Source organism: Acomys minous (assembly GCF_964271855.1).
Source record: "Acomys minous genome assembly, chromosome: 9".
Lineage (NCBI taxonomy): Eukaryota > Metazoa > Chordata > Mammalia > Rodentia > Muridae > Acomys > Acomys minous.
In genome coordinates, this window is record NC_140490.1 from 56,659,259 (window position 1) to 56,720,206 (window position 60,948).

At 47.3% G+C, this 60,948-nt stretch overlaps 1 long non-coding RNA gene across 4 annotated transcripts; it reads left to right on the plus strand.

The window, feature by feature from the left end:
- Window positions 1-11,082: 11,082 nt before the first annotated feature.
- LOC311606026 lies at window positions 11,083-57,248 on the plus strand. 4 transcript variants are annotated; one of them, XR_014782166.1, is made up of 7 exons: window positions 11,083-11,785; window positions 16,230-17,967; window positions 19,680-19,731; window positions 54,157-54,290; window positions 54,443-54,578; window positions 56,441-56,584; window positions 56,949-57,248. It is a non-coding gene; the product is annotated as an uncharacterized lncRNA (long non-coding RNA). The 4 variants fall into 4 exon arrangements; XR_014782168.1 differs by lacking the exons at window positions 11,083-11,785; window positions 16,230-17,967; window positions 19,680-19,731; window positions 56,441-56,584 and adding exons at window positions 35,746-35,820; window positions 37,344-37,490; XR_014782169.1 differs by lacking the exons at window positions 11,083-11,785; window positions 16,230-17,967; window positions 19,680-19,731; window positions 56,441-56,584 and adding exons at window positions 36,862-37,227; window positions 37,344-37,490.
- Window positions 57,249-60,948: the final 3,700 nt, after the last annotated feature.

A 60,948-nucleotide genomic window follows, 5' to 3' on the forward strand; every position in this document is an offset into this window, starting at 1 on the left:
TTTCCGTACTCATATGCATATATACACACAGAGACATACACAAAAATAAGTTAAAATAAGTCTTTAAAAATGAAAAGAAGGAAGGGAGGGAAGGAAGGAGGGAGGGCCTGGGAAGAAAAGTGTGACTTTTGAAGGTGCTAATATAATTGTCTACATCATATGAACATGTATGCTTGGATGTCACATAGAATTGACAGGACATAGATAGACGCCATGCCAACTCTACAGGGCTCGCACTCCACCCAGATGTTCCCAGTCCAATGCTCAGAAGGCCATTTATTCATTAGCACATGCCCACAAAATGTTTTCCCTGTCAAGAAAAGTAAAATCCATTATTTTTTTTAATAAAAGATGATTTTTAAACTATCAGTGGAAAAAGTAGGCATGATAACCTCAGAAGATGCAGCATGAATCACAAGCTGTGTGGTGTTTGCAAAGATCTGAGGAAAGCTTAGTAACTTCATCGAGCTGGGGCATGGTCTGTGATTTGCATACATGCAAATCATCTCGTTTCATTTTGTTCATAGTCAATAGGACAGTGCAAGAGCTACAGTGTTTGGAAAGGTAGTCTGTGCTTTCCTTGCTTGGAACAAAGACCTCATCTGTGGAGTTCCTGACATTTTGTGGTCAGACAAGAGTTCAATGTGCCTTGGCATATGTATGTCACAACTATTACATAGGATGCACATAGAAATGTACTCATTGTATTAAATTGATAGTTTGGCCTACATCTGATTCCATTCTTAAAGGATAAAGTTTGGCCCAAGGTGGTCTCCATATATGGTGAACTGAAACCTAGGTTGATGGGAAATAAGTTGTAACCTAACCTAAGAGTATTGGGACCTAGCCAATCAGAGGCAACAAACTGCCAAACCCAGCCATGGGGGTCAAAGCTGACTACAGCTAAACAGGTTGCTTCTCTAGCTATAAATATAGTCTGTGCACACTGTCTGTTAGGAGCATTCTGAACCAGCTCCCTTCTAGAGAGCTGCCTGTATATTGAACTTTCTTCTTCCTCATTCCCCCCCCCCAATAAACTGTTAAAATAAACTTAGCTCAGATTTTCCTTTATCAGTTCTGACTCTGAAAACTGAATTTAGTTGGTCCTCTTGACTTTTTATCTGCTAAGTAGTCTGGTCAGGTAAGCAAATTAGTGCTAAAACTTCTCTTCTGGGCATCCTGAGACCTTCTCCCCCAACATGTTCTAAACAGAGACTGTTTAAGGTCAATGTGAGACCTTGACACCGTTTGTGGTTCCAGTGGCTTGCTGCCTCTGTGTCTGCAAGAAGGAAGGAGGTAACATTTGTATCCTCTGTTTCTCAGTTAATGCACAACTGTTAGCTAGAGAGTTTGCTCACAGATACTCTCAGGACACTAAGGCAAAGGGCAGTAGAAGGAGGGGGGGTGGGGGGGGGAAGGGAGAGAGAGAGAGGGAGAGAGAGAGAAAGAGAGAGAGAGAAATCCGGGGAATGCAGGGGTGAGGCCTTCTTGCTCCCATCAGCTGGTCTGGAATAGTCTTTCTGCAAGGAAGAAATGTGGCAGTGATTCGTGACTGTTTGGGCTCTGTACGATGGGGCTGGTAAAAAGCTTTCCTGCGTGCGTGCGTGTTTCCTCCAGGGTGTTTGGGCTTTTGTTTTCTGCCGTGCTTTGTGCAGAAGCGGGAAATCTGCCTCCCCAAAAGTGGACTTCCTCCTCTTCTATAAACTGACCCATGGTGGTTGCCATAGCAACCGTAAAGAGAGACTGATGAGCTGCCTAGTAAACAATTCCAAAGCTCGGGGCTTGGGCAAAGCAAGCCCTCAGAAAAGAGAGCGAGCCAGAGGAGGGCGACGAATATGATGGGCAGGAGACAAGGCTCCTAGGAAAATCTGCAAAGCACACGCCCAGCTCTTCCCAGCTCTTGTATCCCATCAGCCCTGGGGCGGAGACAGAAGATCTAGGAGGGCAGCGTGCAGGGGCCTGCCTTTGATGCTGGGGAACTGAGCACCAGATGACTGAAAATGAAATTTAAACATTTGCTCAGAGCTCTAGGCTAGAAATATGCCAACCTGACCTGGAAAAACAAATAATCCGAGTGGCTGCCACACCTGCTATGGGCTGAGACGCCCTCCTGCCAGAAAGCTGGGCCTCTCTGCCCTCAGCTACGGCTGCTTTCATAATTTAGGCTGAGCTGAGACAAAGGCTGACGATTTCTGAGATCTGTGCTACTTGAAGTACGACTGCTGCCGGGTTTGGAAGGAAGAACGGGTGGAGAAAGACTATCCTAAAATACGAGCTCCCTAGAGTTCTCTCTAGGAACTTGGCTCCTGGTTGCAGGAAACGTTCCACATACAATCACAGAGGCCCCGAGATCAGCGTTATAGTCGGTGTTGCTTCCTTCTTCTTCCTTCTCCCTTAGTTAACGCCCTCCACCATCGTTTAGCCTTTTTCCTTTAAGTGTTTGTGAATGGATTATAAACTGGGTGATACACGTTACATCAGAGCTTCCCAACTCAAGCTCCTGAAAGGACAGTGAAAGTCAGCTGGAGAGTCTGTGGAACGCTTGCATTTCCTTTGTCCTCAGTTTTGCCGGTACAGAGAGTTTCCTTTCATTAATGAAAACCGATGTTGCCTCATTTACTGTGATAGGAAATCTAGCATAATGAACTACATTCACAATCAGTCCATCCATGGGTGCTCATTTTTTAATTTACTTACCTGTTAGATGACAAAAATCATGTCTGTACTAAACACATGAAGACTTTTGAAGGGTCATTAATTCCAAAGTGATGGTTAGCAGTATAGCAACTATTTATAGCACATTTATACTGTATTAAGTAATATAGAAACCATTTAAAGGATATGGAGGGTGTGACTACGTTATACGTAAATATTACATCCTTTTATATAAAAGATATTATGGCTGTGGAGGGTCCTGGACCCAATCATTATAGATACTGAAGGATGGCTCTATGTTTATGATGCTCATTCTTATTATTTTTAAGTTTTTGAAGTGTTTGCTCATTTATTATTTCAGAAGGTGCCTCAACAACCTCGATATAATATACAGCCATTAAATTTTCTAATTAGTTCCTCAGATGAGGGAACTGGCATAGGTGAGACTAGGTGACTTTATTATAGGGAATCTGATGAGTTGAAAGTTTGGATTTAAAAAAAAATTACTGAGTCTTTCTTATTTCTAAGGCACAGAATCCCCTGTATTACACGTATCTAGATTTCAACGAACACTTCTATAAACTTTCTTACATGAGAGCCACGGTGAATGTTTTCTGAGTGCCTTCTAGGCTCTATTTTTAAAATTTGGTTCCTAATTCTTAGGACAGCTTTATTTGTGGCGTTGCGTTAAAATAGCCATTGCTTTCCTTTTGAACTGCATCAGCAGCTCTCCTCCTCTTCCTCCCCCATGGAAGGAAGAGGGCAGCTGCTTCCTCACAGTTTCAGTCACAGGCAGGCTGTTGCTATGACTCCTCAAGCCCTTGGTTAGCACGCACAAGGTTCATGGCTCTATCGCCAGTATCGCCAAATAAGCAGATGAAAGAAAATAAAAATTAAGTCACAGCCGTGGCCTTTGTAGGCTTTCTGTAACTGGGAGCTTTAGCCTTTCCTTGGAGGTGTTGCGTAGCAGTTTCCTCCAAGAGTTGAAGCTTAGAGGGAAACTCATTAAGACGCAGGCTATTAAAGCAGACGTAAGCCAACAGGAGGTCTAAGGGGGTGGACAGAGCATTCCATCCTATCCTATAGGGAAGCTTCAAGAAGTCCAGGAAACTAGATTGCCCTTCCCTAGGCCCTTCCCCCAGCCCCCTCCCCCGACCCCTAAGTTTATACTAGTTATAAGGACTGCTGAGGGACACTCCAGGACAACCTGAGCCACCTGGATGAAGCGGAGACCTGCTGAGTTGCCCAGAAGAAACCAACCCGATGAGCAGCCTGGAAGTGGCTCAAATGCAGCACCACCCCTCCTGGAAACGTGTTGAGCGGCCAGCAGGCTGTGCACTGGGCCCCATGCTTCTAGCTTTCACGAGCTGCCTGCCATCCATGCTGGGGTGGGCTTTGGTGATGCAGCTGTCTTTGAGTCATTTCTGCTCCTGCAAGTAACCCCTCACCCATAGTCCTGTGAGTAACTCTGACAAGACTCTTTGGTCCACCCAGTTGGATTTAGGTAATATATCCATACTTGGGTCTGTCGTCTAGGGTGAGCATGTTTGTTCACGCCTCTCTGGCAACAATCCACATGATGGGGGTGGACCACGGCTCTGGAGGAGCTTGTATAGGTTGGAAGGAAGTCTGGACCAGTGATGTTGATCCTTTGGGGGTAGGCAGGGAAACTTATGAGAAGAAGTAATACTTATGCCAGCCCCTTTTATAATTGCTTAGAGATGACTATCCTATTGTATCAGTTTGTAACCTTTGAGACCCTTAGGACTGTTTGTAAGTAGCAGACAAGGCGGTAGGCTGGAGTAAGATTGGAGAATCAAGCAAAACCTGCAGCTCCATGGAGAAAAGTCAGCCTCCAACCTAAGGAGCAAGGAGGGACATTTCGATGGCACCCAGGCTTTTCTGGAAAGAATTAGTCTCTCTTGTCACGAGAAGGCATAAGTATAGTGAAGTTTCTAGGGGACCATGTTTTCTATTCCCCATTTCTAGAGTTTGTGATAATGAGTTTGTCCCGCCAAAGGAGCCAGCACTCTCCAAGGATGCAAGGAGTCCCCTAAGCCTTGCGTTTTACAGGGAGTATATGAAAATAAGGTCCTTTGTGGCTTAGGTAATTGACTCCTGAATCTCTGTTGACACTAAAGGTAATTAGAACAAACAGATGAAAGAAATCATAAAATACTATCCCCAGAAAGAAGCCTACAGATCATGAATTGGAACTAAATGTCCAAATTTGAAGGTTAGGGTTTTAAGGCCGGGGTGGTAGTGTAATCTAGCACTCAAGAGGCAGGGGCAGAGGCAGAGGCAGAGGCAGAGGCAGAGGCAGAGGCAGAGGCAGAGGCAAAGATTGAGAGTTCAAAGCCAATCTGGGATCCAGAGTGAGAACCTGATTCAAAACAAACAAATAAATGAGCTGGCTATCTGAGACAATAAGTACCTGACCAACTAATGCCATCAAACATTGGTATGTGACAGCAGTTGTGGCTTCAGCCACTAGGTACTTAAGCTATATGGTAGAAATGAACTGTGAGCCACAGTGTCACCTAACATGTTCTAATACATTTTAAAATGTGAACAGAGAGCCATGAATAGTGGCGGACACTTGTAATCCAGTGCTTGGAAGATGGAGACGGGGGAGTCAAGAGTTCAAGGCTAGCTTTGGTTATATAGCTATTTTGAGAACAGTCCAGGCTACATAAGACCCCACTTAAAAAGACAAACAACCACAACAAAAGTGAAATGAAGGCATTTGAGCAGTCACTAATGAGCAGGAAAGTGCACACTAAAGCCACCATGAGGTACAAATCTCACATTCAGTAGGATGGCTATGGAAACATCCCAGTGCACATGTGAAGAAATGATACTCTTTGCACTTTGCTGGTGGGTAGAGGGTAGCAGCTACTATGGAAGAGAGAGCACTGTGGCCTCCCAGAAGGTTACAGAGAGAATGAACAAATGAGCGATCTGTCAATTCTTCTGGGCACACTTCTCAAGGAAACGAAAGCTGGGACTTGAACAGAGACAATTACACACTCATGCTCACAGCAGCACCTGCACTATGACCAAGAGGTGAAAGAAAACCAAATGTCAATAACAGAGGAATGGATAATGTGGTCTGTACTCACAGAAGAATGTTATTGAGCCTGAAAAAAGGAGGGACACTCTGACACAGGTTATGGCTTGGATGAACCTTGAGGACATTGTGCTAAGAGAAATAAGCTGCTCACAAGAGGGCCAATAGTTTATTATTCCATTTGTGTTAGATACTAGAATACTCAAATTCAGAGACAGACAGCAGAATGGCAGCTGTCAAGGGTGAGGGAGAGTGACATGTTGGGCTGGAAGTATATAGCTCAGTTGGTAGAATGCTTACTTAGCATGCATGAGGTCATGGGTTCAATCCCCAGGACCACATAAATGGGGCATGGTAGTGCATTCTCAAAATGCCAACACTTTGGCAGTAGAGGAATCAGGAGTTCAAGGTAATTCTCAGCTACATAGTGAGTTTGAGGCCAGTCTGGGCTAAGAAAGACCTGTCTTAGTATTTAAAATAAAGGAGAAAGGGTGTGTGCGGCGTGAATGTGGTGTGTGTATGTGTGTGGTGTATATGTGGTCTTTCTCTCTCTCTCTCTGTGTGTGTGTGTGTGTGTGTGTGTGTGGTGTGTATGTGGGTGCGTGGGTGTGTTATGTGTGTATATTTGTGTGTGGTTGATGTGTGTGTGTTTGTGTGTGGTTGATGAGTGTGTGTTGGTGTTTGTGTGTGACTTCTTTATTTGGGTACAGAGATTAGGTTTTGGAAGTTCTGTGGCTTGATGGTGGTGATGGTAACATAGCAACAGAGATGCACTGAAGAGCACAGCTCTGTGTTAGCAAGGATGGTAAGCTTGGAGACTGAAGGGATGGCTCAGTGGTGAAGATCGTGTGCTGCTCTTGCAGAGCTTTTGAGTTCACTTCCCAGTACCTGTGTCAGAAGGCTTACAGCCACCTGTAACTCCTGGGGATCTGATGTCCTCTTCTGGCCTCCTCAGGTACCTGCACTCACATACACATTCTACATGGCCCCATAATTAAAAGTAAAACAAATCTTTGAAAAGCTGGTAAGCTTATGCTATATGTATTTTGCCACAATAAGAAATAATTTGAGCCGGGCGTGGTGGCACATGCCTTTAATCCCAGCACTCGGAAGGCAGAGGCAGGCGGGTTTCTGTGAGTTCAAGGCTAGCCTGATCTACTAGTGAGCCCAGGAGAGCCAAGGCTACACAGAGAGACCCTGTCTCAAAACAAACAAACAAACAAACAAAAAAACAAAAACAAAAAAAGAAAGAAATAATTTGAACAGCATATTTAACCAGTAAAAGTGGAATATTGCTGGTTTAACATATAATCAATGCTAAAAATGTAATAAGGAGCTAGCTTACCTTCTTTATTTCATACTCTCTTCAAAAGCCTGTGCAGTCTTTAGCACATGTGTCAAGTGATTGCCAGCCACATGTGCCTGGTGGCTCCTACACTAGACGTACCGTTTTAGATAATGTTTGATGAAATATGGCCTCAAGGTTTCCTGACAGATGTTTCCTAGCCACAGGTCTCTAAAGACCACCAGCTGAGTGTCTGAGAGATAGGAGACACCAAACCTGGTTTTGTCCCCTGCTCCTCACTACACAGGATATTCTTCTGTGACCAGATGCAGTTTCCCTGCATCCATCAGTGCTCTGTGACCAGCTGGGTATCCACACAACGTGATGCAGTTCTGTCACCATCTACCCGGCGATAGCATCAGATCTCACACGTATAGATCTTAGCTTTGCTACATGGGATGGTGATTACCTACCTACTTGTGTGCAAATCACACCAGAAATGGAGTCAAGGGCATCTCATGAATTCAAGGTTAACCTTGGCTACATAACAAGTTCAAAGCCAGCCTAGACCTACTGAGGTCTTGCCTCAAAAACAATAACAGAAATAAAATAAAATAAAATAAAATAAAATAAAATAAAATAAAATACAAACAAGATCTCAGTGTTGCCCAGACTTTAGATTCAGGAAGAAAGAAGTGCGTTTCCAGGCTACTCTTAGCCTCTGTCTGATTTGGCTGCAAACCCAAGGCTCTCACAATCCTTTTGGGATCCATGCCTTGTTAGAATGCCTCACAGAGGTCAAAGAAACACTTTGCTGTTTCACCCCCTTATTACGAAAGGATACAACTCAGGAAGAGGCAAACTGAAAAGAGGAACAAGGCATAGTATGAAGGAAGGTGTGTGGAGGCTCCATGCCCATTGGGTATAGCACCCTGCCAGCATGCGTAGATGTCCGTGTTCACCAACATGGAAGCCCCTCAGGTCTTACCGTTGAGGGGCTTTTATTTTGTAGAGGTTCTACGTGTAGATATGATCTATTATCAGGCCAGTCTCCAGTCCCCTTCACTTGCTAGAAGATGTAGAGTGATGCTAAATGGTCTCACCTGGTAACCAGCCTCAACAGCCCACCAGAAAATGGTTCCTAGGACAAAAGATGCTTCTACAGCCCAGGGCATCCCAAGGATTGGGTCAAAGGTGACATGTTCGGGCAGAAGAGACTTTTCCACTGTTGTGGAAATTATGAGTTTGGGAATTCCGTGTCAGGAATCAAGGACAAAGACTTATATATCATCTGCTTGTTGATAGTCACAGCATCACCTCCTCACGTGTTCGGTGCTGTGTCTGCTGCAGTGGGAGGGCCCTGCCTATCTGAAGTCCAAGCGCCCTTCCTCCACAGGCCAAGAAGCAGAAGTGCTGAAGCCCCTGCTGGTGACACTAAGATGGCTCCAGGCCACCAATCTTCAGGTATGGAATATTACTAAGGTACAGATAAGAACACACCTTGTGAGGTTCACTGTCCTTTGAGCAGAAAAAGTGATGTCCTTGAGAAGTGGTAAACATGGAAGGCAAATATATATATATGGAGGATGATGAGGACTTCGAGGCAAAGTCTCTGGCAAGCTGGCATCCTTATCACTGTGAAAATTGCTTTTGATCCTTTTATAGCTGATTAATGATAAATGACTCTTATCTATCTCTTCCCTCCATGCCTGCCCCCCGCCCTCACTCCTCCTTCTCCCGCTCCTGATTTCTGCTATCTAGAAAGTCTGTTTCTTGTGTGAGGTTGGCTGTGACTTGGTGGACAGTCTTCCCTGACACTGCATTGAAGAAACTTATCCCTTCGCCGCGCCAGCGGTAGTGGAGAGCTTGCTGAATTTACAAAAGGATCTTGTTTGGAATCTTTAGCATCCTCCCAGACCTCTGATGCTCCCCTGGGTTAGGGGTCAGTGTGTCTGTGCTACAGTTAAATTCACTGCTAAGAATCCCTTCACCTCGAAAACCACTCTCTCACCTGCCTGGGTCCCATCAAATCAGCCCCTGGGAAGAAAACACGAAGTGACGGTTGCCTCCGTTTGGAAAGACTTCCATGTTGGATCTTTTAAAAGAAGGTTTTCTGGATTTCCCACCCTGCCCACCAGCCAGCTGTGTTCTACGCAGGACACTTGTCAGCTCTTGACAGGGACTCAGCCGCGTTCCGTCCTCTCTCCACATCTGCTGCATGTGCACTGTGGACTGTGTGCGTTGGTATATAAACAGGAAAGGGGGTACCGGGAGGAAAGGTCTCCTGTCCGTTTCTATCATAGTTTTACAGACCCAGAGTCAGTTTCCTTTCTGGAAAGGCAAGTGAGCAGCTGTCACCAGCAGTCACAGCCCTGTTATCTCTGAGGACAGGAGGCTTTGTAGACAGATGCCAGGCTTGTTACTCAAGACAGGGAAGAAGGGGGCGTGGCTTCTGCCCGTCTTGCTGCTTTTCATAAGACTCTGTTTCCCTCTGTCCCCGACACAGGGGGCTCCCTGGAATTGTGAAATACACCCTGTTTGTTATGCTTTGAGCTCTCTGGTACCTTGCCCTCACTTTACACTTTGCCTCAGAATGACGGTTGAGAGGATTCTCACGCTGGAGATTCCCAAGACTGGGTAAAATCAGTAACTTCCATATTTGGAGGAGCACTGCGGACCCCATTCCAGGCCCAGCTGGGGAAGCTGGCTTTGCGAGGAGGCATCCGGATACTCTGCCAAGGTTTGACCTCACCCACAGCGTGCTGCAGGCTTCCTCTTCTGCAGGCTGTGGACCTGAGGTGAGAGGTCCAGTCTCTTCTGCCTGTCCTTCATCTGTCCCAGCCTCATATCAGTGCTCCGTGGACACTAGAGGCTTCAGCTGAGCCTGCCAGGCCCAGGATCCAAGGCTAACAAGGACGTTGGCATGGGCACACAGCTTTGTTTCCCTTTGGAACTCACACCCCACAAATAAACATCCAACAAAGCCCAGCTTAATAGAAGTGCTTAGGGTGTGAACTGGAGCCACATGGGATTGTGGGACAGCTTGGGACAAGGGATGTGGGCAGGAAGCCGGCTCCCAGGAAGGGAAGGGCTGGTTTACTGGCGGATTCCATGCCTGCTATCCTTGGGTAGTCTGGAGGCAACCCTCCTAGGCAGCACTCGGGTTCAGAAGGTGTTACCAAGAAAACTGGTGTTCTCTCTTTGGAGTTCTGTGTTAAAAAAAAAATGCATTCAGAATGGAGCTTGAGGACACTTTAGTTAAAATTTGAGAGTTAAAAAAAAAATCAAAAACAAGAGGGGCAAGTTAAAAATCCCAGCAGTTGTCAGAAAGAGAGGAAATGGCGGGGGGGGGGGGGGGGGACCCAGAGTATGGGCAACAACATGCCTAGGAATGCAGAGACACAGATCTGAGTTCCAAGGGCACCAGTTTTCAGGCTCCCAGATCCCACGATGTACGATTGTGCAGGGACGCACCGCTAGGACTAGAAATAGAGAGAGCTTAATAAGAAAAGAAAGGGCTCCGGGCATGGTGGTACACGCCTTTAATCCCATCATTTGGGAGGCAGAGGCAGGCAGATCGCTGTGAGTTCCAGGCCAGCCTGGTCTACAAAGCGAGTCTAGGATAGGCAAGGCTACACAGAGAAACCCTGTCTTGAAAAACAAAACAAGTAATAAAAAATAAAATAAAAAAGAATAAAAATAAAAAAAAGAAAGAAAAGAAAGGCATTTCCAAACATGGGAGTGAGATGGTAGGCTGAGGAAAGAGTCCCCAGAGTGCTGGCTCATGTGGCACGTGACCCTAGGAAACTTACACGGGACCCACTTGTCACACACATGCTCTCCTCATTAGGAGAAGTCCAGGTCAGGAAGGACTTTCAGGCCTGCTCTTCAACTGGTTCCTGAGCTGTGGCAACCTTGATGTTCCAGCTCAGCCCCTGCTATCTTGCTGCAGCAGGGAAACGCATCCGTACGGCAAAGGATGTCCAGACCCACATGCAGCAGTCACGGGGCGGCTGCACTCAGAGTCGGGTAGTGCATCCACACCCAAGCTGCAGCGCCTCTCATGCTCTACAGGGGCTGATGGAGCACCCCCTCCAAGGAAGACATCCTGAAGTATATATGGAAAAGCATATACTTTCTGCATCGTTATGTAATTAAGAAAAATGCGCTTTGGGGCCTGGATAGACGACTCAGTGGTTAAAGGCACTTACTGCTCTTCCAGATGAACTGGGTTTTATTCCCAGAACCCACATGGTGGTTATCAACTGTCTGTAACTCTAGTTCCAGAAAATCTGACTCCTTCTTCTGGCCTTCCTTGGCATCGGGCACATACATAGTATACAGATACGCGGGCGAAACACCCCATACACGTAAAATAAAAATAAATAAATCTAAATTACATATAAAGTGTGGAAATTGCACACAGATCCAGCAAAGGCAGCTTCATGAGCAATGGGCACGGAGAGTCTGGCTCCTAGCCCCCCCCTCCCTTGTGGCTCTACTGGGCCACTCCAGTTTGGGCTAATGGGGCATATCCAGGCACAGGCCTTGTGGCGTCCTTCCTTCTCACTGGCTAATTTCAAGGTGGCAGAGAAGGGAGTCAGGAAGTCACCTCCGCTGGTGCCTGCTGTAAACATCAAGCAGGAATCCCAAGGCCAGTCCCACACACAAGGACAGCCTCAGGGTGGCAGGCTGCAGCAGCAGAGAACTGATAGCTAACCTGGAGGAAAAAAGTCCAGCCGGGCTTTCAGACCTGGGCCTCTCAGGCTGGGGAGGTAAAATGTCTGTCCTGGGGGGAGGGGGAGGTTGGCTTTCTCACAGAGGGCCTGTGGTACCTGAGGGTGGTTCTGTGCAGCCCTGGCCAGGCTGTAGCTTCTTTGTACAGTGTGGTCTCGCAGGCTGGGATTGTAGGGTGGTGCTCCAGCACCCCTGCTAGGCAGTTCCCTGCCAGGCCACTCCTAGGAAAGGGGCTGGAGGTTCAGGCATTCAGAAAAGATGGCTGGTTGCCCAGGAACTGGTAAGACGGGTTTGTAGGCTGGCAGCTGCCAAAAGATGCCAGGAGGCCATGGCTAGGAGAAACGCTGACAGGGTGGGCAGAAGGCAGTGTCTGGAACTGGACCTGGTCCCCAGCTCTTCATCAGGCCATCTCTCTTGGGGGGTGCTGCCTTCAGGATGCAGGCCTGAAACTGGCAATCTCTTTGCTATACCTGGAATCAACTCTAAACTTCTGGGATTCTCTCAAGGCCCAGTTCTGCTATAAATACTTGAGAGTGTCTGGGGAAAAGTTGGGACTGAAAATGTTTTCAAACCAGGAGTGTGGCTTGGAAGGTGTGGGCAGTTGTTGTTTATGAAGGCAGTATCTTCCTGTTGTTGAGGTGCAAGTCACTGCCTCACTGTCCATAAATGCTCTCCTTGGAAGCTGCCACAGTTCTTGGAAACCGATGCCACCCTCTGTCGTGTCATAATGCCTAACAGCCCTGCCTTCGCCAGCGCACTTGAGGACTGATGCTATTTGTTGTTCTAGAATAATTTTTTTGAAGAGAGATGAGGATTCCTTGGCCTGTGCTATTAATGGATTCCGCAGCCGAGGAAATGCTTATTTTAGAATATTTGTCTCACTTGCAAGAGATTAAATAAGATGGGTGTGGTGGCTTGTGTGGGTAATCTCAGCATTCGGGGGAGACTGAGGCCGGAGGATAGAAAGTTTGAGGCTAGCCTAGGCTACTTAACAAGAAGAAAAAGTGGCTGCCGCAGAGCAGCCTTCAGTTCTGGGGAAACAAGTTAATGTTTGTGAGGGAAAATCTACGTCAGATGATCTAGCAAGGATTTCCCAACCAGCCAAGCTTCCTCGATACCTCCATATCACGTTTTTCCAGAACCTCTGGAGGGGAGTGCAGAGGCAGCCTGTTTGGGGGTATCCCTGGCTCCGTGCTTCCTTCCTCCACAGAGCAGCCGACCTGCACCAGGCTGAGCATTGCTCTCGCCTTCCTCGCTGGAGGAAAGTCCCCGTGGCCCACTTTCTGAGCAGTGCTTTTCCACTCTTTCGTAATCTCTCACTGTGACCTTGAGGGGCAGGGAGAGAAGGGTTTGGCAGGGCACACTTTATGTGGAGCCAGAGCCCTGGTATCTATGCCTTGGTGTCATACAAAGTGGCTGTGGCCAACATCCTACATCTTTCTGTGCTGGCACCTGCATCCAGGCGTGAGCAGCCGTGTGTGTGTGTGTGTGTGTGTGTGTGTGTGTGTGTGTGTGTGTGTGTGTGTGTGTGATTAGAGAAAGGCACTGAGAAGACAGAGGAAGAGAGAGCCCAAAGAATCAGGTGACTTTTCAAGGCCTGCCTGATAGATTGATTCTCACCGAAGTCAGTGGTAAACACTGGGCATCCCATGCGTGGAAGATAACGATGCTAAGAGCACAGCGAGAAACAGAAGGAAACATTGCCCTGTGAGAGGAGAGAGGGAACTAGAGAGACAAAGTTGAGAGTGTACCACAGGCCAGCTCACCAGCCTGGGGACTCTGGGCAGGAGGGCCAGGCTTCACTCTCAGGGCTGCTGGCTCTGCTCCTCTCTCTGTGGCCTCCCCCTCTCCCCAGCCTGGTCAGGGTGGCAGAGATTTCGCCAGAGCACTTCATCAGATGAAATGAAGGGGAAATCTGATTTGCCTCTAATTGGACCTACTGCAGGCAATTAGGGTTAAGCTGGCATCAGGGGGCTGCCAGATAGGGGGATTTTCAGGGCTTTTTTTTTTTTTTTAAATAATCACAGTCCTGGGAAATTCTGCCAGAACTCAAGTGGCTATAAATCAGGACATTGACGTACAGTATCAATATTTTAAACTAGAACTTTTTTTTTCCTGAAAATAGCCAATGTGTGAGCTGACACATTATGTATGTATATGTATGCCATATACATTTATATATAATAGATAGATGCCACATGGTACATATCACATGTTGTGTATCTTTTAACCATGCACTAATTATTGTTTATTCATTTGGAGAGTGAGATATACATGTGTTTATATATCCTGCACATATACTATAGCTAGGACTGGAGCGAAAGCTCAGTATAGGGTACTTGATTAGCATGTGAAAGGACCTGAGTTCAAGTCTCAGCACTGAAAAAGAAAAAGAAAAAAAAAGTCCCCGTGTACCTATGTATTTATATACACATACTATACATATGTATACTAGATATATAATATGATATATATGTATATATACATATATATATATTATAGAGTATTTTTTTAAAGATGGGGTCTCTTGCCAGGCAGTGGTGGCACATGCCTTTAATCCCAACACTCAGGAGGCAACCTCAGGCAGATCTCCCAGTTCACGGCCAACTTGATCTACAGAGTGAGTTGTAGGACAGCGAGGGCTACACAGAGAAACCCTGTCTCAAAGCAAGAACAACAACAACAACAACAACAACAACAACAACAACAATAACAACAAGAAGTGGTCTCTCATTAGACCCTGAGCTTACTGATTTAGCTGGGCCAGCCAGCCGTCAGGCTCCAGGGCTAACCCTGTCTTCCCACGACCCCTGGGTCTCAGGTCTGAGTGCTTGCACAGGGGTCACATCACAGACTGAGCCGTCTCCCCAGTCCCAGGACCACACATCCATTCAGCATTTACTTTGTTATCTGGACAGCAGTTTGGATACTTCAGATCGGGTGTGTGGAGAGAGAGAGAGAGAGAGAGAGGGAGGGATGGAGGGAGGGAGGGAGGGAGAGAGAGAGAGAGAGAGAGAGGGAGGGATGGAGGGAGGGAGGGAGGGAGAGAGAGAGAGAGAGAGAGAGAGGGAGAGAGGGAGGGATGGAGGGAGGGAGGGAGGGAGAGAGAGAGAGAGAGAGAGAGAGAGAGGGAGGGAGGGAGGGAGGGAGGGAGAGAGAGAGAGAGAGAGAGAGAGAGAGAGAGAGAGAGAGAGAGAGAGAGAAAGCGCCAGTAAGCCTGGTGTAACACTGACAGCTCGTAGTGTTGTAGTTCTTAGGCCACATAAATAAATCTTCCCCTCCCCCTAGGACAGATCCTGCCACCTGCTTTCGTTACAGCAACTGCCATTTCTGTTTCCATTTCTGGTGCCCAGTGACCTCGAAGAGAGCTGTTGAAGAGAAACACACAGATGCGTGGTCTTTATCAGCTGGCAGGAAGCTGCTTAGACCCAGTGTGGCCCCAGTGTTTCTGGTGACAATCGAAGTCTCCTCAGTGACAGTGTTTCTCTCTGGATGTGTTAAGGAGAACATATTTTCTACTATTAACCGTTTTTGGCACTCAGCCACTGCAGCAGAAGCTCTGTATGGAGACCTGCCATGCTGCAGCCTCAGGGCTGGGCTTATCTTGTGAGCTGGGTCCTTCACTGCTATTACCCATGCATAGGCTGACTAACTGCTGTGACCCTCAAGGTGTGCAGACCCTCCTGAAGGAGGGGGAAACATGACATAGCAGGGTGCCCCAACTCCTTTGGTTCTGAAGTAGACTGGTGGCCTTTGTTCGGTTATGGGGCAACTGATGCTTTCCAACAGGTCCAGCAAACCTGTACAGGCAGGCAGGTGCTGGGTGGCCCCATCTGGACAAGAGCTGGTAGGTCCAGGTAGCCAGATACACGAGTACTTTCAAATGTAAGGGTCAGAGTTTATAACTGCTGAGGATGGTAATGAAAACCAAGTCTCTCTCTGGAGCCCTGCTCTGCCTGGGCCTTGAGGGTCTTTGGTGTGGGCAGAACCCACATGAAGACACAAAGTCTGTCTGTCCTTGTGGCACCTTTAGCATAGTGGGCAGGGGGAGAGGGCGGTCCCAACTTCCTTTCCACCAATCCTCAGGGAGCAGATCCACAAGAGCTCTGCATCAATGGCACTAGAGTTGGGTGAAGGAGAGCGGAACCAAGGGTCCTTTTGTGTCTATCTAGCTGTCTGTCTCTATGGTTGCTTTGTTGTAGTTTGTGATGTTGTGATCTAGCTTTGAAGATGTCTGCTTCTTTTGTGCTGTATTAGCAGAATAGCTCAGAAGCTTAGGAATAAAATAAGCTCCTTTACAGCTCCGGAAGCTAGGGAGTTCAAGGTCAGAGGGCCAGCTTCCAATGAGGGGCTTCTTACTGCTTCATCCTCAGGTGCCAAATGTGAGGACCAGCACAGCAAAGGCAAGAGAGAGAAGCTTTTCCTTCCAGAGTGGGCGCTCAGCTCTGAGGGGGCCATACTTACCAACACCCCTTCTTCCAGGCTCAGGGAACATTTTGGAACAGGAGCCAGAACGAATGTAAGAGTTGGAAGAGACTGAGGAGCGCCATGGAACACCACCTTCTGGAGACAGCATTGTTGTCACACTCATGACGTCACAGAAGCTGAGGTCCCCTGCAAAGAACTACACAAGATCAAGCCAGCCAAAATCCTGCCATGGGAGGGAGACATGCCTTTCAGACCCACCCTTTACAAAAAGGCAGTTGGTGTCTGCTAAAGAAAGATTTTTTTTTTGAGGACGTGGCCACTGGCAGGTTTTCCCTGCTTCCATGGGTTGCTTCACGCCTGTGCACTATCGGACTTATTGGGCTATCAAAAAAAAATGCTGATATTGGGAGAAGGACTTGTAGAAGGAATATTGGGGGAGGAGGTGAAGAAGGGAAATAGGAACTGGTCATATTTCATCGGAAACTCATGAATGAAATTCTCAAGAATAAAGAAAATCATATGTGTGTATGTGTAATAGATGCAACTATAAATTAGGAAAAAAAGAGAATTGTCTTATAACAAGTTCATTCTCCTGATGCCTACCCCTCCCCCATGGTGACAACACTAAACTACATACTTCTTACAGGCCTGTCTTCCAGTGCTGTACTGGGATAGTTTCCAATACATGCACGTGGGGACACATTCAACTGGCAGCAACAGTTTGCGACCTCTCCTGGTCTTTTGTTCCCAGCTTGCACTGCTGCTTTGCAGCACCCCACCAGCTTGTCACCAATGAGACACCTATTGGCAGTGAGAAGTGTCCTGCTGTCTGCTTCCCACCCGTGCCCACTTCTCCCCAAACCTAGTTTATGGCCATTGAGCAATGTCACCCCTCAGTTTTGCTGGATTTTTAACGCAGTCACCCCCTTGTATTCCTGGGGAATTGGTTCCACGACCCCTGGGGATACCAAAATCTATAGGAGCTCAAGTACCATGTTTAAAGACTGTACAGATTCCATCGCTCCTCCTGCATGTAAACAGTCTCTACCTTATGTATAATATTTGTCACAACGTGAATAGTTGTTATATTGTTTAGGGAATAATGACAAAGAAAAGGTCACTACGTGTTCAGTATATGTACAACTTTTAAAAATATTTTCGATATATGGTTGGCTGAATTCACAGATATGAAACCTACACACATAGAGCTCTTTCTCTCTCTCTCTCTGTGTGTGTGTGTGTGTGTGTGTCTGTCTGTCTGTCTAGTAGTTGCCAACCCCGTTAGCAGTAGAAAGCATTGACATGCACGTGTAGAAAGGACCACTTAGGTAACCGGCTTTCATGTAGTGGATTCTCTGTTCAGTCATGTATAAGCTCATACTGTATTTTTTTCCCATGAGACGAATGTGGTTTAAGAGGAACGGAAATGCCTGAGGGAATGGAGGAATGGGAGCTTGCTGCCAGGTGGATGATGGTGGGGCAGGGGAAAGCTCACTGCTGGAGGAATGGGTTCAAACTGGTTCCATTGACAGAGTCTCTTTCTGTCTTACAGATAGAAAATCATGGCGACCTCAGTGTCCCCCCCCCCCCTTTTAGGCTCCATGTTCCCTTTAAATATTTCCCCAACTTTTTATCCTTCATCCCTCCATGCCCTGCACTCTAAGATATTTGAAGGTCTCTGGGCTGTAAACTCGACTCGGCGGCTTGTAATTTGTGAGGTCATTTTCTTTGTCTCTCACTAGGTGCTGGTGCTGGGGAAACGAGATGATGTCAGCAAGGAGTGATGCATGAGGTAAGCGGGGAAAACTGCAGCTATATCTCAGTAGCTAAGTGTCCCACTGGTCAGAATGCACCTTTGTGGTTCAGCATCCCCGAAGCTACAGTTAGGTCCATCCTGCCCGGTCAGAGGCTCAGGGCCCGGAGAACTCTCCTGACGTGGTCTCATGGGTCCGCATCCTCAAGACTCCCAGCTTCATTATAATATCATTGTAGTTTTGGCTCCCATTTCTTGTGAGCTTTAAAATAGGATCATGGCAAGAAATTATCTGTACGGGGAGATCTGATCCACTAGGATTTTGTCGGCTGCAGCAGGGTGGGGTAGGGGTGGGGGTGGGGGTGGGGGGTTGTTACCTTACTTCATGATACAGGGCTTAACTCACATATATTCATTTAAAAAAAATAGTTTTTAAAGTCCAGAACACAAAATGTAGTAAGCTGTTATTCCCTGCTTTGGGGTACCCCTCTCCAATACAGGGTACCTTGCAGTGTCTACCTCACTTTGCTAAAGAAGCTTCTGTGTGAACTGTCTCCTACTCTTGGCTGAATTCTTTCCTTTGAGAAGATGAGATTCAAGGAGAGCTCTTTACTTGGTAACAGGCAATGTTTAGATTTGCTGCTGCTTGACTGTGGAATCCTTAGGACTGCTGAAACAGGACAGTGGGTTTTAGGGACTCCCTCCTCGAACAAGAAAAGACACAGGTCTGTTTCTATCACTTAAAACATAGTCCAAGGATAGTCATCTCCTACCCCAAACCCACTTACCTGTTTTTGGGTGGCCACAGCTGAGACTTTCCCATCCTTGGATTTCCTGCATGGATTTTTGCCTGACTCCATCAGAGTTTTCTGTTACCTGAATCCCAGCTTCACCTCTGGCCTCTGCGCCCCGCCCCCACTATCTCTTGGCTCTGTGCTCTGTAATCTGTACACGGCGTGTGCCCACGGCCATTCAGTGAGTCTCCCAGACCCTATCATGTAGACCTGGCTGCCTGCCTGCTGAGGAGAGGGATTCTAGAGGGTGCCACAGATCAGCTTTTGGTTTTTTAAATTTCAATGTATTTTTAAAAGTTCATTCACTTTATATGCCAAATGCAGCCCCTCCCTTGTCTCCTCCCAGTCCCACCCTCCCTCCCTCTCCCCTCCCCCATGCCCCTCTCCTAGTTCTCAGAGAAGGGGAGCCCTTCTCCTCTGTCAACTGACCCCAGACCACCAAGTCTCATCAATACTGCCTGCATCTTCTTCCTCTATGGCCTGGTAAGGCACCCCGCCAGGGGGAAGTGATCAAAGTGCAGGCAAGTGAGTCCATGACAGCCCTAGCTCCCCTTACTAGGGGACCCCTATGGAGACTGAGTTGCCTATCAGCTACATCTGAGCAGGAGGCCAGCCCTTTGACTCTGTACCCTCAACTCCTAGCGAAGGCTCCTTAAACTTTGCGCAATCCATCCAGAAAACAGAGCTTCATTGTTTCCATCAACACAACGCCTAGAGGTACTGAATGTAACTGTCATGCATTTTTTTCCCTCGTGACCAGAAAGAGCTAATGTCCTGCTCCCTGGGACGGGGCAGCTGGTCTGGAGAGTCAGTTGCTGACTCTTTTCCTTTTGAATCCTGTTAGCTTTCACCGAGTTTTCTGCCCATTTGGCAGGCCTTGGGGGTGTGGTTAGCATCACTGAGGAGTATGTGGGGTGAGGCACACATCACACATCTTATCTTTCTCTTTTTGCATAGCCTCATACCTGGCTGAGCCTTGAAATTTCCAGTTTACCTGGGACAGGTCCAGGTGAGTGACAGAGCTTTGAGCTAGAGCCAGATCAGACTCGCTAAGCCTTTGCCTCCCAGATCCCTCCAGATAAAAGCTGTTTGCATCAGTCAGATGAACAAAATGGTCCTGCTGCTTTGTCTAAAGCAAGGACTTGGTCTATATCTTTGGTATAGGTCTTGGGTCTTAGCCTGCTTAACACCCTCAGTGTGAGGGGCTAAGGTGTTATGTGTCCACTAGGGTGGCAGAGTTCCCTTAGGACCTGAATGCTTTATTGCTGGACCACAGGTAAATGGGCGTTAAGGAACTAGGCCTCAGCCATCAACAAACTCTTCTCACCCCTACGTAGTGCACCGAGGTGAAAGGCAGGCCAGGCCGCACAGATTAACAGCCTTACATAATGTACCAGCTTGTTCACGGAGATTAATTACCAAATGCTCACTCTTACCCAAATTTTGGTGTACTGGTTCAAATTTCTTTTTTTCAAAAAAAGTCTGTTAGTATCTGTCTTTGTGTTTCTGTAGTTGGGACCTGTGGTAGGAGTTCATGCGTTGTGTGGTGGCAACGCATATGTATAGCTGGCTTGTGTGGGTTCCTTCCGAGGATTTTTTAAGGGTGCTAGGGATTGAACCTATCAGTATTTAGCAGCAGAGCATCTTGGTGGGTCCTGGCCAAGGTATGTCTCAAGGATCATACTACGCAACAGATCTCACGTAAGGGATTTATTTGGGGTAGGGGTGAGGGTGTGAAAGGCTGTCTCAGAGTGGGGACATGAGAGAGATAGACAGACAGACAGACAGACAGGTTAGGATATATAGAGAAAGAACAAGAGAGCCATCTGGGATGGAAGGTGAGGGGATTTAAAGGGTTGGTGACTAGTGATGACGTAGCTTCCGGAGCCTGAGGACAGGCTGGGGGTAGTGTACGCCCACTAACAAAACCTGAGTCCCGGCACCTTCTAGGCAAGTGCTCTACCACTAGGTTGCACCCCCAGCAACCTACTAGCTGATCTGCCATGGTAGAAATGTTTACACCAGGGAAATTGGCAAACACTACTGCCATAAGCAAAAGAGGGCCTGAGTGAATGTGTTAAGTGTGTTTTGTTGGCATGAGCACAGTCATATCACTCAGACCCACAGGAGTCGGAAAAGCCTTCCTCTGGTCTTTGTATAATGATGGTGTAGTGTACAGAAAGCATCAAGGGTGTTCTCCCTCTCCCAGATGTTTACAGTTTGAGACTCTCCCCTGCAGAGACCTCCCAGGGAGACTAGCTAACTCCTCCTCATCTTGATGTATATAATAAACACGCCGAGTTAACACGTTGAGTTTCCAGGACTAAACTGTGCTGCATACACCAGGGTGTTCTTCCTCCTTTTCCTTCTAGACCCAGCTTACCAAGGGACCACTACCATTGGCTCAGAACTGAGCAACCTGGGAGGGATCACAGATGGTTATTTTCCTGTTTTTTTTATTTTTTTTAAACTCTTGTATTTTGTCACTGAATGATTCATACCGGAGCAAGAAGAGAAACCTATATTAAAATTTGAAGTAGTTCTTGCTAAAATGAAGAATTTTGTGAGGAAAGCCCTGCCTGGTGGTGTAAGCCTGTAATCCCAGATATCTGAGGGGCTGAGGCAGGAGGATCGCAGGGAGAAGACCTGCCTAAGCTGCAGGGTGAGTGGAAGCCCAGACTGAGCAGCTTAGTGAGACCTTGCCTTAAAGTCACAGGTAAGAAGAGGGTTGGCAATATGGCTCGTGGTAGACATCTTATCTAGCTTGCATGAAGCCCTGGGCACCGCCCTGAATACGAAAAAGAGCTACGTGATGGGAAATCTTCCAGTCTCGGGAAGGAGACATCAATACCCAGGCACTATGAAGATGCTGCTGGTACTTGGCTGGGATACAACCAGTGAAAAACAACAGGGGAGAAGCAAGTCCACCACACTGCACCTGATGCTCAGCTACGGACTGTCTCTCCTGGCTCTCTTCAGACTCAGGCACATGGGAAGGAGGCTTGCTGGGCCCGGAGTTGTTACCATTAGATTCTCCTTCCCATCCTAGGACAAAAGCCACCGCCTTGCTTCATGGTGAAATATCTGTGGAAGAATGGTTAAGTGGCTGGTGTTTAAGCCCTCCGCATCTTTCAGGGTCTGTTGCTTAAAGGCCCTGAGGCGAACACTTGAGAACAAAACAAACCACTGTAGTAAAAGGAGGACATTTGAGATTCTTTTCCCTTTAGTGGCATAAGGCTGTGAGCAGTCATTGTGCAAAAGGAGCTGAAGTGGAACACCCCCCTCCCATCTCTATTCCATTTTCCTATGAAGAAACGAGACATCTTCATATCTTCTCAGCCGCCATTGTCAGTTTGTACTTCTTGTTGTAGCCCCTCTCATGAAGAGAGAGGGACAGGCTTCTTTGGAGACAAGAGGAAGAAGAAGAAGAAGAAGAAGAAGAAGAAGAAGAAGAAGAAGAAGAAGAAGAAGAAGAAGAAGAAGAAGAAGACCCAAGGTGACATCTGAGGTCTAAATGGCTGGGAGGGAGCAGCTTCACAAAAACTTGGAGAAAGGAGAGACATAGAGCTGTATCCTCTCTGTCCCTTGGCATGAAAGAGGGGGCAGGTGATGGGACAAGGCACAGAGAAGATGCCAAGCAGCCACAGAGTAGCCAGGCAGCTCTGGGGCCCTTGTCAGCCTGAGCAGGCATGTAGTTTTGTAATAAACAGGCCTTGAGTCTCTCACTTTGGTGAGGCAACTGGAGACTCCTCAGGCATTCCAATTAGCAGATATTTTCATTTTATAAGCAGTTCCAGCTAGGTGTAGTGCACCTGTGATCCCAGTACTCAGAAGGCTAGGGTAAGAGAGTCCTGAACTTGAGGCCAACCTGGGCTGCATAGTCAGTTACAGGCTTGTCTGTGATGTGCAGAGTGAAACCCTGTCTCACAAAAATACCAACCAACCAACCAACCAACCAACCAAAACTAAACTCTCATCCATAGATAAATGGATAAAGAAACTATATTCATAATGAAATATCAACCATTTAAGAGAGTGGAACCCTCTCATTTAACAATGTGGATGAAATTGAAGGATACTACGTAAAGTGAAAAAAGCCACACATAGGATGACAAACAATCTCATTCATTTGTGGAGCCACAGAAAGTTGATTCAGCTCTATGAGACAGCAGCTTAAGACACTTGCCACCAAACCATATGAACTGAGTGTCTTCTGGGGGACTACATGTCGGAAAGAGATAATTGATTCCCACAAGTCATTCTCTAACTGCCACTTAAGTGCTTAGCAGGTGTGTGAGTGCGCGTGCGCACACACACACACACACACACACACACACACACAGTAACTTGTGTCCCATAAAAAATGATTCACAAAATAGGATAGTTGTGTGACAGCTACAATATTTAGGGAGGGTGGAGGGAAAGGGGACATCAGGTCCCCCCCCCAAAAAATAGCCGGCCAGAGTGAAATGCAAAGCACTCCAACTATGATGTATAATGCACCAGTGTTTTTTAAGGATTTAGAAAAGAGTTGAACATGGTGGTCCATGTCTGCAGTCCCAGCTCTCAGGAGGCGGAGGCAGAAAGGATTACAGTCAGTTAGAGACTGCCTGGTACATACAGTAAGTCCCAGGCCAGTCTGAGCTTGCCTGTCAAAACAACAACCATGGCAATGACAAGAAGAAGAAGAGGGGAGTTCAAAGCTCCCAATCACAGGGCATGATAACTGTTTATGGAAAGGGATGCATACTTGCACTCATTACAAACCACGCTGTGCATCAGATTACCACACTGGACCCCATAAAAGTGGCAAGTGCTGTATGTATGTCAAGTTAAAAAAAAAAAGAAGACAAACAAATAAACAACCCAAAGTGTTTATAGATAGATAAAGTGCTCTAGAGATGGTGGATTTAGTAATGTCCCAGGTATATTCTTCACAATTAAAATAAGATACAGTACTGCCTCCCTTCCACCCACACATCCGTACCTCTCACAGCAGTTCCTCCTACCTCCCCATACACAGGCTCTGGACCTGAATCCCAGGGTTACAAGTTCCCATCAATTTCAAATGGCACCTAGATCATCGACCTGATGAGATGTCTTGGGTACCAATATTATATTGGGGACTGAGGGAGTAGGCATCTCTAACTGGCTAGTCTGTTTACCTAGGAAGTACAGAACATCTAGAGCCTGTGTTGGGTCACCCAGTGGTGTTGCTATGAGGGCCATGCATCATAAGGGAAGGCTTGACTGAAGTGTTTGCTGCAATTCAGGGTCGGGACTTTTCTCTCTAGACTCATTTTAATCCTCTGTAACATCCAAATTGCTCTTGGAAGGGCCCTTGGCATGTGCTCTGACACTTGAATCTCAGAGAGAAAGAGAGAGAGGTAAGGGAGGGGTGGAGGGAGGAGGGAAGGAGGGAGGAAGGGAGAGGGACTTCAGAAATAAAACAAGCTCTGGTCTGCCAGAGGAAAGAGAGGTAAGTGATCTCTTGAGAGCAGAGGCCAGAGGTCATTCCTTGAAGAGCCTTGGATGCCATTTCAGTGAGTGTCACTGCTGGTCAGGTGCTGGTGAAGAGCCTTAAAGGAATTCTGAGTCGGAGAACAACATGATCACACTTAACATTTTGAAATGTCTCCACTCATGGTAAGTGGGAAAAGGGACACTGGCTTAGTTATCACGGGGGCTGGACTGGGCTACTTCAAGCAGTAGTGGCTTACATAACTAAGGCGTTCTGGAGGGAGGATTCCCAGGCCTGCTTATCTGAGAGGTGTTGGCCCAGAGTCGCCCAGGAGGCCACCATGAAGATCCTGGCAGAGGCTGAAACACTGGAGGGCCTGGCAAGGGCCAAGTCCATTTCTAAGTGGCTTACTCTCATAGTGTCCAAGTAAGAGACTGTTATTGCTCCTCTGTACAGGAGCCCAGACATAGGTTCTCAGCCACCAGGCACATACCTTCAGGGGTAGTCATGCATGCTTGTGTGGGGAAAACTGCCATCTTGTAGATGCCTGTGCCCTTTAAATGACTGTCAACATGCTTTTCAAAGTTGAGGTTTGTTTGTTTCAGGTAAGGAAACAGAGTCACTCTGATTTAACTCTTCTTTGATGGCCTAGAATAATCTGTATTGAATTATCACACTAAATATTGTATGCACAGCTTTGCATCCATATTTAAAAAAAAAAAAGCAGGCTGCGGTGGTACATACCTTTGATCCCAGAACTCGGGAGGCAGAGGCAGGTGGGTCTCTGTGAGTCTGAGGCCAGCCTGATCTACATAGTGAGTTCTAGGCAAGCTAATGCTACAAAGCAAGACCTCATTTTTCTGGGTTTTTAAATTTTGATTCTTTGTGAGTTTCACATCATGTACCCTAGTCTCACTCTTATCACCCTGTCCCCTCATATCCACCCTCCACACTTGAAACCTCCCCACCAAGAGAAAATAAAAACAAACAAACAAAATAAATAAATAAAACAACGCATAGAAAACATCTTGTTGTGGAAGCTGTAGTGTGTCACAGTGTGTCCCACAGTATATCCTTTTGTCCGCACCTCTTCACTTACAAATTTTCATTACAATGAGTCATTAGTCTGGTTCCAGGTCTCTGGCTCCTGTGACATCACCAGGATTGGATCTTCATCAGGACTCCTCCTGGTCATCCTGTTGTTGCCCTGTGTCAAAGAGATCCTGCAGCTTTGGATGAGCAGGCCAGGCCCTCTCTTCAACTCCAACGGTTCACAGATGATGTAGATTTGGGGTGGGTCAACTCAAAGCTCAGGCCTGGGTGGTAGCTGAGCCGGTCAGCCTCCCAGCTGTCTCTCCACTTAACACTGACTCTCCTGGAACTCATGCGCAGACCAAGCTAGCTGTGAACTCTCAGAGACCTGCCTGCTTCTGCAATGCTACGGCATCTGCACCAATGCTACAAAGCAAGACCTTGGTTTTTGTTTTGTTTTGCATTTTTCTTTAAAAGGCAATATTTAAAGAAGCATGACCTGACCAGAGCATGCTCAAGAATGTGCCCGCCTCTCCATGTGTCTCTGTCTGTCTCTCCTATGTGAATACACACAAATGTCCTCAATAAAAGCCCCATCCTCTTTGTCTGAGGAGGCATTGCTATTGAGAGTAATCTCTAAGGCCAGCTCTGGTGACGGACGCCTTTAATCCCAGCACTTGGGAGATTGAGTTAGGCAGACCTCTGAGAGTTCAAGCCTAGCTTGGTCTGCATAGTGAGTTCCAGGACAGTCAGGGCTATGTAGAGAGACCCTGTCTCAAAAATTAAAAATAAAAAACAAAATAAACAAAAACCTAGCTATAATCTCTAGTAGACCTTTCACACTCTGATCTCTTGATTCTGTTTCTCTTCCTTGCATTCACCAATAGGAGTCCCCGGTACATCCAATTACAACCACTTGAGTGGTACCTAAGATGGATGATCTATGAGAGCTAAGCAAAAGTGGCAGTGTGCTTTACAACCTGACCTTTTAGTCACATTGTGTATACTAGGGAAAGCCATTCAATTTATCTCTCATGCAAGAATAAAGGGATTAGACTTGACCTTTCCAAAGAAATGGGTTGAAGAAGCAGTTGGTGTAATTTAGACATCTCTTCACTGAGGATTTAAAATAAGAGATTGTTATGAGCACGTGCATGTATGTGTGTGTGTGTGTGCACGCATGCCAGTGCACATGTGTGAGAGAAACAGAGACAGAAAGTGAGACACACAGACAGAGAGATAGAGACAGAGAGACAGAGACAGACAGAAAGATACAGATAGAAATTGAAGTTGTCATTAACTACAGTGTATCTAAAGTGGGGCAATATGGAAAAGAGGCGACCTGTAGGAGGATGAGTGAGGTCAGGGCATATATTACGTGTGCATTGTGAGGGCTGTAAGCACACAAGCTACGTTTGTAAAAGAGATGGCCTTGGAAAAGGGGTAGTAGAGAATTTCCCCAAAAGTCAGCTGTTGGGAGGCCACTTACTAATGCTGCCAGGCAAGACGCAGGGCTTGGGGAGTATGGGATCGTGTCTCTTGTTGTGGCTGTGTGGTTTTTGTGGTTATTGCCCACGTGACAACCTCCAGCAGAATGCAGCTGCAGGTTCACAGTGGCTTTACTTCCACGCCTCAGTTCCACCTTCTGAAAACCAGGCATACAATTACCCACCTCAGATAGCTACAGGACTAAACGGCACAGTGCTTCCACATACTTTGCAGAGCTCACAGGAGTTAATAAGAGCTCAATGAGAGGTGGTTATTGACGTTAGCAAATGAACCCCTTGGCTAGAGTTTAAGGGTGTGGCAGACAAGAGTGGTGAGACAAGAGTTTACTGAACAGGCTGTGAGGACTCGAAGGATTTTTGACCTGGAGGGGCTGAGAGCCTCGCTGAGAATCCTAGTGAGCAAGTGGATTGTAAGGCTTGTATGTGGACACCCGGCAGCTCTGGCTGTCTTCATAGGGCCATGGTGCCGTGCTCTGTTTGGACTTTGTTTGACTTTATTTTATTGATGTCTTGAAGCCGGCCTGCTTTTTAGGAAGAAAGCGATGAGGTGACCACTGTTTTCCTCAGTGGGTCGGTCTGGGCAAAGCCATATACAGTGAACGGTCATGAATAAGAAAAGCCAGTGTTCTGCAGAGGAGCAGCCTCAAAGGGACGTAGTTCTGAGTTTTCTGATCCTCCTGGCCAGCTGCTGGCAGGACCCTCCAGGAGGGATACAGTTTTCTAAGGTGCTCTACTGTGTCTATCTCACTCAGGGGCAAAACCAGTCCTTCATCATCACCAGGTGGGGCTCTAGGTGAGACAGGTTGACAAAAGAGCTAAGTCATGCCTTACAAGATGGACCTTGGAGTGAAAAGTGAAGCAGAGATGTGTGAATGTTTTGGTGATATAACTTTCAGTTATGATACTTGCTATGGGTATGTTCTATCCAAGATCATAGGTGTGGGCGATTGAGTAATCCCCCAATGCATTGCAATCTACCCGGTGACGGTGACTCTCAGCAGTGCCATCTTGCCCAGAGAACTACAAGTTCCAGCATTCTTTGCGCATGGTCCTCAGGGTATAGTTTCTGTTGAAAGAGAAATCCTGGAGGTTCTCCCTGGTTCCCCTAGAAAGGCACCTCCTTAACTTCTGGCAAATGGGAATGTGGCCACCCAGCCTGATCTCAGGAACATTCTCTATTTAGTAGTTAGGGGAGACCTTTTTGATTCTGGTGGCTTCTTTACAGCCTGATGAGACAGGACACTTAAGACCTCTGGCAGAGTGTGGTCTCGCCGCTCATTCATTCAGCCAGGGACCAGATCTCTGGCAAGAGTGAAGTTTTTGTCAGATGGGAGCCATGGAGTGAATTGTAAAAAGTGAAACCAGATGTTCTTTCCTCCAGTTGCTCCAAATACGTGCAGAGACTTGGGGGAGGAGACTGTAAAAATGTCATAGTTCTTGGGTCCCAAGGCCCAGATTTATGCACCCGGTAACCCTGCACCGTAAATCCACCACCCTTGAGGGAGTGTCAGCTTCCGAAGGGGCAGGCCCAGCTGTGGGGTTGGCCCAAGGAAGCTGACGGATGGCGCTGGAAGGATGTGGGTAGGAAGCATGGGACTGGGGAGTCGTCTGCCTGGGAATGGAGATTGCTTTTCAAGAATTTTCAAGTGGGCAAAAGAGTTTACAAGGTTGGCTGGGACACTGGCCTTCTGAGATGATAAGCCAAACTCTTTTACATTTTTGTGGGGGAAGCTAGAGAGAGAGACACATGAGAGCTTCCTGGGAACAGCGCTCACACGCACAGCACTTTGGTTGAAGTCCCGGAAGGGGAAATGAGGAGAAGGGTGGGCCAGACCTCAGAAGCCAGGGAGGCTTGGATGCATCTTGAGTGCCATGGAGACAAACTCAAAGTGGTTACTCCGTGGAGAGAATAGATGCCAGGGATGCTGGTGAGAACGTAGGGGCTATGATACAGTGCAGGCTTCCGGTGACAGGGGCCGGGATGAGGTGGACGTTGGGGCTTGGAGTGTAGTTGGTCAGAGGTCAGTATACCTCTGTGGTTTCTGACATGGAGACAACGAAGGATGCCATCGAGGCAGGGAATCCTGGAGAAGGATGGAATTTGTTGAAGGGAAGAAAGAAAGAAAGAAAAAAAAAAAGGTTTGGTCCTGGGTATGTTGGGTTAGAAATCCTTACAGGCATCCATGTGGACATTTTTAAACAAGCAGGGACGAAGGCTTGAAGACAAAGCAAGAGGTCAGGGCTGTAATACAAACTTGTGAACCATAGGACAGGAGATGAAAGTGGAATTATGCTATTGTCTGAAAAAAAATCTAGAAGTGGAACTTTCTGATGGGCTACTCAGCTCTCTTCTGCTGTTGACGCTGTCTCTGTGGCCAGCCACCTTCTGCCTCGACATGCCACTCTCCCAGGGCATGAATGAACATACTCAGGCTACTGCCATTCATGTGTGCCATCGGTCCTTAATCTTTAGAGTTGAAACAAGAAGTAGAGCTTCCTATTACATGGCCAGAAAGCGTCTTGACTTTAGCAAGCAGAATTTTTACATTATTTTACTTTTTTATTTTATTTTATTTTTTTATCATCTGGCTCAGATTTTCTGCCTTCTTAACATTCTTCCAGCTGTTTGACTTTTTTTTTGTTTTTTTGCAGTAGGGACAACCTTATTATTTATTATTAACTCTGCATGAATGATTAGCCTTTTTTCTCTCGTCCATATTGTTTAAAGTGTCCCACAAGCGTCTTGTACATTCTAATAGCTAGGTCTGACTGTTGACTTTACAAACTATTTCTAGGTATTTGTCTAGCCAGCTGATGGCCAGGCATTACCAGTCACCATGGCAGTGCTTAGATTGTCCCTTCCTCTGCTCATGGGCAAGGACACAGGCTGTGGTCTCCCATTCCATTCACCCTTCTGCCTCATGAAATTTCCATTTTATGCAGCAACTATGTTTTCCGTTTGTTCTAATTAAATAGTAGCAAATGTTCAGTTCTGTCAATTCTTCATATACATCGACTCAGGCAGCCTTCGCCCTCCCCCAGGGGAAGCTGAAAACAGATGCAAGCACATATTGTAGAGTTAAACAGTGCGCTTGTGTGACTGACGCCAGGACAGATGCACTGGGACAGCTGGATGTCACCCTGGCTGTGGAGTGTGTGTGTGTGTGTGTGTGTGTGTGTGTGTGTGTGTGAGTGGTCTAATGTGGAACCCTGCCTGGCTTACTCTCTTTGGCCCCAGGATGACACTCTGTTCCACCTGTGAGCACCCATCCCCTCTTGAGCCCACAAATCCCAAGGGCAGGGGTGGGGGAGGGGGTGGGGGAGGGGGAGGGGGATCATCTGCAGCCTCTACTGCTATCTTGTTTGGCCTTTGTAGATTATCTGGATCACTCCCAAGACTGGATCTTCAATTTCCTCTCCCCTGTGGGAGCCTTCTCACAGATGACTGGAAGGCAACTTAGACGTAAGAGCCAAAAGGATCCTGCCTCGCCCCCTTTGCCTTTAATTTTAAGGAAACATCTTACTAAGTTTCCATGCTGGCCTCGAACTCAAGGCCTTGTACTCAAGACCTGCTTCTGCTCCCAAGACACACCGAGGTAGAGGTGAGGTCTAGCTGTAATTCTAACTGCAAAATTGTGGGTTCTTTTCCCAAAATCCATCCCATCCTTGGTCAACTTTCCCTCATGACCTCATGTCCTAACGTAGGTGACTTCATCACTTCCTAAACTAATTACCAGACAAGGAGAATGAAATTAACAGAACTGTTTCAGACTAGTCAGGATTTATTTACTGATACTGGGGACGAGGTCAATCTTTCCTCATAATCTGACTCTGCAACAATGCAGGGAGCTGAAGTAAACTGGGTCTTTTATTACAAATAAGAAGTTTTAAATGTGTGGGGCTTGAGGGATAGTTTAATTGGTAGAGTGCTTGCTATAGCTGCATGGGGACCAGTATCAAGGGAAAAGTCATGCACTGTATCTCTAAACCTAGCATTAATGGCAGGGGTAACATCCTCAGAGCTCACTAGCTAGCCGGTCTAGCCAATTGGTGTGCTCTAGGCTCAGTGGGGAACAGGAAAGGAGGGAATTTGATGTCAGCCTCTTGCCTCCATGCTCATGCGTACACATTGCACATGGATACACACAATCACACAATACAACATGCACAATGAAGATGGTGGTAGTGGTGATGATGATAGCTCAACAAGTAAAGGCATTTTCTGCCATTCCTGGGACCTCATAGTAGAAGGACATAACCCCTATAAGTTGTCCTCTGACTTCTCTGTATGCATCCCTGTGCAACCATGTATAAACACACACACACACACACACACACACACACACACACACACACACACTAAAAATAATAACATGTGATTGATAGCCAATCAACACTGTCTGCTGTAGTGACCATGCCATACACTGTATGGAGCTTAATGGTCTGTCTTCTAAAAATTAGTGATTTTCCCTGCTGCCGTCTTTTTTCTCCTGAACTGTATCCTAAGGTTTCTGTCATGTTATGAAGGGAGAGGGAGCAAATACACGTACGTGTTCAGTCTGCCATGTGTTTAGTTGGTGGCCCTTTAGCCGTTGTTCCCCTTCTCTTCTCTTCCTTTACCTCCCCTCCCCATCGCTCCCCTCCCCTCCCCATGGCTCCCCACCCCTCCCTTTCCTTCCCTTTCTTTTCTTTTCTTTCTGAGACAATGTCTCTCACTGTAGCCAGGGATGGCCTGAAACTTACAACATAACCCAGATTGTCCTTGAACTCACGAAGTCCTATGGGCCAAATCTCCCAAGTGCTGGAATAGCCTTTGTCTTTCAAACTGTGGGTTATTACCTATAAGTAAATGGGGCCCAGAATTTTAAAACAACGCAACAGAGTAGAATACCAAGTGGTATTTATTATGGACTGTAAAAGTAAATATTTCATAAAAACAGTTGCTTCAGTTGCATGTGTATGTCTGTACTGGATGGTGACCTACAGTGTGGTTTTTGCTATGAGCTACATTTTTAAAAGTTTGGGGCCTGGAAAGATGGCTCAATAATTAAAGCTCTCCCTGTCATAGAGTTCACCATTTTCTGACACTGAATTTGGAACTTGACTAAGATCTGCTTCTGATCAGTGACAGCATCCTGGTGTCCTGTTGCCATTAACTGAAGGCTAAAGGCCAGTTAATTCATAGGAAGGAAAGGTATATTTAGCTCCCAGTTCCGAAGGCTGAGACTTGCAATATCCAAGTGCCAGCCCCTGCTGGGGGCCATCTTGATGCCTCATTGTAACACTGTAGAAAGCAACACAGGGGATGCACAGAAGGTGTGCTAACTCTGCCTGCCACCACCTTTCATTTGAGACAGATCTTATGCAGCCTAGGCTGGCCTGGAACTTGCTATGTACCTTAGGCTATCCCTTAGGCTACTACTTACTTCCTGATTCTCCTGTGTGTTATGTCCCACGTGCAGGGATTAACATGTATATCCCAACACGTCCAGTGTCCTCTGTCTTATCAAACTATGAATCCCACTGTGGAGCTTCGATGTCCTCAAATCTTAACTATCTTCCAAAGGACTCATGGCCAAAAGACCTCCAAGCACATGAGCTTCTTGTATTTGGAGACCCACAGGAGCTGGTTCACAGAATGTGTGAAGCTTTGCGTTCAGGAGCACCTATACACACCCCCAAGGGGCTGCCTTTCCCATGGGCCAAGAGCCTAGGATGAGAAGATGCTGGGCTTCTGTTGAGTTTCAAACAGCAAAGCGGGAGCTTCAAAGAGCAGTAGGACCTTGGCTTGCCAGCAAGGCTTAGCTCCATCTTGCCCTTGAAAGGCAGGTAGGTGTGCTGAGAAATTCTGCTGTGTGTCTTTCTTGTGCCTGGAGGTTTTCAGAAAGTGAAAGCATCCTTCTGTAAATGAATGTGTTGAGAATCAGAATGTGGTTTGATTGGGAAGGTCTTCATTGTCTATGTGAGGTCATTCTCAGCTGCTCTGGTGGACACGCCTGAATCCTGAACCCCTCTGTATCATAGGGCTACTGTGGCTCTTCAGAGACTCAGCCGCTTCTTCTGTCTTGACATCCATCTTAACCTGTAATTTCTGTAAATCTCTATCTGCTTCCTCCAACGTTTTTTCTCTTCTCTCTCCCTCTCCCTTGCTCCCTCCCTCCCTCTCTCCCTCCCTCTTTCTCTGAGACTGTGTATGAGTATTTACATAATTATATATGATGTATAATATTATATATGTATATTATATATGTATTGTGTATATGGATATTTTGTCTGCTTGTCTGTGCATTGTTCATGTGCCTGGTGCCCTTCGATCCTCTGGGACTGGAGTTACAAATGATTGTGAGCCTTCATGTGGGTTCTGGGACTTGAACCTGGGTCCTCTGAAAAAGCAGGCAGTGCTTTTAACTTTTGAGCCATCTCTCTAGCTTCCTCTCACTTTTGGACTTACCCAATTATATCTTGATGCTCCCCTTCCTACGGCTTCTGTTTTGCTCATTATTTTCTTTTTGGTCTCCCTTCAAATTTATCACACTCCGCTGGCCCCCACCCAGTGCAGAGTTCTCCGTCCATCTTTGTGCAAAGGCTTCACCTTCTTCCTGGGCACTCACTGCTAAGACCAAGATGAGATAGAAGAGACTTCAGAGTCAGTGGGCAGTGGAGGTTACTTCCAGGGCCTGTTTTGTCCAAAATTTTCATCATACATTCCCAACATGACGTCATAAAGGTCACACTTTACCAAGTACATTGGTTCCTCAAAGCTGAAAGACAACTGTACATTTAGGGTACCAGAAGCAGATTCCTAGAGCACCCTGGAAGGCAAGGGCATGGACTGATTCTTCACTTAAGTGGGAAAATGAATTGCACAAGTCCAGAACAGGGTAGGTACAGCTGATTGCTTCAGCTAAAAGTAGGGTGAAAAGGAGACATCTATAGTTAGAGCCCCAGATGCTTTCTCAGAGCATAGTTGAGATGGAACAGTGTTCAAGAACTACAAGGCTTGGCAGGAGATGGGCTGATCATGCACCACACCAAGAGGAGCAGAATCATGAGCCTCTGTCCAGAGCTACCAGGTGGGAAGAACTGGGCGTGGCAAGCGAGGTGGGCACAAGGACATGCCCACTTTTCAAGCATTGTGGAGAAGTCAGACCCTTGGCTCTAAGAGTTTTTCACCCTTTTACTGAAAAGCTGTATTTGGCAACAGGCAAAACCATCTAAAAATGGAGCAGGCTCCTCCTTGGGGAAGTGTGTACCTCTTCTTAGAAAAACAATGATGAATTGGTACATTCTTTCAGAAGAAATTAAAGAATTTGTATGTAGTTGAAGAAGATGCTGGTAACACTGTGTGTGCGGGTGTACATGCAGGAGCAGGTATGTGTGGCCGCCAGAGGTCAAGGTCATATGTCTTCTCCAATCACTGTCTCCTTATTCTTTTGTAAGTAGCACATTTTGAACCCTATTTTTTTTTTGTTAATCCCAATTATATCCATGTGTTTATTTGTTCAATATGTAGCCTAGGCTATCCTTAAACTCATTCACTTCCTCTCTTTACCTTTTCTTTTTTTCTTAAGCACTTTTAAAAAATTAAGCGCATATGTGTATCTCTGAGTGTGGCTTTGTATATGCTGAGTGCAAGGCTGGAGGCGGCCAGAAGAGAGCTTTGGATCCTTGGAACTGGAGTTACATGCACTTGTGATCCTCCTGACATGGGTGCCTTTAGCAGCCGAGCCATCTCTCCAGCCTTTCCTATTTTTTGAGGCAGGGTTTTTTCACTGAACCCGAAGCACACTGATACAGTTAGAATGGTGGACCAGAAAGCTCCAGGCATCTGCCTGCTCCCCCCCCCCCCCCCTTCCCCAGCACTGAGATTACAGGTGCATGCCACCACACCTGGCTTTTATGTGGGTGCTGGAGACCCGGACTCAAGGCTTCAAGCTTGCATAGCAAGCACTTTATCAGCTGAGTTATCTCCACAGTCCCCAGTGATAAGTTCTTATGGCTAATATCGGTTGGAAACCGTGATGATACCTAATATTCACATAACACTTATTCTTCGCTGAGGACAAGGTACTCAATGCTTTATCCGCGTTATCTTAACCCTTACAGCAGCATTCTTGAGTTTGCTGCTGTGATTGCTACCATGTTAGAGTTCAGAGAAGTAAGGAATGAACCTAAACACTGTGATAAAGAATAAATTGTCTATGGTAAGTAGGACGAAGCACCTAACAACGCAGAGTCCCTTTGGTGTTTAACACGGGCTGTGGAGGCTGAAGTGGAAGCAGATCACACATTTCAGGATGGTTTCTCATTTGCAGCAGTATAGTTGGGGTGGGTGGGTGGGGGGACAAGTCAGAGAGGTTCCAGGCAATGTGGAAGAGCTGTCTTCTTTATCCAGGCGGAGTTAGTTTTCAAAACAAACAAGTAAGATAAGTCCTGTAACTATTTGCTCAATGGAACATTTTAGCCAAAGCTACAAGCATCAGTTAGAGTTTTTATTTACAGCAGCAGTGAGATAGGCAATGAGAATGCTCAGTCCACCACCATTTCTGGTGTTAACAGCCGACGTTAGCTCAGTATTTGACACGTTGGAAGAACTGGACTCCTTTTATAGTTTGTATAAATATAAATGTTGTCAATGAACCCCAAGACCAATGTTACAGAAAATTAGAAGGCCTCCCAATGACAGCCAGGTCCTCGGTGCTCTCTGTCACTGCATTCTCACTGAGGGATGGGTCTACCCAAGCCTCCAGCTTAGAGGCTCCTGGAGCCGTTTTTGAGTTAAGTCAGGAAACTAAAGGAAGAGAGAGGAGAAGTCCCAGGGACAGCGTGTGAAGGCCAAAGGCACAGAATCAGGGCCTTCGACCCCAAGGCTCCATGAGGGAGGGAGAGTTGACAATGAAAGAATTGAGAATCGTGTTCCACAGTCACTTGACCAAGAAACATCGGCCTTGAGAACAGATTCAAGCACTGGATGGAGCAGGGGGTGGGGGGGTGGGGGGTGGGACACTAGCCAAAGTCTTAGGTCACCTGCTACTTAGGCCAGAGGAAAGGAGCTCTTCTCAACCGGTTTTAAATGAGACTGGGTGCTGGGAAGGAGGTAAGCACAAGCCCCCCCCACCCCCAACCCCCCCAACCCCCAGCCCCGGTTCAGCCTGTGCTTGTTGGCTGGGTGGAAAGCTCAGTGCTAGCACTGGTAAGCTGTCACCTTCAGCTTGACACTTTAATCAGCCCAGGCCTTTTGGATCAGAGCCTGTCTTATGAAGGTCTTCCAATCCGGTGACTGTGAATTAGGGCTGTCCCCCAGGGGCTTGGGAAAAGAAACGAGTGACCAGACTGCACCAGACCTTTGCCTACTGTCTCCCAGTGACCTGCACCCAGGCCAGGCCCAACCCCGACCCAGGCTCTAGTTAGAGGTCGGAGCCTTCTCCTTGTAGAACCTTTGGTAAAATAGAAAGAGACACCTGGGCAGGAGGAGAGGCAGAGGGCCACTCCTGGCTGCCGCTGGGGCCCTCAGAACATGCAGCTGCGGAGGCAGGGGATTGTTGGGCTCTTGTTTGTCTGCCTTCTTACCTCGGAGCGGGGCGTTTGATAGATACAGAGCCTAGAGGCTGGTCTCAGAACTGGGTCACCTCACACACCAGCACAACTACGTGTCAGTGTCCTGTTTGCTGGGATCAGGTTTCCTCCTTCCTTGTCAAACCCAGTGGTGCCCCCAGGCTGCTGGCAGCTCCCAGGCGCTTCTTTGTCCTAGACTTCCAGGAGGCCAAGGAGCGAAGTGACACAAAGGGCAGAGTGCCCGAGCTCCCCACCCGCTCTCTGCACAGCCGCGCTGGTTCTGCTGGTTCTCCCGGGGGTCCTGGGCCCAAGGAGGGTCATGAGACAGTAGGGATGAGACCTGCGCAGCCACCGCCCAACCAAGCCAAGAGCTACACTGAAGATTGGAGGGTGCCGCCCCTTCCACCACCCTGGGTCTTTCCAACTTGTATTTCTGCTGACGCTGAAGTCCTGTGCTTTGCCTTTAGAGACACCCTGTAATTGAAAGGAGAGAGGGGAGAGGGGGAAAAAATCCTGCTTGCTGCCTGGGCTCCCAGACAGACACTTGCTGCCCTCTAACGGCTCCTGCCTGTGAGTTTCTAGGCTGGACTGGCACAGGGAGCAGGCCTTCCTTCCTGCAGAGTCTGCGGTGGTGGTTTCCTTCCCTCTGGTTAGCAAGCCCTTTTCCCTACAACTGCTGAGAGAGCCAGCCGTTTCTCATCACAAGGAAAAGATGTCAAAAGGCGAGCAGTTCTGGTGTGGTTGGCTCAGAGAGAAAAGACTGGGCTCAACATTTCATTGCTGAACCCGAAATAACCCATCCTAGCGTTTGTGTGGCCTCAACGACTCTGCTGACTTCGAAAGGGACAGCTCCTCCAGGCTTTCTGCCCTGTTGCAGTCCTTAGCAGCTTCCTATGTTGAGAAAGGAAAAAGCACAAATGCTCTGGCAAGGGCCAGCAATCGTCAGCAGGTTGTGCACACAAAGGGGCTTCCTTTTCCTGCCGTGTGATGGCGGGGGGGGGGGCGGGGGCAGGGTGGGGAGAGAAGCCATAGACAAGGGGGTTCCCTCCTCTGACCTTTTCTTAGGATCCCCAAGAACCAACAACTCCAAAGGCAAACACGGACCTCTGGACGAAACATCTGCTGAGTGGATACTTGAAGACCTGGAGACATAGCTTGGACAGTGTCCAGTTCTGTGTAGAGAGGAACCAGGCACTGAGTCAGGGGACAAAGGTCAGAGGTCTGGGAGGAAAACCAGGACACATGTCTGTTTTGGTAGTTAGGAAGCTTGGCCCCAGACAGAGTGGAAACAAGCTGAGAGAGGGACGGGGCTTTTGCTCCTATCTGCTGCTTCGAGCTAGCCCAGGAGACCGCTGCTGTGAATGTGCTCTGTAATTGGCTGAGGAGAAAGGAGGATGCGCAGCTTAGGGCCCTTGAGTTTTGAACCATGGGTAGAGAGAGGCTTCTTGGGGAAAAGTGTATTCTTGAGGCGGGGTGCAGAATGCATCTTCTTCAGCTTTTGTGAACTTGAGGCTTGGTGGTCTCTGAGGGATTGAGGGCCACCGATGAGCCAGGGGGTTCCATGAGGAGTTCTGTGGGGTGCTCCAAACCACTGTTCTCCTCTGCAAGGTGGAGAAGTGATGGGAGTGGCAGGAAGCGGAGCCACTGGGCTGGAATTGGAATGAATGGGCATCAGTTTTACAAGGAGGTTAAGGGCCCACCCCTTCTGAGTTTCTCTTCCAGGAAAGGGAAAAGAAGGACTTACTTTTTTTTTTTTTTAATCCAGAGCTTAGGTTGCAGAAATTTGCCATTGGGAAATGAGTATATTTTTACCTTTCAGCTACTCAGTTGTGTAGAATCAACTTCTTCTTCTTTTCTTTTCTCATAATCCTGAACAAGCCTGAAAAAAAAAATGAAGTTAAAGGCCCAATGTGGTGGTGCACGCCTTTAAGCCCAGTACTTGGGAGGCAGAGGCAGGTGGATCTCTGTGAGTTCAAAGATAGACTGGTCTACACAATGAGTTCCAGGACAGGCAGAGCAAATAGTGAAACCCTGTCTCAAACAACAACAACAAAAATAATTAAGCTAAATTTTTAAAAAGTAAGTCTCTCTCTCTCTCTCTCTCTCTCTCTCACACACACACACACACACACACACACACACACACAGAGAGAGAGAGAGAGAGAGAGAGAGAGAGAGAGAGAGAGAGAGAGAGAGAGAGAGAGAACTCATCTGAAATTCTGGCTTCTGGTTGCCTGAAATGGTGCTCTTTTGTCTGCAGATGTTACCAGCTTTGGAAGCAGTTAAGAGCCTGGTGTGCAATTGCATGAGCCTACCAGGGCCCATGGCCTCTTCCATCTCAGTTGTGAAGGGCTAGTTGAGTCAACGGTCAGGCCAGCTTTCAGTGTTGGCTTATTCAAGGGTGTAGAGTAGAGAGAAATAAGAAATATGGCTTCCACTTTGAGACTTGGATTGCTTTATCATCACCTCCTGCTTCTAAGCTCCAGTTGGAACATGGTATACCGTGATTCTAGAAAAAGCCATTTTCCATTTTATTCAGCCAGGAGCCCTTTTGTCTTCCAGCACTTTACACAATGTGACTTCAACCCTGGGGTGTATACATATGTCCCCAAAGCTGTGCGCGTGTATAGACTGATGCTCATTTGCTCTCATTTGGTGGGGTGAGGCAATGTTTGTTTGTTTTTTAAATTTTGTTTAGGGTAAAATCCAAAGTTGATGACAGGCCCTGGGCTTGGATGTTCTGTTTAAAACAAAGGAGTGTAAGCAGAAGGCGGCAAGAGGTTCTCTTATGGAATTATTGTGTGTTTCACGATGCACTGGGATGGAATCTGGGGAGGCCCCTGTACATGCTAGGCATGTCTTCTCACCCTCTCAGTGCTGGAGAGGTCTTTAAACCTTTGAAATGTCATGATTCTTGGTTTAATGTTCTCACTCACCGTGGCTAGAAGAAGCCAGTAAGACAGAAGCACCTTATGTCCTGGGGACAATGGCACCTCACAGGAGGGCTTCATCAGAGCGTAGTGATCCTCTAGGGATACCTGGCACAAAAGAGGTCAGGAGAATCTCACCTGCCATTGCTTTTGTATGTGTGAGCACAGGTTTGCTCTGCAGCCCAGGCTGACTTCCTGTGTCCAGCTGTAAGCCTTGTTGCTTGATGTTTTCACACTGTTCGGTGGGCTTGAAGATGATAATACTGTTGTGTATTGATGATAAAACTCAGGATCTCTGGCCAGGGTTTTGGTGGTGGTGGTGGTGGTGGTGGTCCACACCTTTAATTCCAGCTCTCGGTAACAGAGGCAGGAAGAGCTCTGAATTCAAGGCCAGCCTGGTCTACAGAGTGAGTTCTAGGACAGCCAGGGCTACACAGAGAAACCCTGGTCCCCCAAAAACCACAAATCCAAACCTGAGGGTCTCACTAGAGGTGAAATGGCCCTCAGAGATGCACATGTTTGGACACTTGGTCCCCAGGTGGTGGTACTGCTTTGGGAGGCTCTAAAACCTTTAAGGGGAAGAAGGGCCTAGCTTGATGACGTCAGGTGAGAATGTATTTGAAGGTTGTACTCCGTTCCTCCCCTGTCCTTGGTCCCCGAGAGCAATGTCCATCCTTCCGTGCTCCCATCACCAAGACCCAGTTATTGGCTGCCATGTTTTCCCTGCTGGGGTGGGCTGTTTCCTCCCTCTCTTGAGATGCTCCCCTCTGGTTTTGGTCACAGCATCAAAGAACAACAAGGAACACAGCACACAAGCTCTCTGCCCCTGAGCCATACCTGCAAGTTGCAAGTCCCTGACTGGTGTTTGCCTTTCTGTATCTGGGAATGGAACCTGTGGTCTCATCCACTCTAGAGCGCCCTTCGATTGAGCTTGAGCTTGAACTCTGTGTTTCGGGGCATGTGTCCCATGCTAAAGCTAAGCCACTGCCTCAGGCCTCCCCACTCCTTCCTTTTTTTTTTTTTTTCCTTTTTGCAGAGCTAGGGGTGGGACCCAACGTCTTATTGGTGCTACACAGATATTCTACCACTGAGCCACGCCCTCTGCCAGACACATCACTTTATTTTTTTCATATTGTTATAAAAATGTATTATTGTTATTTGTAATTTTGTGTTTAAAAAAAAAAAGATATGTGTCTGCATGTTGGCATGTGCACATGTATGTAGGATCCCTTGGCGGAGCTGGAGTTACAGACTATGACCACTTGATGTGGGTGCCGGAAACCGGACTTGAGTCTTCTGGAATAGAACTCAGAGTGCTTGCTCTTAAGTGCAGAGTCATCCTTTAAGCCCTATATTTAAATATATTTTTTTTGGCTGGGTGGGTACATGTATGAACGTATGCATACTGGGGATGAAATTTTGCTATTTCTGTAGGCTTGTAGGGGAGTTAATGGGACTACAGACCTAAGCCGCTTTCTGGTGACGAACCGTCTCCGACAGTGTGTGGTTGCAGTGCTTAGTAAGTTTCTATCGAAGGAGCCGGACTAGCTCTTTTCCCTTCTTTTTCTTCTCTCTCCTGCTGTTCCTGACGATGGAGATGGAATCCGAGTCCTCATGCATGCTAGGCAAGTGCCGGCCTCAGCCCTGCACCTCCACTCCCAATTATTACCATCTTTGTATAGAAAGGCTGGATTCAAAGGACTGAATGGTGCTGAAATGTAAACTGGCTCCAGCGCACTCTTGGCTGCATTGGGGCTTGTGTGCTGGCGAGAGAGAAAGAATTAGCAGTGATCAAAGCGGAAAGAAAAGCTTTGCAAGAAAGTTGGGAGCAGCGAGAAAGGAGATCTAGGTCCCTTTGTAGAGAAAGCAGCTCAGATCGCAGCCTAGGAGTGTGTGAAAGGGGAGGCCGCGGTCGTGCTGGGTAAGAAGGAGACAAACTGGGATGCCAGCTCTGCGTGGGGCATCTGGCTGAGAACACATGCCCACGGAACCCCAGGCACATGGTGGAGAGACCTGCAGAGAGACAGTTTGGCAGTGAGTGGAAAGGGGGGCCTGCAGGGGCCCCAAACTGGGAACCAGTCCAAAGCCACCACCGGTCTGCCAAGGAGAGAGGGAACTTGGAATAACAGCAGGTAAAAACTCCTGATTAATGAATAAGCTGGGGGCTGGCTCAGGTGAGGGTGCACCTGTGATATATTTAATCCCTACAAAGCTGCACCCTGAGATCCCTCACACTGAAAACTGCAGGAAGAAAGCCTGGATTGTGCTGAACAGCCTTGGGGGAAGGCACTCTGATGGGGGCGGAGGAACGGGGAGAGGTTAACAAAGAAAAGCTGATTTGGATGTGGGGGGGGGGTGCACAGGGGGGGCTGTTCTTGCTCATGAGCAGAAGTGCCCATGAAGAAGAGAATCAGAGTTGCTTTCTATGTTTGGGTGCCAAATATGGGAAGAAGTTAACTGACTGTTGTACAAATTTATAGAGAAGGTTATCTTTCTGTTTTGTGGACTTTCTTGTCTATTTTTGTTTCCTTTTTTTTTCTCCTATAACAGTTTCTCAAACTTTTAAAGTGTGATATGCATTCAGAAAAATGCTAGAATCCTAACCATGTAGTTTGCTGAAAGCTGGCACATGCTCACTGCAAACAGCACACATGTTACATGTTACACGAGGAGCCTACCTCACACCTTTCCTAGCTTGGCCTACTTCATAGCCCAGCTCTTTTCTCTGCCTCTGTCCTGAGATCCAGCCTTGCACATACTAGGCAAGTGCCCTACCAATGAGTTACACTCCATCTCGAGGGGGAAGAATTAAATTGTGGTATCAGACACCACAATTTACCATAAATCTTATTGTTTAAACCATTCAAACAGTGTAAGTGTTCAGTGTTGTGGCAGAAATAATTTTACATTGTATAGCCATTACCACCATCTATCTCATCAACTTTTCTTTTTCTTTCTTTCTTTCTTTCTTTCTTTTTCCAGAAGAGGCTCTATACCCACACACACTAGTTTCTAATCCCTGTTGCTCCCAGCTCCCATCAGCCACCATCCTATTTCCTGTCTTAATGAGTTTGACTACTCCAAGGGCCTCACTTTACTGGAGGTCAGAGGACAACTTTCAGGAATTGGTTCTCTCCTTCAACCATGTCATTCCAAGGATGGAACTCTGGTCACCAGGCTTGGTGGCAAGCGTCTCTATCCACTGTGTCATTTGCAGCTTTTGGAGCAACCGCCTTCAGCTTCGTTGCTACATCTCTTTCCTTGTTCTTTATCATCGTGGAAGGTCTGTACCTTTGTGTTTGTCTCTTTGGCTTCAGCACCAACTTTCACTTGAAACTGAGTTGTGAAATTTGGTTTTTGTTGGTGTACTAATGTACCCCCCTCCCGGGTGTGTGTGTGTGTGTGTGTGTGTGTGTGTGTGTGTGTGTGTGTGTGTGTGTGTTTGTGTGTGTGTATTGTAATGCTAGAGATAGTTCCCATGCTGGGAACTCCTCCTTGTGGTGGGCCTGTTCATAAGCTAACACCCTTCTCAGTTTGAAGACCAGTTCAGTACCTTTATAATAGAGTACTTTGATCAGTTCAGTTATCCAGCTGATAAGCACCTGACTGATAAGATAGTGCATTCCCACAGCTCTGAACCAGTTTTTCCTGGGAACCCTCCATTCACAACAATTCACCTAAAATGAAAATACTGTTGGAATCGCCCTTATCACAACCCCGAGTGCCCTGCGGGTTACACACTGAATTATTTTTTAAAGCTGTATTTTCAGATTCCCGAGAAAGACACGTGACATGTGAACCAGGTGATCTTGTTTAGCTGAGCCCTTGGCCTCTACTCTCAGTGGATCTCTCTGAACTGTTTGGGTGAGCTTCAGCTCCTGCTCAGGAGAGAAGGTAGAGCCTGTCCTAACGTGGGCTGTGGAGGAAGCTGACTGTAGGACAGCCAGTACTTCCTCAGAGGAAGGAGGCTGGGGACAGAATGAGTGGCTGATGGTCTCAATGGCCCTCCCTAGGGCCACTAGGCTATGATGACACAGGCAGGGCAGATGTTCTGCCTGCTTTCTGGAATGCTGGGGTTGAATGTGTGCAATGGGAAAATGACATATGATGTGTGCAGGAGAAACCGGAGTCCTGGGTTTGAGTCTCTCCTCTGATTCTGGCACCACAGAGTGGGGTTTCTCCATTGGTGGAAATGACGTACCTGGAATCTGCAAAAACAAAAAACAAACAAACAACAACAACAACAACAACAAAAAACCCAAAGCAAAACCCCTAAAAAGAAACCAACACACAAACACACACACACACACACACACACACACACACACACACACACACACACACCAAAAACAAAACAAAAAAACAAAAAGAATAAAACAAAACAAAACACCAAAACAATTTTTAAAATATATTCATTGTAATTCCCATGAAATTTGGGGATCCAGATTGCTGCAGTTTTCTTTCTCAGGCAGATGGTTGTGGACCGAGAGCATTCATTAGAGAAGTGAGTGCACAGGTGTGGACAGTTTAGGCACTATCCTAAACTGCAGTCAGGCCTGTGGTACAGGCTTGAAATCCCAGCTACTCCCGACGCTGAGAGCAGGAGGACTGGAAGATGAGTCCCTGCCTGGGCTACAGAGGGTTAATTTGTTCTGTTCCCTACTAGATTTACTATTTATTTATTTATTTATTTATTTAAGCATTTTTCCCCCAGAAAGCTACCAGACCTCTGGGCCCCTCATCTTTCTGGGAAGTTTGTGGTACAGGACTGAGAGCAGATTTTGCCCGAATCCAAAATCAGCCCCATGGGTTTTATTTTGAGTGCTTTAAGCCATTTGAGATGATAAGCTTCAGCTCAAGGATAGTGCATGACGTGTGTGTGTGTGTGTGTGTGTGTGTGTGTGTGTGTGTGTGTAAACAAACATCCCAATAGAGGGCAGTAGAAGTTCTTTCCCGTGGCTGGGAGTCAGTGGGTTGTTATTAAGTCAGCTTCGTGCCACTGTAACCAATACATGAGCTAAATCTATCTAAGCAGAAGAAAGTTCACTGGGGCTCACGCTGTCGGAGGTCTCCGTTCACCACGCTGCCCCACTGCTTTGGGTCTGGAATGAGGCAGCAGCAGGGAGCACGGTGGAGCCAATCGGCTAAGCTTATGGGGTCTATGAAGGAGAGAGGTTGAAAATGCAGGAAGAAGAGAATGAAGGAAATGGGGGCAGGGTCTCAATATCTTCCCCAGGAGTGTGCACTAGTGACCATAATCCACTCACTGGGCCCTACCTCCTAAAGATTCTACCACCTGCCAGTATGTCCACAGGCTGACAAAGCTTTGGGGGAGGGGGGGAAATAAGCTTACCCAAATTATAGCAGATGGGACTTCTAGAGGGAGCCCTGGGGATCTGAGTCTGTACATGGAAGGCAGTGTCTGCTCAGAGCTTCCTGTTATGCGCACAGACTTCTTCTAAGGCAGCTGCAGTCCAAGACAATGACACATCAGATGAGAAGGGCCAAGGGGGCCACCCTGGATGCTTCCTTTGATTTTGAAGTTGGGACCTTCCAATCAACTTTGGACCTGGGGAGAAACATGACAGTGGCAAGGCAGGCAGAGAAGGAATACCTTTTCCTGCCATTGCTGGCTACTGTAGGCCAGGCTGGACTGGCAGTCATCCTCCAGTCTCTGCCTCTTGGGTACTAACTGGGTTTCCCAGCTTGAGTCACCATGTCTGGATGACACTGAATTTACTTTTTCTCTCTCTTCTCTCTGTCCCTCTGTCTGTCTGTGTCTCTGTGTCTGTCTGTCTGTCTGTCTGTCTGTCTCTCTCTCTCTCTCTCTCTCTCTCTCTCTCTCTCTCTCTCTCTCTCTCTCTCCTTTCCCTCCTCTGTTACAGGATCTCCCTATGTTAGCCCTTGCTGGCCTGGAATTTGCTATGAAGACCAGGCTGGCCTTGAACTCACAGAGTTCCACTTCTCTATGCCCTCAAGGGCAGGGTCACAGATGTGTATTGCTGTTTGGCTTGTTTTGTTTTGAAATGACTCATACACCCCAGGCTGGCCTCGACCTTGTTATGTAGCCAAGACTGGTCTTGACTCCTGTCTCTATGTAGCTCTTGAATGATGGGATTACAGGTGCGCACCACCATACTTGGTTCCTGGACTTGAGTTACTTACTGCACTTGCAGTATTTAAATGGAAATAGTTTCTTTGGACCTAAATTTCCAGAGGCAAAATTCCCCTTGGCCCTGTATAAAATGAAGATTGCCTGGTGCGGGGCTCGTGTGGCTATGGGAGGGGAGGAGACAGGTGAGGTGTGTGAGAATCATGTAGCAAGCAGAAGCACTCCATGCAGTCCTGCTGGGATGGCTCTCCTGTTTCCAGGAGAACAGCAACTTTACATGGCTGTGGTGAGCAGGCTTCCCAGGCTGCTGCTAAGTGCTGGGTCTCCTGCATCCATAGGCTTCCAGGGTAGGATGCTGACAGTTAAATTGCTTCCTCTGTGGGACAGGCAGGATGCTGACTCTGAGCCCTGACGCCTTTACTTAGCTTTTATGGGAGAAAGGAGACTTAGACACTGTGTCTGCTAGGTTCACCCAGCCTGACTATGTCGAGAGTGCTGGCAAGTTTCTTTTGCCTGTAGGAGTCAGTCAGTTACAGGATGAGGAAAGAGGGTCTTTACCTTGACCCGTGCTGACCTGTGGAAATTAAAGGTGTCATAGTGTGAACAAACATATCTTACTTTAAGTTTCTCAGTAGCTACGTTAGAAGAAGAAAAAAGGTAAAGTTAATTATAGTATTTTAATTTCCCTAATGAATTAAAAATCATTGCAATATAAGCAACATCAAGTACTAACACACAGAAATGTTAGTATAATTCATGATAATTTACATGGGTTGTTTTTCACTTAAATATTTGAACCCAAAGTAAATGTATAGTGATGCCATACTTAAATCTGAACTAGCTGCATGCAAAACGGCTGCATGTGGCTTCCAGCGTAGACACTGCAGTTTACATTGAGATTTCAACTGGCAACATCTAACAACATTTTTGTTACAACCAGATAGCGTTCTACTGGGCAGCTAGTGAGTAGAGGCCAGGAATGTCACAAAGTGTCAGGGAGTGCTCCGCAGCACAGAATGATATGTCCTGAGATGCTGACAGCTCCCAGTTTTTTCTTTCTACCCTCTTTCTGAGTGTGGTTTCTTTAGCAGGGTGGGTATTACTCTTTCTTTAAAGCTCCCCTTCCATCAGGTAGCTGCTTGTCTACCATGTGGCTGCTCTCCATGACAGCTTGACTCAAGCAGCATGGCTTTCTCTCTTCCTCATTTCTTTCTCCCTCTTCCAGGCAGCTGTGGAGATGGACAGCTTGCCTGCTTTGGAGTTTTTCTGTTAAACTCTGATAAGATTGTCGTTAAACTTTAAAAAAAAAAATGGCATAGTGCAGAGCCTTCTGCTCACACAGGTCTCAAAGGAGACTGTGGAGGGCTGCTTTCTCTCTCTTTTGCAGCCTGGCCACCCATGGTGCTTTGCTTCAGCGCAGGCCCCACCAGCAAATCATGGTTTGAAGACTCCAAAAACTGTGAGCCTAAATTAACCCTTTTTCTTTCTAATGTGATTGTCCTGAGGTGTTTGTTACAGTACTGGAAAGCTGCTCAATGCACCTTTCCGCAGGCATGGAAACAAGGAACCAAGAGTCAGTAAGCAGCAGGATAGGTGCTGACACACAAGTCTCCTGAGTTGAGCACAAGGTGTCAGAGACAAGCATCTTGTCCTAAGAATGCATTTCTTGCTCATTTACAAAAGGACCCCAAGTGGCTTTCTAAATCTCCTATTAAATGCTGTTCTTGTCTGTCAATGGAAAGGAAGCATCTTGCAGTAAGAGGAAGCTACATCTTAAGTTGATGAGGACCAAGCGTGTTACCTTTCTTCTCCATCTCCTTACAGGTTCTTTTCCCCAAATTGTTACGGAATTAGACATTTTTGTAGAAAGTGTTAGGGAAAAGGGTGATGGACACACGGGATGAGTTAATTCCAGAACATAGCTTGAGGTATGAACCAGTGGTTCTTCTTGCTCCTTTGTTAAACCACCTAACGTCATGCAGATGCTCTCGATTGACCCTTGGCCTTGCTGGCATTGCAGTCTTTGTTTTCCCTTGTCTCCTCTCCGGGCCCCATTCTGTATTCCTGTTAGTTTGTGGATGGATTGACTCTACCCTGAGAAATGTCAGGGTCATCTCTTTGGGAGCCTTCTTCTAGCCATGAATCTGGGTTTGGATTAAACTAGAAAAAAAGCCCTTTCTGTGTCCCATCCTGGGACTTCCTAAGTCTGTAACCTCTGGGCTCCCAAAGAAAGCTCTCCCCACCTCCCACCTTTGAGACAGGTTTCTTGGCTGTCCTGGAGCTCGCTCTGTAGACCAGGCTGGCCTCACAGAGATCCGTCTGCTTCTGCCCCCAACGTGCTGGGATTAAAGGCATGGCCCTTACCTCCAGTTCTTCAGTTTATTCAGGCACAAGCATCATTCCCACGAATGTGCCTGTTGATGGGCAAACCACATTCCTGGGAGACTGTGTCTCATCTTTGCACGTCTTCATGCACTTTCCTGCTTGCTAACTCAGCTGGGGATAAGGACCCAGGGTCGAGCCATGTTGTCATTAGCATGTGTTAAGAACAACAGAAGTTGGAAAGGAAGCAGAAATTGTTGGAAAATAAGATTAGAAGAGAGACTGGGTAACTCTCATGCTGGCTCAGATGACAGCCCAGTCTGTGTCATCATGTGTTACTGGTCCCAAAGTGCACACATCTCAGGAGTGGAGGAACCACTGGGAATTCCCAGCTCCTCTGTTTCCTCTCCATGGATCCTCATTTCCTCACACTGTCAGCAAGAGACTGAGCTTTTTCTTACTCTACTTGATGCGTCGTGTGTCATCTCTTTGGATTTCTGGACAACAGTCTCAGCCCTTGACAATGGAAAAGATGGGCTCATAAACCAAGTTCTAAAGGGTTGTCTAGGGGAGAAGAAGAAAACCCTGTGTACAGCTAGACACAGCTGAACAGATCCCCACAATGTCACAGCTGTGGGTGTAAACCCTTGGTTCCATAGGGGGCTCCACACACTGCCATGACTACAGTACCAGCACTAGCATCAGAACCTTTAGTAGTGGCCCAGCATGCTCATGGAGTTGGTATGTCCTCAGCGAGAAGTGCAAGTTGCTTCTGTTCACTGCCAGCTGTGAATGAAGAAGTCCTCTGTAGATGCGGACAGCTTCTTTCTTCAGGGAATTAAGAGTGGCTTTTTAAAAAGACTTCCTTTCCTCTTCCCACTTTAACCAATATGCTCAAAAACCTAGCTGAAGCCCAGAATCCAGAGATCTGTTTGAAAGCACAGCTGGCTTCTTCAGATCTCTCTCTCTCTCTCTCTCTCTCTCTCTCTCTCTCTCTCTCTCTCTCTGTGTGTGTGTGTGTGTGTGTGTGCGCGTGTGCGAGTGCGAGAGTGTAAGGATCTGTTACTCTCTTGCTCAGCACCCTTGGGGCTTGCCTCAGCAGAGTCATGTAGTAGAGCCCAGATGTGAGGCTGTTTGCCGACTACCTTTCCCTGCCCCGCAGGAAGCTCCTGAAGCAGCACATACCCTCCTGTGTAGTCCGACCTTTGGCTGCCATCTGATGTTAGGACAGTGTGGACTCTGCAAAGCAAGGGTCATAGTTCATAGGGGGAAGTGCTCCTCTTGTCTCTAGGACCCTGAGTTACGTACGCAGTTGTATTTGCTAATGCAGCAAACCCTTTAGCTGAGCTAAACATGAGCACGGGTGAGCTGGGACGAATTCTGTGACTGCTTTCACGGAACATTTTCAGAACGTGGGTTTGTCTGTGCTTCCTGGGTGGGTGTGGAAGAGCGCTGCTCCGACTTCCACTGTGGAAGTAGAATTGAGTCTGAGGACATCTCAGGACATCCCAGGACATCCCAGGACATCCCAGGACATCTCAGGACATCCCAGGACATCCCAGGACATCCCAGCTCATTCCCCCCCCCCCCCCGCCCCCACTTCATCTGCTACTTCTGCTGTTTTAAAATACTTCTGTAATTTAAAAGCCAATACCACATTCTGGTGAAAGGTGTGTGCCTGGGGAGGATGGCATTTTTAGTGAAAACAAAGGAAACCTGATAGTCTAGCTGCGTTTGTTTTTCTGGAACTCTTCCTATTGTTGCTTAGGAAGTTGGGAGTGCAGAAACCCTAAGGAAGCCAGTCTGCGGGCCTTAAAGGCACACAAGTGGATCTTAGAGATGATCATCCTCTAGCTCGTCGGTGTTTGAGAACTGTGAAGCCAAATAGATCTATAAAAAACGATTTTTGTGCAGTGACCCGCTGCTGACACAGCCAGCCAGTGCCTCTGAAGAGCGCGCCTGCAGAGTCCTGGCTGCCTGGTTCCTGCAAGCCTTCACTGCTCACTTTTGCATGCCTCGCAGCATCTCCCCCAAAAGAAAACACACTCAAGGCTCTGTGTCTGGCCTCTCTCTCTCCCGTGGCAGTTTCCAGCCTCTGCTTGGCCTGTCTTCTTCCTTACGTCCTCACCCCGGGCCTGCTGGTGTGGGCAGCCTGGGAGGGCAGCAATGCGTGCTAGAGCACCAGTGGGGAGGGCTGGGTGCCTGCAGTATCCTCCCTGTCACCTTAGCCTGCTGTTCTCCTCTCCTGACTTCTTGGCATTTATCTCCTTTCCTAACAGATTTCCACACTGAGAGTTTAACTCAGGTCAAGAGAGAAGGCCTGAGAGGGGGGCGGGGTGGGGGTCAGAACATATGCTAACGAGCCTGGGGCTCCAGTTCCCAGCAGATTCTCCCTGTGGGTCTCTGTTGGCTCCCAGGAAGGCCTTCCCACTTCTCTCCACTCTGCCTAAAGACTCAGAGAGGCCCGCCTCTTCCTTATCTCGGCAGCATTGGGAAAGCAGCCTGTTTGCCTTGCTCTTTCAAAGTGTGCACCTTTGTCACAAAACCAGAAGGGTTCAAATGTCAGATACTTGCCAACTTCCCTGGGGTTAACTGGACTCCAGTGCCCCCCTGAGGAGAGTTAAGGGGATAATGTTATCAAATGCGAAGGGCTTATGCAGTGAGTTTATAAACATTTTCATGGGGGGGAAGGATGTCCAAAAATCACAGGTAGATAAACCCCCCACTGTGGGAACAAGATGAATGGTGACAGAACATGGGAGAGGGAGGCTCTGCCAGTGTGCCCGAGGGAGGGTGATCTTGATGGGCACCTGGGGAGAAGCTTCCTGCTCACTTGCCCCCAGGCCTTCCTTGACTGAACACACGGAGGAGAAAGGGCAGAACACAGTGAACTTAATGACATAGAAACCGAAGGGGGGGCTGGGAGGGGGTTGGGGGACCTGGGGGTTGGGAGGGGTGGGGGGTGGGGCTCTCCCTGAAGTTTGGTTCAAGTCTCTCACGAGCCTCACCTCAGGAGTTCCAGCGCAATTAGCTTTTACTGCGAGGGCTGCCTCCATAGAGACAATACCACCTGTATGGACATTATGTATGTTTCAAAGAAGAATGTTGAAACTGAACATGCTTTAGGGCAATGTACATACGACCTCCCTTCTGCTTCTTTCTCAGTTGCAAGCCTGCAGTTTTCTAGGACTCTCCCAAAGGCTCCCATTTACAGCAAAACACATGTCTTCACTTTCTTGTTCAACTTTAGTGCCTCCTGGCTTGCCTTATCGGATTGCCACCCTAGCCCAGGGACCTCCAGAGGCACTCTATAGTCTCATTATCTAGAAAAGGGGAAAGGAAATAAATGAATCCCTTTGAACAACGTAACTCCGAAAGCTCCCCAGACACCATAGAGTGCCCCTGCTGGACACTTAAGCAACACTCTCCCTTGGGAAGCCCCCACCTATGCTTGGGTGTGTCTTATCGGGGGTCCCCAAGTGACCTTCTTTCTTCGGCCCTTGTTCTTAAATCTATGTTAAATTTTGTTTTCTTCCAAATCAACTCCACCTCTGCTTCATACTGTAGTCTCATGCTGAACTTCTTCTCTGTGCAAACTCAAGAGTCTCCGCGGTACCAGGGGGAAATGTGTGAGAAAAACCCAGCTGCTGCAGGTGGAGCTGTGTCTCTGGCCCACTCTTCTTCACTACTGACAGGGGGCAATACAGACTAGACGTCTAACTTCTTGGTTGGCAACAAATCAGTATAGTGAAAAAGTTCCCAGGGCTGTGAAGGGCAAACTGATGGGTATTACGTGAATCAACATGGCTGAGACTTGGGGGAGGGCCGTAACTCCTTTACTTATCTCTCTAGTTCCCTAACTAGACTCCTTTCTCTCCTCAAGTTGAGCCTTCAGGTATTTCTGGGTCGCCATGGTGTTTCTTACTGTCAACTTCCTCCACTTTCGCCCCCCTCCCCCATATATTTTCTTTATTTCTTTTCTCAGTAATTCTCTTTAGCCTCTCTGGTTTCCTCAAGAATCTCTATCCTTCCTGCTCTTCCAGGAACCAGTAGGAGGCTTCAGGGGAGTAGTACAAACAAGGGGCCACTCCCCCAAGAGAGTAGATATCTCCTTACCCCAGGGTGAGGGCCATCCTCCGGTCTTTTATGTGAGAAAGCTCTCATCTTCTTAATTCCTAGAAATGGCTCCCTGCAATTTTCCTTCATGGCTGGATAAGAGCTTCTGTTGTGGACTAAGTTATGGCTCCAAAGGGCATATGCCAGAGGTCCAAGCCCCCACTTCCATATCTTAGAAAGACTGCATTTGGAGGTAGACCGTTTGAGTAGGAGATTGAGTTAAAATAGTCATTTGAGTGGACACATCCCACATGCTCTTATAGAAAGACGTTAGGATGCTGACACACACAGCAGGGGAGACCACATGAGGACAGAGGGAGAAGGCTAACTACAAATAAGGGGGGGGGCAGAGGGAGAGAGAGAGAAACTAGCCTTGCCAAACTTAGACAAGGTCTATAGGGAAATAAATGCCTGCTGCTTAGGCTGCCCTGTCTGTGGTATTTGCTATGCAGCCTGGGGAACAAGTCCTGTCTCAAATGGTGTGTACTCCATCATGTGACACCCACAAGACTCCCAATTACCCCTATTTACCTCTGACAAGCCTAGAAATGGACCCTCCAATTATCATTACATGTTTATTTAACGACTCACTCAACTGTTTGTCCTGCAAACTACTTAAACACAGAAATGGAGATGTTTGACCAAAGATGAGTGGCAGCTTTTCTACGTAGCAAGAACAGTGTGCCTGTGCACCACCCTCAGATACAAAAGTCTAAATGACCGTCATCTGGCATGCTCTTGCCTTTGGATATGGGTACCCTATTGATTGCAACAGCCTCAATCAAAGTGGTTTCCTCCCTGTTATGACTTAGAGGGAACCAGAATCTTGACCTGCCTTCTCCATCCAGGAACCAAGGTCTCTTGAACTGCTTACTCTGTTCCTGGTGATGGCAGATTCCATAGGGAACTCACTTCCTGATCACTGTGCCTAGACATCTTCCCATGGCAGAACATTGAGTATTTGATTTTAACTCTTTACATTCTGGGCTACACAGGGAAACCCTATCTTATGGGTTCCACTGCCTCCTAAACCATAGCAGGGACTATTGAGTAGAGGAAGGGGACGGGGGTGGGGGATGGGATGGGGCGTGGGAGGGTCGGGGAGACAGAGGAGGGTAGATAAGAGAGCTTAATGGAGTTGTAAATATGATTTAAGTACACTATAAATGTATGATAATCTCACAATAAAACCCATTATTTTGTACAAACAGTATACACTCATTTTAACGTCTTTAAATTTTTGGTCTTGTTGCATCGTGAAGGGTGACTCTGGGAAATAAGGTAGTATTGGTGAAACAGAATTAGCAAACACACTGAGAGCATGGTGACCTGCATCTTGGCTGGTTTCCATAGAGGCTCGCCAAGTAGGTATCTTTGGGAGTGTTGCTTCTCTCTTAGGGTGGAGCTAGAACACCTTCAGGCCTTTGATAGCTGAAACAGAACTTATTCTAGAACAGGGCCCACTTGTGAACCAGTTTGGAAAATTACTAAATCACAAGAAAGTAGGAAGAAGAAAGTACCACAGCCCTGCCCCACCCCTGCCCTGCTTGCTGTGGCCTTGTCCACTCCTAGCATGTGCATGCTGTGTGACCCACTTCCTGTCTTCTGCATGGCCTGGAAAGCCCATGTTAGGAAAGGAGGAGGTCTGGCAGGCAGCAAGGCCAGCCAGGGGTGAGGCGCTGGGTGTGTGAAGATGGGCTGGCAAAGGGAGTTCCTTGGCATGTGTTTTCAAAATGAGGGCTGGGGAAGCGCGGTGACTCAGTCGGCACTGTACCCACAGGCTCTACATTTGCACACCCAACTAACTGTGGATTGAAAAATAATCAGAAGAAAAATTGATGGTGTACTAAACACACAGCTTTCCTCTCACTCACAACCACCACTACAGACAGAGGTGATCTGAAGCAAATAAGACGGCTAGGTCCTAGGAGGATACAACACCACAGGCGTGCGTGCTTATGTACCTGACGCATGCCTTGCCTCTGGGGCCAGAAGAGGGCGCTGGATTCTCTGGAACTGGAGTTACAGCTGGTTATTAGCTACCATGTGGGTACTGAGAATCGAACCAGAGTCCTGAAGAAGATCAGCCAATGCTCCTAACCACTGAAGTTTTATTTAGCTAACCAGCCTTTGAAGAATGCTCAGTATAGGTGTGGTTTCTGACTGGGAACCTGGGTTCATGGTAGAGATGGCACACTGTCTCCTCTTACTTGTCTTTAAGTCTTTTGTACTGCGTTTGCATCCCCATGGGGCTCAGGTTGGTCTAGAGCTTCCATCCTTCCTTTCAATGACTGGGTGCCCATCACCATGCCCAGCTGTGCTGTGTGTTCGACAGAGGTGGACAGGTGGTGCTGGGAGCCCGGTTGGGGGGCCCTGATAACACTTTGGAACTCAACAGCTAAAGAAGACTAAAGGGCCTGAGCTGGGATTGGGATTTACACCAGGATTCCACAGAGCACAGCACTCTGAACAGCCACAGCCAAGAGAGTTCCCCACCAGAAGAGCCCGCCCTTCCGTGCCCTGCCTCTTCAGGTAAACCATTTGCCATTGAAGAGCCACTTCTGACCTGAGGAGAAGGAACCTCAACTCCATCTCACCTAGGCCAGTAAGCCCTGGGCCCCACCCCCTGCCCCCCAACATCCCCCTCAGCTCTCTGAGTTAATTCTTCATGGATTCAACTTCAGGGTCACTTCGTTGAAGTAAACTGAAGAAAGACCTGGCAATGCAGCCTCGGAAGCCACCGGCTTTGCTGTAGGCTGTAGCAGGCAAACCCACGCAGATAATCCTAAGAGCCTGCAGATTGACCTTTCCCTAGACGTGGTAAGTGCCCACCTGTGCCAGGGTTGCCTTAACACAATGCCCCAGTACGAAGGCCCCTGGGAGTACTGCTTAGAGTGACTTTACAGACTCAAAGCCACCCTCTCAAAGATCATAGGGTCAGTCTGGTCACAACCCTACCCATGGCCTGAGATGGTCTCTAGCAACACAGCTGAGGAATATTTATAGGTAGCAACCCATGACTGGAAAGTGCTAACATTCCAATTTGATAAGACGGCTATGCTCGCTTCTAAGTGCTTGCAGTTCTCAAAACCACAGAAGTGGATGGCTGCAGGTGCCCAGTGGAAGCTACCCGGCCTACCCCTCCCACTGTAGAAACAGAGCTGATTTGCTCACGAGCATGAAGTTACTGTGGACCTAGGATTAGGTGTCCTGACTTCTTGCCCAGTGCCCTCTTGGCCCACCACCCCCTATTGTTCATCTTAAATTATTGCAGGTTCTCTGGCTGTAGGGCCTTTTAATTGGTTCATATTCACAGGATGATATTCTCTTGAGGATAAGATTAAACTTTTATTTCCCCTCATTTACTTCCCACTCCTCCCTGACCCACAAAGGCCCAACACTGTCAGTCAGAGCCATTGAAACTCTGGCTGAAACCAGTCAGAAAAGGCTTCCTGCCAAGTGACTTTTGGCCAGGCAGTGCGATGAGCTGAGTACAAAGGAGAGAGCCTCCCTGGTTTTCTCATGTATGTTCCACATCAGCCTTGAGCTAATTTGATCCAGCTCAAAAATGTGCCCCAGTTATTCTGCAAATGCTTACAAGGCCCGAATGTCAGGTCTGAAAAAGGAGGTAGAGAGAATCCAGTGCCAGGCTCTCCAGCTGTGCTCCAAAGAGCTCTAGAAGCTTCCTCGGGAAGGAGTTTGTCTCCCCATTCAGCTCCTAGGCATAGGCGAGCTGGGAGCCTGAGCAGACCCTGTTCCAGGCTATGCACCGTTCAGCTGTTTAGCTGGGGCTCCACGTCAGGGCTCTTGTGTGTGTGTGTGTGTGTGTGTGTGTGTGTGTGTGTGTGTGTGTGTGTAGAGTCTGAGGCTGAAAAATCCATGCCAGCTGCAGTTGTAACCCAGAGCTTCCATATGAAGGGTGTGGAAACAGGGGTTTATTCTGGTTGAGGGAGGAGACAGTGATCACACTGGGTGCAGGGAGGTGGGGGACACCTTGCTAGTGACAGGATCAGGCTGGAAGACAGCTGTAGCCACTGCCCCTTCACTACTTTGCAGGGCTGACCTGGCCCTTCTATGAACCTGTAGTTTGGGCTCCACGGAGATTTGGTTTTTAGAAAATAGCATGAGGCGATGAAAGCTACTTACCTGGCAAAGGGAAAGGACAAAGTCACACCTACTGAGTGACTTCTGTACCACAAGTTTCCCTCATTAAGCCTCCTGAGGAGCCTGAAGAAGTTCTACCAAGTTTCAAAGGGGGGCGGGGCATGACTGACAGGGCAACTGGGCTCTGGAAAAGCAGGGCCACCTACGTGCTGCTGCCCTTTCACTCCACATCTGCTATACAAGGCACCATTTTGCATCCTACTAGGAGTTCAGTTTTCCTTGGAGACCCAGAAGCCCACAGCTGCACACAAAAATGCAAGGAGTTGAAACCCAGTTAAAACAGAAACAGAACTTGAGCTTTTCCATTTGGAAAAAGGCTGGACTCGCCTCTGTGCCTGTTCTCCTGGGGACACAGACTTTGCTAAGGCTAGTTTCCCATCTCTTCCTAGTCAGGGTCTTGTGGTTTGTGGCTTGCAGCGTTAGCCCTGTTTTTTTTTGTTTTTGTTTTTGTTTTTTGTTTTTTGTTTTTTGTTTGTTTGTTTCTTGAAGTGGAAAACACTACTCATCTTATTGCTCAGCTCCTGGCTGGGTCCTGGAGCCCCTGTCCCTCTGGGACATGGGTGTGGCAGCGCTGTGCCTGCAAATGCCAGCGATAGAGAGATAACACTGCAGAGAGAAAAACCATCAGAGACACTAGGATGCCAACCTTCGTTCTCGTTCCTGTAAGACATTTTCAATCGCTCTGTCTCTCAAAGGATCCTGCCTCTCACAGGTTCTGAGGCAACTTCAGGTCTTTTTTTTTTTTTTTTTAATCATTTGCTGGGGATTTTCACAAGAAACAGGCTCTGCTCAGCTTCTAGTTATGTAAATCTTCCTCCTAAAAACAAAGAGTTGTTTTGAATAAAACTGAACTGATGGAGCTGCTGAGACCCATGGGCCCGTGGCATGAGACTGCCAGGCTGTGTGGAATTAGTGCCAAGTCTTGCCAGGGTCCTGAGGCACATTGTTTAGGGTGTGTCCCAGTTGCTCTTTTCCATGGAAGAAATATGGTGCATGCTGTCGTTTTGAATATTTTTGTATTTTCAGCTTTAGGAACCAGCATCTGTATCTCTTTCTCTTAGAAGAACCCAAAGCTGGGCTGGGGAGAAGATGGCTCAGAGGTTAAGAGCATTGGCTGCTTTTCCAGAGGACCCAGGTTTGGTTCCCAGCACCCACATGGCAGCTCATAACAGTCTGTAACTCCAGTTCCAGAGGATCTGACGCCTTCACACCAATATGCATAAAATAAAATGATAATCAAAATTACTTTTTAAAAAAAGCTGCCTCTGACTCTGTTGCCTGTCTTTGGATCCCTTTCCCATAGCTGGGCTGCCTTGTCTGGCCTCAGTGGAGAGGAAATGCTTAGTCCTGGTGCTATTTGATGTGCTGAGGGTTGGGGGGGGGATGGGGGTGGGGGGGGGTTGGTACCCTTCTCTCAGGAGAAGGGGATGGGAGGGGGGACTGGGAGGATAGAAGGGAGGGGTCTGCAAGCAGGCTGTGAAGTGATTAAATAAATAAGTTAGTGAGGAGGGAAAAAAGAACAAAAGTTGGTGGTAGTGAAGTTGGTTGGTGACTTTGGCTTGATTGTGTAATCTGGATATTAAAGATTATTCTCAAGGCTTTGTTTTGTTTCATTTTGTTTTTGACAGCTTTAGAGATAAATATAGTAACCATCTTTCAATGTCAAACTAAACCAACACTATTTTTTGAAAACATTTGACTCTAAATAGTAAAGTGATGAAATTGTTTCAACAGGCACAAAAGTGGGTTTTGATTGTTTGTTTTTGTTTTTTTGTTTTTTGGGTTTTTTTTTTTTGCACAAAAGTAAAAAATTAAAACCACACCATAATTTGGCATCTTCCTCATTGACTTCAAGGTTATTATTTATGGCTATATTTACATCTGCTTTAGAGGGGTAGTTCTCTATGTCTTTTTTATTTTGTTTGGTTTTTTTTGTTGTTGTTGTTGTTTTCGAGACAGAGTCTCTCTGTGTAGCCTTGGCTACTCTGGACTCACTTTGTAGACTAGCTGGCCTCAAACTCACAGTGATCCACCTACCTCTGCCTCCCAAGTGCTGGGATTTAAGGTGTGCACCACCAACCCCAGCTCTTATTTTCATTTATTTTTAGGGAAAATTCTCAGGACACAGTATAGGTAGCTTGGGCTCGAACTTTTGGTGCTTTGTGGTCTCTGATTCCCTTTCCTAGTGCTGAGGTTAGAAGGGTGCAGCCCTATGCCCAGCCTTTTTATTTTTTATTTATTCATTTTATATTATTTTTAAAGAAGAGCTAAACAGCTTACTTTCTCAAGCATCTAAATTTAAATATTACTTTAATTAAAAAAAATTTTTTAACAACACCTTAGCAAGCATGAAGCAAAGGCCAGCAAAGACTCTTTGGGTAGGAGATCAGTGTCTTCTCTCATCTGAACTCTAGGACACTGTGGGCATGTCTCCTGGGGCAGGGTCCTGGGGGCTTTTTGTCACTTGGCATGCACCACCAGAGAGGCAGAGGGAAAGCCAGGTTACACTTTGATGGGTGTGCATCCTGACTGCCTAAGGTAAAGTGCAGTGTTTTAGCGTACTTTACCAAACATAAAGTAACGTCTGTGTTTTCACAGTGGAGGATCCAAGGAGCATCCTGGGGCAGCCACCGCAGATTGTCCACCCCGAGGGACAGATGTTAGTTGAGAGTGTTGCTATTCATGGACCACTCCTGAGCCTCTTCCCTTCTCTGTAGTTGTAGCAAGCTCAAGCATCGGGCCAAAACAAACGGTCCAGGGATGAACCATGCTTTCATGGTGTGCTACACACCCGGGAAGGGGTTTCTTTGTTTGTTTTAGAAGAGATTGAATCTCTGTTCTCCAGTGGTGTGATTTGTGCTCCCTCTGTCTTTGATTTCTGTCTCTCTGGGAGAGCCACTTCAGATCACATGCTGGGGACTGTTAAAAAGAGCATGCTGGAGCATCGGGACTGGGCCTGGAACTCTCGGGACAACGTTCTTCACGCTCTCTTAAGAGCTTAGAGGTTTGGAACTGGTGGCAACTGGTAGTTTTCAGTGTTTGGTAAACAGCCAGTATCCGGAGCCCTGGGAACAGCCTCGCTTAGCTCTTTGTTTAAGTTTTGGGCTAGAGGCTCTGAGAAGTTGGTGCAGGGGAGAGAAATTAACAACCACTGCTCGTTCACAGCTGGGCAGCCAAGTGGACAGGCCTGAAAGACCCAAGCTGACAGTAGAGAAAGAGGCCCCTGACCAGTCTTGGACCAACAGCTTTTAGAGGAGGACACTCCCTCGCCCCCACCCGCCAACTGCTCTGCATCTGCCTGGCCTCTGGCCAAAGATCTGTGCACACTGCAGCGTTGGTATGCTTTGGGTGAGGCTCGTGGCCATAGCAACAGGATGGGAGAGACCCAGTTCCTGGGAGTAAGAACTGTGGCCAAGTTACAGATTGGGCAGGCAAGGGGTAGGGAGGGGAGGTCAAGGTTGGCTTTGCCTGAAGAATGGAGCCTTTTATTGTTGTGGACAGAGCCACTTCAGTCAGGGCTGCTAATGGGCCATCTCAAGCCTCGCCTTTCTCCAAGTACCTGTGGGTCAAGCCAAGTGTTCGTTAAACTCTGGTGAATGTGATCAACCCACTGACCTCCTGATTTCAGACAGAATTAACCACTGATCTACTAGTGGCACGTGGACCTATTTAAGTATGCACGTGCCTAATTCTTCAATCATGGCATATGTTCACTTTAGGAAAAAGAGATGCTCTGTGCACTCATGGCCTGTGGTTGGAGCCCCGGGCTCATGTTTGAGGAGCTGAGTTCTAATCCTAGCACTGACTTTTCCCCTCTCTGTGCACGGTTTCTCTGAACATTAATGTTCCTGTCTGTGAAGGCTTATGGTGATGAGGTAGAAAAGAGAGGGCTGGCTCCTCTTTGGAACTTCTATGTCTACAGGCTACAGAATAAAGGATCAGAGATACTTCTATTGTGGAGGCGTCTTTGTTTCTTCTTGTATTTCTTTGAAGGCACCAGGTACAGCTAAAGATAAGAAGGGTCAACAGACTTCGTTTTCAATTTTTTCTTTAAGTTCTTTATTTCTTCTAGAGCATCTTTACGCTCACACACGATGGAAAGGAGGCTTCGCAGAGATCACACACACAGCCTGCACGCACACCCTCCCCCGTTATGCCATCCTAACAGATCAGTGCATTTGTTACAATTGATAAATACATTGACAGACAGTGATCATGCAGAGGTCAGAGTTTATGGCATGGCTCCTTCTTGGTGCTGTTTAGCCTATGGGTTTGCAGAGAACAAATTAAGCTACGTCTCCACCAGGGCTTAGTGGATAAGCTTAAGCATGAGGCTCTGGGTTCAAATCCCCAGCACCTACAGAAAAAGCTGGGTGTGGCTACACACTTGCCTAGAGCCCCAGTGAGGGAAGTTAGGAGGATTCCTGATGCTTGCTGGCCATCAGCCCAGCTCCAGGCGCAGTGATGATGGAGAAGTGGGTAGCAGACATCATCCCCTGGCCTCTGCACATGAGTGTAGGAGCACACAATAACACATAGACAAACACATACAACACACACACACATACACACACACACTCACTCCATAAAAATTAAAAAAAGAGAAAGGTTAAGTGTCTATCAGCATTACATTGCTGTCTGACCCCCACTTCCCTAAGCCTCCAACAATAACTGATCTTTCCTCTGTTTCCAGGGCTTTGCCTTTCCCAGAATATCATGTGACCTCTGCTAACTGGCTTCAGATAACTTTCTATTTCATTGTTACTGTTTGCTTGTTTTGACCCAGGATCTCAATGACCTGGAGCTCACTTTGTAGCCCAAGCTGGCCTTGAACTCAGTAATCCCTCCTACCTCAGCCTCCCAAGTGCTGGGATACAAGCATGATCCAACAGGCCCAGCTCACACAGTTTCCTTTTTTCCCTCCTGCCTACCCCTCCTTTTTTCTCTTCTGACTCTTGCAAGTGTCAACTGGCATCACCACTGCCTGGTGGCCTTGCTTTGGTGACAATTGTAACAATGTACTCAT